The following is a 72,089-nucleotide window of genomic DNA, read 5'->3' as shown; positions in this document are numbered from 1 at the left end:
CATGTTGATGCCATTATGGCAAAAATTGCTACTGGAAAGCTTAATGTATTGTACTTTTAATGTCATTGGGAGAAACACATGTCTTGGACTGCCCGATTCTAATGTGCAAGCCAGCTGTTGGGTTAAGGTTTTCAATGAAGAGATAATTTCTCATGGAGGAATAGTTGTTGGCTATATATATATATATATATATATATATATATATATATATATATATATATATATATATATATATATATATATATACAGATCCGATCCAGAGCGGAGCTTCGCTTTGAAATTAACGTGTGAAGTTTGAGTTTTGGGTCACTTTTCGATCGCATATCCACATCTCGACCGTTCAGTTTTTAGGTACTAGTGTATAGATCATCTCTGCAAATTTTCAACCAAATTGATGATCGTTACGGTATCTAACTCGCTTAAACCAATGGACGGACTGAATCTGTCAACCTGAACCGTACTAGCTTTAAAGCAGTTATCAATGCCTTAACTATCATCATTTTGGCTGAAAATTTGCAGAGACGATCTATACACTAGTACCTAAAAACTGAACGGTCGAGATGTGGATACGCGACCGAAAAGTGACCCAAAACTCGAACTTCACACGTTAATTTTCAAAGCGGAGCTCCGCTCTGGATAAGATCTGTATATATATATATATATATATATATATATATATATATGTATATATATATATATAGGTATATATGAACTCACAGCCATAACAAGTACAGAACTTTATGACTAAAAAGAGGAAGAAAAACTCTGGGTTTTAATGGGACATAAGTTTCCTAATGTCTTTTTCCGTGCTCCACCATGTAGAACCTCCGATTATCCCGGTGATGCTTGGTGAGTCTGTGAGTTGTTTTTGTGTCAATTGAATTGAAATGTATGCTTGGAGGTGATGGTTGATTGTTAGTTAATTATTTGGACTATGAAAGGTCAGGAGAAGATTATTCTCTCTCAGGTCGTATTAGCTGAAGCTTTGATTTGTGTTCTTCTACATGAGATAACATTCTTCATTGAGCTTTTTGGGCCTGCAACGAAGTTCGAAGCCTTATTGGTTAATAGCAGGTACTCCTCTGCCCTCCTTTTGCTGTTAATTCATAGTTTTAGTCTGTGTTTTTCCCATCTCCATTGATACAAAGCTTTTAACTTGTTTGTTATGTTTCATTTTAGTTGGAAATTGGAATTGAAAGGTGCAGTTCTCCTTGTTTTTGCCAATAAGCAGGTAAATGCTATCCTAAAACCCATTTGTTTGATTACCAACACTTCTATTGTTTCATTGCAGCAACTCGCTTCTCATCCAATTTCACGACCAATAACATTCAAGATTATTGTTACACTGTAAATCAAACCGAGTTTTTCCCTTCTTCAGTCTTTTCTTTCTCCTCGTTCTCTTTATGCTTGATCTTATCGTTTTTCTGGAATTCTCACCCTTTCGATCTCCTCTAATCTGCTTGTTAAAAAGGGTATGCCTTATGAATTTCAATCTCCATTATTTGATTACTTTCTATTGATTTGCAGCTCTTCATATTCAAATACACGTCTGGATATCTTTTAACCTCTCTTTGATTAAGCTCTGTTCTTATAGAAACCAATTGGAATAAGCTTTTATTTCTGTGATGTTATTAACTCATATTCTGTTTCAATTTTATATTTCCAAATAGCTTGAGTTTTGACAAACTGAACTGACACATTATCTTTGATAGTTTGTCTTTCGGTTCTCACTTTTCTTCAAAACTATATATGAGTTTGGATGTACTTGTCAAATTGGACTATCACGTGTATAAATTATTTCAGAAACTACATACAGTTTCCAGACCCAGCGACCTATTTCTGTAAAAATGTAATTTTCTGTTAATAAATTGAAGTTATTTTCTTCTGAGAATTTGTAGTGGACTCGTTAAAGAGTATTTGAGACTTGGAATCTCCTAAAAAAGATTTTTCTATCATTAGTTATGATTTTTCAAAGTTACAGGTCTGTTGCAGGAATTTCTAAAAACAGTATCACTGTCATGTTCTTTCTATTTCTTTTAGTATCTTTTTATGTACAATCTTGATTGAAGAAACTAGTACTTTAAAATTAGGCATTCCCACCTTTCATATGAAACCAACCTGGCTCCATTTGGAGTTCGTATGAAAGATTTATACCACGACAAATTTGGCTTTGTGCATTAGCATTTCTGCTGCTCAGTTTTACTTTACAAATCAGATCTCAAATAACCATTTCTAGATCGATGTTCATTCTGTGCTATAATCCATATATGAAGTTTCTTCTTCACCTGTAGTAGCTGTACTTTTCATTCTACAAGATCACCTTATGTCCTTGATAATTCCAGTATGAAAGAATAAGTAGCACAAACACTACTAGAATTTTGCTCAACAGATCCATGGGCCATTTCTCATTGTTGTACCATTATCTACTTTGTCAAATTGGGCAAAAGAATTTAGGAAATGTCTTCCTAATCTGAATGTTAGTGTATGTTGGTACCCGTGCGAGCTGAGATGTAAACTGAGCTTTCTTGTACATGTCACAAAGTTCATATATGGTTAGCGTTTGATAATATGATTTTACTTGCATTGTTAGTTCAAAAATAGTTAAAGCTCCCAAATTGTACTCATCATATCTAGTTTCTTGTGCCTATTGAATAAATACTTCTATAGCTAGTATGCTGGTCAGCTCTCCACTTTCAATATGGAACTTTACTTACTGTACAAAGTTGAGTGATCTTAAAATGAACTCTCTGTCCTTCCGCCCTCCTTTTATTGAGTGCACTTTTTTGAGTTCCTTTTTTACCATATGGTAGGCTAAAGTGCCTCCTAAGGTACAAGTTTTTGCTTGGGGCTGTTGCTCACAGGAGAGTTATACTTGTGAGGTCAACAGCAAATCCCTTCTGTTTGACTTTGGCCACTTGAAAGAAAGAGGCAGTTGAGGGTATTGGTAACATTTTCCTTCATTTTCTAGTGGTGTTGAGATTGGATAGAAGTGTCTGCTGCTATGGTGAATGTGGTTCCCTCAGCTGGGGTATTTGGTGTGGAGTGATTGCATCTTGTGTTTTAATGTTGCCATTGTGTGAGGAGTAACTGTATTTTTATCTTCTGGTGTAGTGACCATGGTCAAATGAGTACTTGCTTTTAATTTTGTTAGGGTCAATACAGTTGCCCTGCATCTCACCATGAATATTCATCTTTGATCGCAAATTTATGTCTTTGGATTCAATGGTGCCAGTCTCTATCTGTATTATAGCAAATATATTCATGCAATCTGTCTGTGCCTAGTTTTTTTATAGTAACTTGTTCAGCATTGTTGACCTTTGACTCGATTAATCATAATTAAGGACTTAAATATCCCAGAAAGGTATAGTTAAGTTAATCAATAGATTATATTATGGATGCTAGGATAGGAATGTCTTGTAAGCTCAATGTCTTTTTGTCTTTCCCTTTTCCTTTCCTTTCTTTCCTTCGGTTTTTCTTGTTATAGCTAATTGTTCATTTCATTTTATTTGCAAGTGAAAACAGAAGAACAAATGGGATATAAGTATGACGAGGCTTGCTTTCGTTTATGTTTCTAGTATTATGTACCATTTAGACTTAAATTTTTGTTTTATTTCAACATGTTATGCATAGAAATACTGGGGATGTTGTTATGTACATTGAGCATCAATATTAATCAAAATTTATTTACTTACGATATGTATTCTCATTAGATTTCCTAGCAATAGTTACAAATCAGTTTATAACTATAAAAATGAAGTAATATAAGAACTAATACATCAGTTCTAAAAGAAAAAATTGATGTCTCATTAGCCAGTGGATAACAAAATATTAAGTAAGAAACAATGTAAAACAACGCAATTGACATCGACATTGTGTAAGAAACGATGTAAAACAAATCAATGGACATCGATTTATTAAATGAAAAACCATGTCTAGTATAAGTATGAACATCGGTGCCAACCTCAAAAATTGATGTTTAATAGAAAAATGGACATCACTTCATAAAAGGAAACGATGTTTAATAGAATAATGAACATCGGTCGTGTAATACAAAAGAATGTAGATTCAATCTTAAATAGTGTGATATATGGCAAGTACCCATAAAGCTTATAAACAGCAGGCAAACTTAAAAAACACCGATGTGTAAGAGAATATAACACATCGTTTCTAGAATGAGTAACGATGTTAAAATTAATACTAGTGTTGTTGGACCTATATTTTGTTAAGCATTAAATGCATAAATATGAAGGTTTAACAATATCTAAAAACACCAATTTGTGATCATAATAGCAGTTTAACATCGATTCTGGAACATAATCCGATGTTTATTACGATATGGGACATCGGTTTTTAACCGATGTCTATTTTTTTTCAATCTTTTACATCACCCACTAACACATGTATACAATTTTTTTTTTACATCGGTTTATGGCCGATGTATATAAGGAAAATTCTAGTAGTGTGGCGGACCATTTGAGCAGGATAGTACATGAGGAGGACGTCCAGCCCCTACAGGAAACTTTCCCAGATGAGCAGCTCATTGGGATAGAGGTTAGTGTGCCCTGGTATGCGGATATAGTTAACTATTTAGTCACTAGGATATTTCCTGACACACTTTCCAAAGCTAGTAAGGATAAATTGAAGAAAATAGCTAGGCACTTTATTTGGGATGAGCCCTATTTATGGAAACATTGTAGTGACCAAGTCATTAGGAGATGTGTCCCAGAGTCTGAGCATAGGTCAATTCTGTCATTTTGCCATGGTGAGCTTGTGGAGGCCACTTTGGGCCTCGTAGAACCGCCTTGAAGGTCTTAGATTGTGGATTTTATTGGCCCACTATCTTCAAGGATGCAAACTTGTTTTGTATTTCTTATGATAGGTGCCAACGGATTGGTAATCTTGGCCCAAAAGATCAAATGCCCATGAGCCCAATAATAAATGTAGAAATTTTTGATGTTTGGGGCATTGACTTTATGGGCCCATTTCCCTCGTCTAATGGTTGTTCATATATACTATTGGCTGTGGACTATGTATCAAAGTGGGTGGAAGCAAAAGCCACCAAGACTAACGATTCAAAAGTGGTTGCAGGTTTCTTGAATACTAACATATTTTCCAGGTTTGGAGTGCCACGTGTGCTAATCAGTGATGGAGGTTCTCACTTTTGCAACCGTACAATCGAGGCTTTGCTAAAGAAGTATGGGGTAACCCATAAGGTGTCCACGCCCTACCACCCTCAGACCAGTGGCCAAGCAAAGGTATCCAACAGGGAGATCAAGAGGATACTCGAGAAGACAGTGGGCCCGACAAGGAAGGATTGGAGCCAGAGATTGGATGATGCGTTGTGGGCCTACAGAACGGCCTACAAGATGCCTATTGGGATGTCTCCCTTTAGGTTGGCTGATACGCTAACAGCAAGCGCATAATTTAACCCTGAAAATGTCATCGTTAGTATATGGTAAATAGGGATCGTTCTAACCGGGGATTGAGGGTACACCAGTAATTGTAAAAACAAATAAAGAATTAAAAAAATACAAAGTATAATATTTACAAAAATAAAACAAAAGATATATACAAAATAATAAAATAAGGGGGGTTTTAACATTAGGATTTCGAAAATTAAAATGAAGAAAATGTAAAAACATATATACAAGGGTGGAACCCAAGGAACAAAGATCAAATCCACAATCATATGAATGACATCCAATCACAATTCCTATAGTTGATCTTCTATGTCATGAGAAAGAAGTTGACCATGTGAAACGTTAGAAAGCAAACGATTTCCCATTTTTTACTTTCCTTGAATAATTAATCTAAGTGAAAGCACCTAAATCAATCCTATTGAACATGCAATCATAGTCTAGAAAGCTAGCTAATTAAGAACACATTCAACGCATTAAGAACAAAGAAAGGATGTCAACCAAAGTACACAACCTAGTTATGAATAAGTTCACCTATTTGCAATCCTCCTTAATTGATTTCGACTTTTGTCCAAAGCCTTTACTACTTAAATCTAGCTCCAATTACATGCATATATCCTAAGTTGGCCACCAAAGAACACAAACATGCAAAAGTTTTCTGTAAAACAAAATCAATCAAGCAATCTCACATAAGCAACATATAAATCAACATAAAGAAATCACACTTTATTTCAAAACATATAAATGGGCTTTAAACTTTGCCCTTAACGTTTATGTCAACTAGAAATCAAGTTCATACGAAATCAAAACAAAGAAAACCAAAAAGGTTACAAGGAATAAGATAGAATTACACCATGAAGGATGAATGGTGGAAAGCTTGAGACGTTGGTCTTGGATCTTGAAAGCAAGGCTCCAAAGCTTCATGACACAAGGTGGATGATGGCGGCTAGGAGGCTTCATAGCTTCTTCTTCTCTTCTTCTCTTCTTCTCTTTGCTTGAAGACGCATAGACTTGAAATTAGAGGATGGAGAGAAAGCTTGACGTTATGGAGAGAATTTTCTAAATGAAGAGGTGTGTTTTGTGGTGTAGCATAGGGGTGTTTATATAGGGGAAGGCAATGCTTCATGAATTTAATTTCCAAAGAATTTTCTGGTTGCACCACACAGTTTCGACCAATCACGTAGCGCCACGCCAGCTCTGCCATGTCATCCAACCAATCAAAAAGCTCCAAAATCAATCCCTAATATTTTGTTGCTGATTTTCCCATGATTTAATCTAATTTTATTCACCATTTTCGGCCAAATATCTAGGCATGAACCTAGACAATGTATCCGGACTCATTTTGGACCTTTTCTCTCTTAAATCTCTCCATGGCTTTATCCTTAATATCCTCCCCTTGATTTTCTCTTGATTTTCACAATAAAATTGCAGATTTTATCCTCTAATTTCAGCCAACATATCTTGAGGGAATTGAGGAACGAATCTGGACTTGTTTTGAACATTTTCTTCCTTGAAATTCTCCCTTGATATTTTCAATGTAATCTCCTTAACTTCCCATGCAAAAATCAGATTTAATCTCCCAAAATATCTCCCATGTCATCATGTGGTCTCCTAATGCCTTCAGGTTTCCTAGCCTCATCAGGATTCCTGCGTTGACTGGGATTCCTAATCGGACCAGGAAAACTCCATTTCTTCATTTCAGCTTATTTCAGCTCCATTTATTCCAAGGTACCTAGAAAATAGAAACTTTTATTAAAATTACTAAAAATAGAAACTTTCTAAAGATGGAAACTTTCCTAAACAAGAATGATTTATTTAAGGAAATAACTAAGTAAATATGAGGAAATAACATTTAAAATGTCGCATTAAAATGCTCCTATCATTGGCCTACGGAAAGGCATGCCACCTTCTAGTGGAGCTAGAGCACAAGGCTTGGTGGGCTATCCAGAAGTTCAACATGGATTATGATGAAGCGGGCCTACATAGGAAGCTACAGCTAAATGAGCTTGAGGAGATAAGGAATGAGGCCTACGATGCTTCCTGGATCTACAAGGAGAAGACAAAGGCCTACCATGACAAAATGATTCGCGGAAAAAGCTTCCAAGTGGGCCAGAAAGTTCTGTTATTCCATTCCAGACTTAAGCTATTCCCGGGTAAACTTCGTTCTCGTTGGGTTGGCCCATTTATAGTTACAAATGTGTTTGCTCATGGTGATGTAGAGATCAAGAGTGAGAAGCAAACACATTTGTAACTATAAATATTAAGCCCTACTATGAGTCCTTGGTGGGGCACACATTGGAAGAGATACCCCTCCAGGAGGCACCCTATGACGTATGAACAAGGAGAAGAGTCCAGGCTGAAGAACTATAAATATTAAGCGCTGCATGGGAGGCAACCCATTTGAACCGAGGCTGTGGAGGAGCCATCAACAAGAGTTTGACATTTCAATCCCTTTACTTGCTTAGGTTGAATTGTACTTGTGTCTTTGTTTATTGTTTGTTTATTTTATCCTTCCCTTATTTTCGTAGCCCCCCTGTGAGCCCCGGAAAAATGTAAAAATATTAGTGAGATCGTTTGAGAGGTTAAATATTCGACCTCGATGGTTATTTAAATACTTGGAATATTTTTCAGAATTTTTCACAAGGAGAAATTCTTGATTTAAGGGTTTGATAATAAAAGACACGACACAACGAGTCCGTGGGAATTTTCAGAGAATTTTTCGGATACTCGAGCTAATTTTTACTGATTTTGGAAGTTTTGGGATTAAAGAAATTGTTAAAGGAAATAGGAAAACACGTGGAGCTATCTTAGCCCTCCAGTTCTCCACCGCTTCATCTAAGCCCTTGGATTCAAGTTGGGTTTGGCTATAAATAGCCTTCGATTAGATTGAACGATTCAGAAGAATCGAGAAGAGACCAGGCCTCTCGACCTGTGAAGGAGACCGGCGACCCAGAAACGACGACCCGACCGGAACTTCCTCTTCCGGTCATATCACGGCGGCGGACCACCGGCGTTTGCTTCGTCTCGACGACGCCGATGCACCTCTGGCCAAGGATCTTCCATGCACAGACCATGGAGGGAGGTTCGAAGCTTGGAAGCTTAAAGCTTTTCCGATGTTCCTCTGCTTTTCTGGCGACTCCGGCATCGTTTAGGTCGTCTGAGGTATGAAACGTACTCCTCTCGTCGAGTTATACGTCTGGGTATAATTAGTTTTTGGATTTGGTCGAGTTTAATGATTTTCGATTTTGGGTTGGTTTCGGCTCCGCCATGATTTTCGACGCCGGCGGCTATTCTAGCTCTTCTGGGTTCGTTTTCCGTCTTGCCTGCACCTGTAGACGTGTCAACCTCGACTATAGCTGGATGTTCGAAGCTACTGGGTTGGTGTACTCTGGCTCCTCCGTTTGTTCATCGTCGAAATTCTGGGAAGTACCGTGTCTTGAAATTGAGCCTAGGTGAGCTACGTTATCTATCTTTAGACTTGGAGAATTTTGGTTGCTGTTGCCGGATGGGTGTTGTTATGCATGGAGTTTTGGTTTGAAAGTAAAGAACATGGAGAAGTTATTGGAGAGGTGAAAGTGTAAAGATTAAGAAAATGGTTATTAATCGGAATTGAAGTAGTGATTTGGTTTGCAATGATTTTGGTTGATGAATGAAATTGTCGATGGTACTAGTTTTGGGTTTTGGGTTTTGGTACAAATGCAGAGTTAAGTGGGTGTCCTTAGTAGTTTTGGACACACTTCATTTGAATTGGAAAATTGTTGGGTGTCCATAGTAAATTCAATGAAATTACTATGTGACATGATTGTGAAGAAAAACAGAAATTAAATGTTAAAAGGCATATAAATTGGTCAGTATTCCAATTTTAAGTGAGTGAAATGTTCGGTAATTGGGCTAATTATTGAATTTGTCAAGCTTAGTCAATTTGATCAAACTTTGGTCAACCCTGGTCAAACCAAGAAAGTGGGTTGGACGATTAGATAATCGTCGAGATTTTAATTAAGTGTTTAACGGACCATTAACGATTATTATGTCGGAATCTAGGACTCCAGTTATCTGAGGAACGGAAGGTTCGTGAATTTCGGACGACTTCGGAATCCAGGTAGGGGATTCGGGGCCTTTCTCGGTTAGTAGTTTTCCCGTTTTATATAAAGTGAAGCATGATGCATGTTAAATTATATGGTATGGTTATGTTTAAATGCAATGCATACTAACCATTCCGTGAGAGATATCGTTGATGGCTTGAGAGCGAAGGGTGACTCTGACTTCCTTGGGTTCGATCCCCAAAACCTCCGGAGGGTTAGCTACACCAGTCGGACGGTGCGCGATCGTAATGACGACCCGATTCCGTGTGTGTAGCTAGGTAGCGGACGCTCTCGCTACGCTTACCTAGTTATGAATTGATTTGAGGTAAGGTCGTGTAGTTGGTCTATGGGACCGGCCATCAGGTATTGTTTTGGGCCCGTATTTACTTGAAGTTCATGCATCGGATTTTATATCGGAAAACCATTTAGGTTGTCATTCTTAAAGAAAATGCATTTACATATGTTTTTACACTGGCGCCACAAAAGTCTATTTAAAAACCTAGCCGGGGTGAAGTCCTTAATGAGCAGCGAGGACGAAAGCTCACCCCTACAACAGTGTGGATGCAGGTACTGTGCACTGGTGACGGGATTGAAAGACGGAGCGGGTGAGCGGAGTCAACTTCGATAAATAGTTGTAATGGGAACAGGTTCCGAAGTTTAATTCCATTTCTTGATTATTTAGTGTTATCTCAGAAGTAGTTAATTGATCATTTACCATTTATTCTAAATTCAGTACTTGGAGATGTCGATTATTTCTAGACTCCTTGTTGACTCAAGCTCTATACGAACAAATATTTGAAATAAAAGTTTTCAAGTTTTCACCTCAATATTATTTTAGACGTTTTCGCTGTGCAGTTTACGAAAAATTATTTAATAAAATGCCTTGCGGGGTTCTGGAATGTAAATCGAACCTTCGGTTTATGTTTCGGGGTCTCGCGGCGCTGTGACGTGCTCAAGCTGGTGAGGTGCAGTTTGGGGCGTTACACCCCCCCCCCCAAATTTAGGGTCTATATACCATATTTCTTGCCTACATTGAGGACAATGTAGATTCTAAGTGTGGGGGTGGGTTTACACCTTTATTTTAGTTTAGTTTATTTTAGTTTAAAAAAAAAAAATTGGTTTTAGAGTCTTTTTGTGTGTTTGAGTCTTAGGATGCCCCTAACATCTAGGATGAACATGTCTCTGAATTCATGGCTGAAGGTTTTCACAATCGAAATAGACTTAATTGAATTCTGTGGTTAATCAACGTTGTGATGCTTGTATGAAGATTTGAGATAGGATTGTAACTTGGTTCATTAAGCATGCTAGGATTAAGTCTAATTCATTTGACCCTAAGTGAGCTGTTGTGCTAAAATACTTTCTTTTCGAGTGCTTATTGATAAATTCAGAATTTCACGGCTGTATTTGCAAAACCTCATCATTCTTTGAAAATCCAATGATCATGTGCCATAGATTTTAATGGACTAGAGAGTACTAGAACTCGACTGTTGTGACTGTCAAAACTTGTATGCCATAATATGCCCTGATCCTGGATAGGATAGAAGGCATTAGGGTAACCACCATAGCCAAACAAGCATGTGTCCCCAATTGTGCCCGTCGTGGGACTCCTTAGAATGAACCCCTTTGAGCCTACATTGAAAACCTTTGTTTCATCACCCTCACTACCCTACCATGAGCTTAGTACATGATATCTCTACCCTTGTCTTAGGGACTTAGTAGAGCATGACATAGTGTGTAGGGGTGACGATGAAAGATAAGTGTGGGGTGGGGAAAAACCAAGAAAAAGAAAGAAGATTGCCTTGAAAAATGAATGAAAGAAAATGAAAAAAAAAAAAAAAGAAAGAAAAAAGGCAAAAGAGAAGAAAAATTGAAAAGAAAACTCTTGGAAAATTGTTTAAGTGTGGTTTTGGACTTTCAAATTTGTAGAAGGCTCAAAGTTGAAAATTAGGCCTTTGTCCATTTTCATGTTGGTTGGAGTGAAGGTTCGGCCCAAAACAATAATAATTGGCCCACAAAAATGGTGACATAAGGTGGTCCATATATGCTCTGCTAGGTCCTTAGGATTTTTGTATCCTTAATCATCATTTCGAAAACCCTAGCTTAGCCCCATTACAACCTGTTTTAAGTGATTACTTGATCCTTGAGATGGGCAGTTTTTGGTTAGTGGAGTCAGGTACGCAGTCAAGCTTATGGTTTAGGTCCATTTGTGCACTTAGTCATTTCATGAGGTCTTTAATAATTCTTCACAAAATGCGTTTATTGATGAAATATGCAAGCTATTTGTTGCCTTACAATTTATTCTCTTGCATATACTTGTGTAAAGCTTTTAAGCATAGCCATTTCTGAGAGAAAAATCGAGAGTATGCCCTGTGAGTTTGGATTGGACTTGTTCAAAACATGCTATCATTCACTGTATAACTTAAGTTCTCCATATCTTGCTTAGTCATATAAGTGTCACATGTTTATTAACCATGGAATTATCTAAGCGATTTTGATTAAGTGTTTAACGTGAAAGCCAAGAGTTTGGAGTCTCTGATAGAACAGTTAGGGGAAGTAGAGTCATTTACTAGTTTTTTGTCGAGTCTTTGTTTTGTTTTGTATTTTTGTTTTGCTAAGGGACTAGCAATAGCTAAGTGTGGGGTAGTTGATAGGAGCAAAAAAGTGTGACGATATTAATGAGTATATGCTCCATTTTAGCCTTGTTTCTCCCTTAAGTTTAGTGTTTTGAGTCATTAAGTCATTTTGAGAGTCTTGTCAAGTGTTTGGAGTGAAATAGGCGGAAAAAGTAAAATTCATGAAAAATCCTAGTTGGATCAGGATTCCTCACTGTCGACTGTTTTTGCCGTCTTTACATTTTGATTCTCTTTATTTTCTCTAGAAAATTTTGATATTCTCCTGCTTGTTGTAGGAAACCTTGCCTAGTGGAACTCTTGGAAACAGCAATGATGGAGTCATAAAATAAAGCATTAAGATATTTGACCAAGCAATGGAGAAGGGAAATAAAGGAGAAAAACGTTTTCAGTTGGGGAATAAAGGAGAAAGACGTTTTCAGTTGAGGAATAAAAGAGAAAGATGTTTCAACTGGAAAATAAATAAGAGAAAGACGTTTCAGCTTGGAAATTAAAGGAATTTCCCCATTATGAGAGGAGTTAAGGCCATAAATGAGATGTTTCAGTTGGGAAATTAAAGGAATTATGATGCAATCCCATCCGTCCAATGATGAAGGGTATGATCGACAAAAGCCAACCAATGCTCCCTTATAAATAGGCAACGTCCAGAACATAATTTGCATCACTTCCTGACCAAGATAATTCCTGGTATCACTTCCCAGCCAAGATCACTTCCTGGCCAAAAACCATTCCAAGACTGTCCAATTCACTCCTCAAACCTCCATCTCCTACAAGACCGTGACCACCATCCATCCATCAATCTACGAAGCTCTTAGGCGCTGAGTCAAGGACGCTCCACCACCATAGCAGAGACAAGTTCATCACCTTGTTGCTAAGCCTCTTAGGAAAGCTTCAAAGTCTAACTATGACTCTATTTACAATTTTTGTTTCGGTTTTGTGTGTTTGGATTTGTGAGTTGTGTAATTTGAGACATGAAATTTTCAGAATATTTTTATTAATATTTTTGAGATTTTCAGTTTATTATTGAGTTAATTTCGAGAATTCTTTTATATGTTACAATCTTGTGCCATTTTACGTGTTTAGGTCATTTTCAGAGTTAGGTTCATAAGTTTGCATGCTAGAATAACGGTGAGAGTTCTTGTGTGTTTGCTTAATTTGGCAAGAGTAATTGTTATTTGTTAAGACGTTGAGTTAAACAAGTAGTAATTAGTTCTAACGGGTGGTAAAAATCATGCTTTAATGATTAAATGATTCTGGAAATTACGTGTTAAATTCTATGTGTAATGGTTAATTTGCAAGTGTGAGTTGATTCGAGGGTTAGATAATACTACTAGTTAAGAGAATTACGCTGAGTGTTTTCGAAAATTAGTAGTATTAGGTTTGGTAAGGATTTTTCCGATCCAAACCTACATTAGAACGAATTAGACAAATGGATTGATCCGCTGAGGCTTTTCATTTGGGCTCTTATCTAGACATTTAAGATGGGCACATTTTTGTAGCATGTTGAGATGAATTTTCTGTTTTTACACTTAGTAATTTCCGAGTGGTAGTGGTCTAGGTTACGGAAGTCGATCATTGTAGATAATTTTATTTGTTTTGTTTTTTTATTTTAAGTAGATTAGAAACCAAATTCCAAAACCCCCATTTTATTCTTTTATTTGTTAATTGACCTTTTTGTGTAGGTGTACCCTACAATTCTCGGACTGAACGATCCCTGCTTATCCTATACTGACAACTACATTTTGCAGGATTAAATTGTGAGGCTATTTCAGCGGCATCAAAGTTTGGAAAATCAAAACAAAGTGATCAAATTGTTTCAAATGAATAGAAAGTATTTAGGGGTTTGAGTCTCACTCGAACAATGCATTTAAATATTTAGAAGCATTTCAATAAAAAATAAGCCAATTCAAAGGAATTTGAAGCAAGAAGTTTGGAAAATCAATGTTCATATACTCAAACTAAAAATACATATTCCCATCTTCTTGATAAGGTCCAAAATAAGCTCGCTGGCTGGAAATGTAAAACCTTGAGCATGGCAGGTAGGTTGACTATGACTCAAGCTGTTACATCATCCATCCCCACTTATTCGATGCAAACTGCGAAACTACCTATATCTACTTGTGAGAATCTTGACAAGATGAATAGAAATTTCCTTTGGGGTGATTGTGATGACAAAAGGAGTGTCCATCTTGTAAACTGGGATACCATTTGTAAGCCTAAAATGGCTGGTGGGTTGGGAATTAAAAAATCTGTGGAAATGAACCAGGCTATGCTTGCTAAGATTGGTTGGCGGAATATTCAAAATGATAATGGCTTATGGTGCAAAATCTTCTCCGAAAAATATTTGAAGAAGGGGAGTTTCCTTGATCATGATTATACAATGCCATCTAGGTATTCTAGCACCTGGTCTAATGTTTGCTTTGGTGCTGCCTTATTAAAAAAGGGTCTTACTTGGAGAATTGGAAATGGGATTTCTGTTTCTTTTTGGACTGATAACTGGACTGAGTTCGGTGTTCTCAAAGATCTTGCGCTGGACTCTACAATGGTTGATGATAGCATGCTTGTCCAAGATTTTTGGAGTAACAATGATTGGGATGCAACTCTTCTATATGCTTGTCTGCCAGCTGAGGTGGTGGATAAAATTTTATGTATTCCCATTGCTGTTACATGACAACAATGTGATAAGCTGATTTGGCGACACACTTCTAATGGCAAGTTCACTGTTAAAAGTGCTTACAATAGCCTTGCCTCAGTTTACACTAACTCCCAAAAGATGTGGAAGTACATATGGGCTCTTAATATCCCCCCCAAGTTAAAGACTTTTACCTGGTTATTTGTCCAAAGTCGCCTTCTTACTAATGTCAACAGAGCCAGAAGAAGACTCACCTATGATCCTCATTGCAAGCATTGCCCCAGAATACAAGAAACTATGACCCATCTCTTTAGAGATTGTCCTAAAGCTGCTACAACCTGGAATGTTATCGGTGTTCCTATATCTATGCAAAGAACCTTTACTCTGGATTGGGAAGCCTGGATTGCTGCAAATATCCTTCAGAAAGGAAGTAAGTTTATGCATACTGATTGGTCTCATGCCTTCATCTTTATTTGTTGGTTTATATGGAAGTGGCGTAATAAGAGCATTTTTGATAATAATTTCCATGGTCCTTATAATGCCAGAGAATCTATTTTGCATTATTTTCTTGAATGGCACAAGAACTCTACTGCCGTTACTAGTCCTTCTAATTCTAGGATTGAGTTGTTAAGTTGGATTAAACCTAGCTCTGGGTGTTATAAATTGAACGTGGATGGGTCAAGGTCTAGGAACGGTGTTCTTGGCTCTGGTGGAGTAATTAGAGATAGCAATGGTCAATGGCATTATGGTTTTATGCTCAATATTGGTCATGGCGAGGTTTTACAGGCAGAAGCTTGGGGTCTTATAACTGGTCTTCGTATTGCTATTGATCTTCATATAGATATTCTTGAGGTTGAATCAGATTTAGCCATCCTTATCAACCTTCTCAAGAGTTCTGACACAGGGTTACATCCTCTTGGTACTTTACTCGAAAATTGCAGGAAGCTTATGGAATCTTTCTCCATCTGTTTATTCAGTCACATCCACCGTGAGAGAAATATGGTTGCAGATGGGTTGGCAAAGAAAAGCATTGATCAGGATCGTGGGTTATGCAGGCTGCCTCTAATGCCTAACTTCATTGTCCAAGACGTCCTTGATGATGCTAATGGCCTTGTAAGGCCTAGAGCTGTTGCCACAGCTATTTCTTAGTTCTTTCTGTTTTTTTTTTTTTGCTTTCTTTTCTAGGTCTTTGACCCCCATTGTACCAAAAAAAAAAAAAACTGGAAACAAGGTGATCCAATTGTATGAAATGAATGGAAATTAAGCATTTAGGACTTTGAATCTCACTAGAACAACGCATTTAAAGATTTAGAAGTCATTTCACTAAAAGACAAACCAAATCAAAAGAATTAGAAGCTAAAAGTTTGGAAAATCAAAACAAAGTGATCAAATTGTTTGAAATGAATGGAAAGCATCTAGGGCTTTGAATCTTCTAGAATAACGCATTTAAAGATTTAGAAGCCATTTCACTAAAAGACAACCAAATCAAAGGAATTAGATGCAAGAAGTTTGGAAAATCATTGTTCATAAGCTCAATCTAGAAACAAAGTGATCAAATTGTTTGAAATGAACTAAAACAATGCATTGAATGATTTAGAAGCCATTTCACTGAAAGACAAATCAAATCAAAAGAGTTAGAAGCCAGAGGTTTGGAAAATCAAAACAAAGTGCTCAAATTGTTTGAAATGAATGGAAAGCATCTATGGCTTTAAATCTCACTAGAACAACGCATTTAATGATTTTGAAGCCATTTCACTAAAAGACAAATCAAATGAAAGGAATTAGAAGCAAGAAGTTTGGAAAATCATTGTTCATTAACTCAAACTAATAACAAAGTCATCAAATTGTTTAAAATGAAAGGAAAGCATTTAGGGCTTTGAATCCCACTAGAAAAACACATTGAAAGATTTAGAAGACATTTCACTAAAAGGCAAACAAAATCAAAGGACTTAAAAGAAAGAAGTTTGGCAAAATCATGTTTCATAAAGTCAAACTAGAAACAAAGTGATCAAATTGTTTGAAATGAATGGAAAGCGTCTAGGGCTTTGAATCTTATTAGAACAATGCATTTAAAAATTTAGAAGTCATTTCACTAAAAGACAAACTAAATCAATGGAATTTGAAGCATCAGAGGATCAAAATATTGCTCACAATCTTATAGAATTAGTGCTTGGAATTAAGCTTCCAAAGCTAGCCTCCAATGAGGCCATGAGAGCAGCAAAGCTTGCAAAGCTAGACTCCTTAAGTAAATTTTCTGGATGTATTTTTCTAGGAGAGTACTAGTAAATGTACTGATGTGTGCTTATTTATGTTTATGAAATGTAGAAATTGCATGAGGATCAAAAGGCATGTGAATCATACTATTAGGACAACAACAACAACAAAAATATGTCATCTGAGTAGATTTGTTATATGAGTTATTGTTGGATATCAACTTAGACAACATGAATGAGTGAAAACCATTGTCCAATGTGTTACACCACAACTGTTGGAGTTCGGCGTCTCGTGTGAAAGCACACATATATTTAATTTTCTGTCGTATGTACACAATATTCATAATGGCCACAAAATCAAAAGTATCGTCTGAATTCAAAACAGATAACAGATGCTTTTGAAAATAGTTGTGTGAAGAAAAGTCACACAATGTCTATAAAAAATAAAAACGACTTCTTAATCTCAATCATACAATGAATGCTCAAGTTGCCCATTAATTGAATAAAAGTCACACAACAGCTAATGATATCAACATCGATACCGATTCCTTTATACGACGGTTCTCTACAATCAACCTTTATCAGACGGCACCTCGATATACGACGGTCAGCCTCCATATCAGGTACCTCAAACTTTTGGTATTCCCAATTCTGTCCCTCCACCTCCTGTCTCTAATACTTTGAGTGCCCCTAATTATGATGAACTGTTGAAGTCCCTTGCTGTGGGGCAACAACAACTTAACACGGCTACTCAAGCTTTGATTGAAGGACAGGCGACCCATTCAAAGGATATTGCAGAGCTCAAGAATCAAATGGGCCAAGTGGTGGATTTCATGGGTCGGATTGCTGAAACAGGGAAGCTACCAAGTAACACGGTGCCTAACCCAAGGAATGAGCACGTGTGAACAAGGAGAAAAGTCCAGGCTGAAGGACTATAAATATTAAGCGCTGCATGGGAGGCAACCCATTTCAACCGAAGCTGTGAAGGAGCCATCAACGAGAGTTTGAAATTTCTATCCCTTCACTTGCTTAGGATGAATTGTACTTGTGTCTTTGTTTATTGTTTGTTTATTTTACCCTTCCCTAAAAAAAAAAAAAAAAAAAAAAAAAATTCTATGGTTTTTTTTTAGTGTCTTTTTTTTGTTTTGTTTGCTTGAGTCTTAGGATGCCCCTAACGTCTAGGATGAACATGTCTCTGAATTCATGGCTGAAGGTTTTCACAATCGAAATAAGACTTAATTGAATTCTGTGGTTAATCGACGTTGTGATACTTGTATGAAGATTTGAGATAGGATTGTAACTTGGTTCATTAAGCATGCTAGGATTAAGTCTGATTCATTTGACCCAAAGTGAGTTATTGAGCTAAAATACTTTCTTTTTGAGTGCTTAACTGATAATTCTAGAATTTCGTGGCTGTATTTGCAAAACCTCATCATTCTTTGAAAATCCAATGATCATGTGCCATAGATTTTAATGGACTACAGAGTACTAGAACTCGGCTGTTGTGACTGTCAAAACTTGTATGCCATAATATGCACTGATCCTGGATAGGATAGAAGGCATTAGGGTAACCACCATAGCCAAATAAGCATGTGTCCCCAATTGTGCCCGTCGTGGGACTCCTTAGAATGAACCCCTTTGAGCCTACGTTGAAAACCTTTGTTTCATCACCCTCACTACCCTACCATGAGCTTAGTAGAGGATATCTCTATCCTTGTCTTAGGGACTTAGTAGAGCATGACATAGTGTAGGGGTGACGATGAAAGACAAGTGTGGGGTGGGGAAAATCCAAGAAAAAAGAAGAGAAAAAAAAATTGCCGTAAAAAAAAAAAATATATATTGAAAGAAAATGAAAATGAAAAAGTAGGAAAGAAAAACGGCAAAAGAGAAGAAAAATAGACGAAAGAAAATTCTTGGGAAATTGTTGAAGTGTGGTTTTGGACTTTCAAATTTGTAGAAGGCTCAAAGTTGAAAATTATGCCTTTGTCCATTTCCATGTTCATTAGAGTGCAGGTTGGGCCCAAAACAATGATAATTGACCCACAAAAATGGTGATATAAGGTGGTCCTTATATGCTCTGCTAGGTCCTTAGGATTTTTGTATCCTTAATCTTCATTTCGAAAACCCGAGCTTAGCCCCATTACAACCTGTTTTAAGTGCTGACTTGATCCTTGAGATGGGCAGTCTTTGGTTAGTGGAGTCAGGTACGCAGTCGAGCTTATGGTTTAGGTCCATTTGTGCACTTAGTCATTTCATGAGGTCTTTAATAATTCTTCAAAAAAATGCGTTTATTGATGAAATATGCAAGCTGTTTGTTGCCTTACAATTTGTTCTCTTGCATATATTTGAGTGTGAAGCTTTTAAGCATAGCCATTTCTGAGAGAAAAATCGAGAGTATGCCCTGTGAGTTTGGATTGGACTTGTTCGAAACATGCTTTCATTCACTGTATAACTTAAGTTCTCCATATCTTGCTTAGTCATATGAATGTCACATGTTTATTAACCATCGAATTATCTATGCGATTTTGATTAAGTGTTTAACGTGAAAGCCATGAGTTTGGAATCTCTGAGACAACAGTTAGGGGCAATAGAGTCATTTACTTGCTTTTCGTTGAGTCTCTGTTTTGTTTTGTATTTTTGTTTTGCTAAGGGACTAGCAAAAGCTAAGTGTGGGGTAGTTGATAGGAGCACAATGTGCGACGATATTAATGAGTATGTGCTCCATTTTAGCCTTGTTTCTCTCTTAAGTTTCGTGTTTTGAGTCATCGAGTCATTTTAAGAGTCTTGTGGAGTGTTTGGCGTGAAATAGGCAGAAAACTCAAAATTCATGAAGAATCCTAGCGGGATCAGGATTCCTCACCGTCATGCTAATCTGTGGGCCTTAAGAGAGAATTTATGGGTGTATTTTTTTGAAATTAAATTGTTTTAGTTTCTTTTATTTTCTCTAAAAGAATTTAATTTTGTGCCCTTTATTAAATCAGGTTGACCAAGCATTGAAGAAGGGAAATAAAGGAGAAAGACGTTTTTAGTTGGGGAATAAAGGAGAAAAACGTTTTCAGTTGAGGAATAAAAGAAAATGATGTTTCAACTGAAAAATAAATAAAGGAGAAAAGACGTTTCAGCTGGAAGATAAATAAGAGAAAGACGTTTTCAGTTGAGGAATAAAAGAGAAAGATGTTTCAGCTGGAAAATAAAAGAGAAAGACGTTTCAGCTTGGAAATTAAAAGAATTGCCCCATTATGAGAGGAGTTAAGGCCATAAAGGAGACGTTTCAGTTGGGAAAGCCAACCAATGCTCCCCTATAAATAGACAACGTCCAGAACATAATTGGCATCACTTCCCAGCCAAGATAATTCCTTGCCTATCACTTCCCAGCCAAGATCATTCCAAGACTACCCAATTCACTCCTCAAACCTCCATATCTAACAAAACCGTGACACCATCCATCCATCAATCTACAAAGCTCTAAGGCGCTGAGTCAAGGACGCTCCACCACCATAGCAGAGACGAGTTCATCACCGTGTTGCTAAGCCGCTGAGGAAAGCTTCAAAGTGTAACTATGACTCTACTTATAATTTTTGTTTCGGTTTTGTGTGTTTCAATTTGTGAGTTGTGTAATTGGAGACATGAAATTTTCAGAATATTTTTATTAATATTTTTGAGATTTTCAGTTTATTATTGAGTTAATTTTGAGAATTCTTTTATGATGCATGTTACAATCTTGTGCCCTTTTATGTGTTTTGGTAATTTTCAGAGTTAGGTTCATAAGTTTGTATGCTAGAATAACGGTGAGAGTTTTTGTGTGTTTGCTTAATTTGCCAAGAATAATTGTTATTTGTTAAGACGCTGAGTTAAACAAGTAGCAATTAGTTCTAAAAAGTGGTAAAAATCATGCTTTAATGATTAAATGATTCTGGAAATTACATGTTAAATTCTATGTGTAATGGTTAATTTGCACGTGTGAGTTGATTCGAGGGTTAGATAATACTACTAGTTAAGAGAATTACGCTGAGTGTTTTCAAAAATTAGTAGTATTTGGCTTGGTAAGGACTTTTCCGATCCAAGCCTACATTAGAATGAATCAGATAAATGGATTGATCCGCTGAGGCTTTTCATTTGAGCTCTTATCTAGGCATTTAAGATGGGCACATTTTTGTAGCATGTTGAAATTGATTTTCTGTTTTTACACTTAGTAATTTCCGAGTGGTATTGGTCTAGGTTAGGGAAGTCGATCATTGTATATAGTTTTATTTGTTTTGTTTTTATTTTAAGTAGATTAGGAACCAAATTTCAAAACCCCCCATTTTATTCTTTTATTTGTTAATTGACCTTTTTGTGTAGGTGTACCCTACAATCCCCGGACTGAACGATCCCTGCTTATCCTATACTAACAACTACATTTTGCAGGGTTAAATTGTGAGGATATTTAAGCAGCATCAGTTGGTCATGCTGGTGTCGCCGGAGGAGTGACATGGATTACTCTGGTTGCTGCGTTTTTTTTTTTTTTTTTTAAGTATTGTTGTTCAGTTCTTTTTTTTTTTGGCAAGGAATAGCATCTTTTTTTTTTTTTTTGAATGTCTATTGGATTGGAGGCCAATGATCTACTATCTATTCAACAATGTGAGTAATCTGACATTGCAATGTAACTGTGGGGTTTGTTTGATGGTCTATTGGGGGGCAGTAGACACATTATTGGCCCCTAGTAGACTTTGATATGAAGGACAGGGATCACTATAGTGTGGTGTTTTGATAAGTTACATATTGTTTTCTGTTTATTAAAGTCAAATTATCTGTGAATCCTACAAAATGGTGCATTTTTGGTGGTCTATTGGGAGGCAGTAGAGACATTGGACTTTGTATTGGGGGGGCAATAATATGATTATTGGGAGGCAATAATATGATTATAAATTGATCAATTGTGCTTGTAGTGTATTCATTTTAGTTTTGGGAGTTCATACAATTCACTGGACGGGAATAATATGATTTTTGGGAGGCAATAATATAATTATTGGGGGGCAATAATATGATTACTGGGGGGCAATAATATGGTTACTAGATATTATTAGGGACCGGTCGCCGGATTCCGGTCACCGGTCACCGGAGTCTGAGGCCGGCCACTAGTCACCGGAGTCCGGCAAGGTATCCAACATCTTCTCTCTCTAAGTGAGAAAGAAGGAGAGGGCAAAAAAGTCTCAAAAATAAATAAAAAGAATAAAAAAGAATTAATTGGGTATTAGAGAAATAATCTCTTAGAGTGTTTTGGATAAATGGGGTTAAAAAATAGTTGGTGGAGCAAGTGGACAATTTTTAGCCTAAAAACGGGTAAATGATCATTTTCTCTATTTTCTTTGGCTCGGACTCCCTAAATCCACAAAAAAATAGATAAAAAAAGAAGAAAAGAGAAGTAAATCCAGCCATTTTCTTCGCGCCGCACGGGGGCCGGGGGAACACCAGCAATATTAAACCCTCTGCTGTCACAAGTCTTAACCTCTAAAAAGTCACACTCAAGAGTCCCCCACTCTTCATCCTTCTTAATCTTCCCGCCATTTTCTCCGCCACCAAACCACGGCGAAGCAAAACCCTAGCGAGAGCGTTGGGGGGGGGGATTCCGGTCGCCGGCGATGGTAAAGTCTCGAGACGTCCAAGAGATTGTGGCGAAGCTCTCGTCCGATAAAGCCAAGACTCGAGAAGTATCTTCTTCCCTCTCACCGATTTTCTTTCCTCTCTTGCGTTTGGATGACCTAGCCGCTTCTCTGCTTCGATTGTAGCAAATACTTCCAGTTTAACAGAGAAGCGGATAATGATTCTAAAATATACATATGTACATAGTATTATCTCTTTCTTGCTTTAAAAGAGTTTGTTGTATGATCAAGCTGTTTATGTATTTATAGGAAGGGATAAAGTTGCTAAATACATGGTTAGAAGGAGAAAGATCAAACGATTTCTGTAAATATCTTGCACAGAAAACTGCCAAGCTTAAACCAGCTGAAATTCCTCACTGTAAGATGAATCTTTATTTTATATTTCAATACAATTTTATAGTAATTTGGAAGCGAGCTCAACTGTTTCTACTCTTATTGCAGCTGAAACATGGCCTTTCTTTATTACTATGTTGATTCAATGTGCTTCATTGGAGATATCCCCAAGCAAGCGCCGATCACCGAAATTGGTATTTGCAAAGACCTTGAGGATAGTTGTGCAGCGAGCGGAGGATGATAAGTTTTCAGGTAGTAAATAGAGTCAAAAAATTTAGCACTCAGACCAAGTAAATACAGAGAGTCAAGTGATTCAACATTTTAAATATCAGTATTTTTTTGTTTTTCTATGGAATGAATTGTTAGCTAAATTTTGTTGGAAGTGTTCATCATACTAGTGGATATATTTGAATGCTACTAAAAAAAGACCCTACATTTCGGTGAAGAAGGTTCTACATAGAGCGAGAGAGACAGAGGGATAGACCTAGATTTTCTTGAGAGGAATTTTTTTTCTTTTTTTTGGGGGGGGGGGGGGGAAGGAGTTTCTCTCATGTGCAAATACAAAACTTTAAAACACAATTTTCTGACATTTCAGCTATTTATTTTGACTTTTTGTGAGTTTTGGTACCAAAAATTACCTCGGAATATGAGTTAGCATCTCAATACATGCCCATATGCTCTAACACAACTAATTAATTGATTTAAGGGATACTTTTTGATCATGGCTGTTTTATCATCATATCAGGCAATTTATTGCCATTGCTACCTGTGGTTAAAAGTCTTTTCAACCATATTTGGGAGGTCTTAAACAATGATCCAAGCTACCAGTTGCAGTCGGAATATGGGCTTATTCTGCAGGATCTTTTGGTTGTCAGAGATTATCGATTTCACATGAGAAAGCGAATTTATTGCAGTGAGTCATTGTTTCTAACAAAAGTCTCAACCACAGATCTTTTCTATTATGCTAGATGATCACACTGTCTTTGCTCCATGATATTAATTATTTAATCCTCTATTGGTAGGCCTAGTGCTTCTGTATATGGAAAATATGGAAAAAATCTTGAGTGGTAGAAATGATAATCAACATATTATCAAGGACGTAAATACTCTCCGTTCACTTTTGGAGAACCCCCCTGGAGATTTCCCAGAAAATCTAAGGGACGGCGTTGTTAGAGGTTTTGTTAGGATTTTCTCTTGTATCAGGTAACAAATGATTGGGGCTCTATCCTGTTGATCTTTAACATCCCTTTTCTATGTTGTTGGTAATGATAAGAGTACATGCTGTTTTTCTTGTCCAGGGATGAGGGAAAGGTTTCTCGCAAACTTATTGAGTGTATTAATACATTCTTGTTAAAAGATGGTCCAAATTTAGGGCGTCAGTCCCTGGAGATCCACAACGCTGTGCATCAATTTGTCTTTCGGTGTTTGCTGACAACCCATGATCAAACTTTTAAGGTTTTAATAATACTATTGAAAAAAATCTCATCACTTGATATGTATTCTGAATCACTAATTGTGTTTGCATGTGTCTTTTTTGCTTCTTTGCAGGATTGCCTTATTTTTTATGCAATGTTACAACTGAATATGACAAGAGGTGCTACTGATGGGAGCTTTTTGGTACAACATCTTTTAGACATAGTGTACAAGGAATTAGATCAAAGCTCTGTATCCAATACAATTGTGCCCAGGTGCGCTTTTTCTACTTCAGCTCCCATTTTTATCCTATGTTTTTCATTCTTTTTGTTTAATGAATTCTGATATCATCTCTGGAGTTTATATTTGTGGCTGTTTTAAGTGATCATACAAATCTGTTGGTATATGCAGGACTGATGCAGCTAAATATGAGAAGTTTGGAACTTTGAGCAGCTCTCATTGTGCCTTGGTTGAGCTTGCAGCTGCTGTACTTTATAGGGTAACTACTACTATTCTGTAGCAACCTGTTTAAATCTCACTACCATTTCTAGGATTTTGCACGTTTTATTTTCTGCGATTTGGAAAAGTACTCTGTCTGTTTTTCCATTGCGGCATTGTTTCAAAAGTTTTGTTGGCATTGCAGAAATTCTGGTAGATTTTATTGTTTTGCTTTGAGATTTCTTAATATACTGATTTCTGTCATATATATTAATTGCAAACTCCTTTATATGTAACTTTCGCGCAAGTAGGTAGACGGGGTTTGAAGTAGGTCTTTAGTTCAAGGTTATTTTTATTTCATAAAACTTATTTAAATACTCTGGAGAGGTTTGCTATTGCTTCATTCCTTTACTTTCTTGTGGCTGGAGATGGTTGCTGGCTGATCTCAATTTGTATTTATTGTTCAGGCTTGTATTAACTTGACAAAAGCACCATCAACTGAAAAGAGGGTCAAGAGAGAGCATGTTGCTGCCCATTTACGAGAGGCTCTCATGAAGGGGAAATGGTTATGGTAAGTTCTATGCATACTGATTGTGTTTAGAATCTAATTCCTTGTGTGATATCTTGTGCATAGGTTCTAACTTTTTGATGACACTGCACTTTCTGTGTAAATATTTTGTCATTTGATATGGCACTTTTAACTTGTTTGTTTGATGATGAATTCAGGTATGCTTCATTTTGTTGTCTTACTCGTAAGTACTCTACACGCATTGGTAAAGATCTTTTTATGTACTGGTTCGAGGGGATATGTACAAGCTTTCAAAGGTACTTCATGTCGTATTATGTTGAAGTGTTTTAGGTTGAGTGTGTATGCATGTTTGAGCAGGCAAGTGCTTCTTGAGCCCATACATGTTTTTCTTCTAAAAAACTAGAATAGTATGAGTTAAGCATCTCTGCATACTTGTCTGGAAATTGCTTCAGGATGTTTTAGAATATTTCACGTCTGGCCCTTCTAAGCACATAAACTAAAGTTCTGAGAATCTTTTTGTATTGATGGAATGGAATATATTGCAGAATTTTGAACGAGGCAAATGTGGGGCATGCTTATGATGGTTTGCTATGGACACTGAGGTATGCTGCTCTGCTTTACATTAGGCACATTGACTATAGATGATAATTTGCTAATATGTAGACAGCTTGTGTCTAATAATCTGAGCTCGTCTAATTCAGTATTGTACTGCCATATATGGTGATCTTCTAAGTTTGATATACTTGTATCTGCTTCATTATAATATTTACATGGAAAATCGAGATTCTTCCTTTGCCTTTCTGATCCCTGCTTCATATGATCTTATATTTGTATATCCACTTGCATCTACAGGAGCCTGCAGGAACTCTCTTCTGTGTTGTTGCTTCCGGATCCAAAGCGGAAAAAGCCATTAAGCTCCTCTCCCTTGAATGAGGTCTCTCTCTCTAATTTAAGACTGGATATAGGCATATGATAACAATATTATGCTACAGTTTCAACAATGGGCAAAAGTTCTGTAAACTGAGATGCGGTGAATTTGGTGTTGTATAGAGTTTATCCAACTGAATGAACCCTTGATTCGTGCTTTCCAAACTGTGGGTGCATACTGTAGTAACTGATAGGAAGAAACAGTTGGACTTTGTTTGATCAATTTGTTTTTAATTTTAATTTTAATTTTTTAATTGTTATATGGTCAGAAAAGTACTTGGTAAATGACTAAGTTTAGGCGATGTCTCCAGTTACATTTGTTATGCAGGATCAATAGCTTCAACTGTAGTTGGTAGTGTATTGCTATCATTAATATTGTCACCTTATGTTGATATTTGTATTAACTTGTTTTTTTTTTGACAAACTTTTGCAGTTTGACTGTGGTTGGCAATTAGTATGGAGCTGCCTTATGCAGGGCTTCCCGTTGTTCAGTAATGTAACTGCAGTTGTAAGTTTTTGTTTCTTTTATAGGAACACAAATGAGTGCTTTAATATTAATATGAAAAACGAAGCATGACTCACCTGAATTGAATCAATTGTACGATCTACAAACAGAAATTTGGAAGAAAATGCAGTCTGCTCCCAACTCCACCTAATCAAGCTGAACTAAACTAGTTGGAAGTTCTGTTGTGTTTAAATGTACATATTTTCCGACTGTTGGGAGAGAGTTATGCCATTATATGTGTGTGTGTGTGTGTATTTTTCCAAGTGTTTGGAAGAGCTTTGACTCTTTGGGCCTCTATATTGCTTTTTTTTTTTGCCTTCATCATAAGAGTTGACTTTTCCGGGAAGTTTAAAGATTATACTCTTTCATCTATTATTCTAGATTGGCAAGAAAAACAAACCTAGAAAGCAGTTTTTCTGCAGGTCATCTCTAGGCTTTCAAATGCATCCAAGCAATTGGTATGGTATCCAATTGATAGAAACCATAGATTCGCGTCGCCTACCTGCTGAAAGCACAAATGGTATTGCCAATCATTCATTGTATGAAGTTTTTAAGACCTCACTAATCAGCTTTAGTTCACCCTGGATGAAGAAAAAATCTCCCCTCCCCTTTACTAAACCATGGGAATCCCCGGAGTAGTTTACTGGGCAAATTTAGTTGTCCTGTTTTAGTTACAGTTGAGCATCTTATCCCATTGCTCAAACTGTCTCTCTTCTTTTGCAGACTTCTTTTCCGCTTCTTTGTGTTGTGCTTTTTGTTTAGTCAATAAAAAGCTGTTTGTTTTCACAAAAAATATATTACAATCGATTTCTATACAATTGTGGATGTTTCAACCATTTGTTACGGTAAGATTATTCTCAAATGTTTTATATACTATGTGATGAAGAATACGAGCAGAATATTTTAAGTCAGAATTTGGAAAGTAGTTCAAATATTATTTCTTTAGGATTCTTTTAAGAATAGGGATATTCCTAGTTATTTTAGAATTATCTTAGCCTCCCTATATATAGAGGCCTTTGTAGTCTTTTATTTTCAGATTTGAATTTATAAAAATTGAAAGCTTTTTCTTTCTCTCAAGGTTTGTGTGATGCAACCTAACCTTCGATGTGATGCCTAAAACCTCTAAGTGTGATGCCTAGAAACCCTACTGGTGTGATGGTAGTAATTCTATCTCTTTTTTCTTAATTTTCTTATTTTAAATCTCTTTTCTTCCATACAATTGATGCAATCAAATCCTAGAGTATTCAACAAACCCTAGTTCTACAGTTCTTTTGTCTATTGGTCCTGCATCACCATGGCTTACTGTTATGAATTTGAGCCTTTATTGAGCTACTTGAAGACAATCACAACATTAGTATGACTATATAAGTAATTTTAATAAGGGGTTTATAGTTTCTTGAAGAATTTGGAAGTTTTTGTTTATTTCAGAGTTCTCAACAGCCAACGTAGTTGTTGAAGATTCAGAGTTCTCGTCAAGAATTCTGTTTTTGATTCATTTTTATGCCTTATGCAGGTAGATGCAGCTCTGGTGCTCCTGGGAAACATAATTTCAAGTGTGAGTATGACTGTAGTATCTTACAAGACTATTTCGTAATATTTTCATGCAATCGTGCGGTGACATTTTCAATATTTTATTTTACAAATATTCTTATATCACAATTTATTTTCTCAGGATCTTGTACATACATGTGTCGTACCTCAGGATGTATGGGACCTTAGGATATTCAAACAAATGCCGTCAGTGTAAGTGCATATTTGAATATTTGCCTGGCAATAAATTACTACATATAATTCTACAATTATCTTGTTATTATATACCAAGCTTTACATGTACCCTGTAATCTTTTCTTTATGCTCCACTATATGGAAATCTTTTTAACTAAGCAAACTTCACTGCAGTATTAAGAATAGTCCTCATAGAATTTGCCAGTCATTTCTTGCTCTTCTTATGAAGGAATGTGCTGTAAACATTTATAGAATTTGTTAAATGAAGTAATGGCCCTTTATAATGGCTTATTTCTTTTGCAATACTAAACTATTAACATTAAATGCAAACTGTTAACATTAAATGCAAACGCTAGCTCTTCATAATCGCTTGGGCTATTTGAGTGACATATGATACTGTTCCTGTGATTTGAAGTTCTCTAATTTCGTGATTATGATTTCATTTCAGGTCTTTGTTGTACTTTATATCCTGTTACTTTTCAAGGAAAGGTTCGCAAGTAAGTGTGAGTTGTAGCATTTGATGTTATTTTCTGACTTCCTGTTTAGTTGCATTCATCTCCTAAATATTCTTTTGTTTCACTGCCTCCTTGTTTGTCAACTCTTATAGCATTTGTTTGATAATTTATTCTAGTTCTACCTTTTAAAAATGCAACATTTTTTGTTTTTTATTTTTAATTTTTTAATTTTTAATTTCATTTAGTTCAAAAGCCTTATGATTTGTCTTTATCAGATAAGTGAATGTCTGAACAAGGTAGATCGTAAGATTTAATATTATTCCAATTACTTGATGAATGGTAGAAGCCCAAAAACAAGCTGCTTTGTGACACACTTATTTAATTATGGGTATCTGCATGTGCTTAGACATTTATAGGTGGTTGAAAAGTTGATTCTAGGTTGATGTTTCTTGTGATTGGACATTGAGTTGATTACTCGATGCTTGTATTGCTCATAACGGTCCATAATTTACAAAGCTTGAGTTCAGAGACTGAGGCAACTTGTGGAATGTGTTATATTTTCTTTCATGGGTGTGCAGGGTGATGTTCGAGACATTTTACACCTGAGAAAAAACCTCCTGAGAGCAGTTTTGGGTCAACTCAAGGAGATGGTATGTTGGCTTCAATAACTTGAAATGGAATACTACATATTCTTTGTTTGTTCTTACTTTTCACAACAAATTTTTCACCCATTGCAGACCACATCTAACATATGACCAGATTTAAGTAACTCCTACATTTTCCAGTAATGGGGATATTATTGTTTCAAAGTACATGACAACTAAACCCTAATTGAAAGACAAAGCTTAATAGATGAAGCTCTCGTTCCTCCCCAACTGAAGTTTCATTTTCTGTCAATAGTAGACGTGATATAGTGATACTAGTGTCATTAGATCCTTCATGACCGACTGTATTCTGTATGTCTTTTTTTTTCCCCCCGATATTTGTTTTTTTTTGAAATGATATTGTTAAATATGATTTTCATTGATTTGTATGTTTACAATTGTACCATTATATAGATAAGATCTGCTCTACTGTTTCCAACATAATTCAATGCTATAAATGCAAATATTCAAAACTAATCTACAGTTACACAATCAGTTTTGATTGTGGAGAGGTTACACAATCAGTTTTGATTGTGGAGAGGAAATCAATGTAGGAGAGTGATTTTCTCTAACACCCCCCTTCAAACTGGGCGGCTCAGGACGCACAAGTTTGGTACACAGGAGATTATGGCGCTGCTTGTGAAGTGGTTTAGTAAGAAGATCAGCTGGTTGATCGACGGAATGGACAAAATGAACTTGATGACTCCCAAGAGCCACCTTTTCACGAACGAAGTGATAATCTAACTCAATGTGCTTGGTGCGAGCGTGGAAGACCAGATTAGAAGCCATGTATGTGGCACCTAGGTTATCACAGTGAAGCAGAATGGGGTACTGAATATGGACACCAAATTCATATAGTAAGAAGCCTAACCAAGTTGTCTTGGCACTGGAATGAGCAAGGGATCGATATTCAGATTCTGAACTGGAGCGAGCAATGGTAGGTTGCTTTTTGGAACACCAAGAGACAAGGGTATTGCCAAGGTAAATGAGATAGCCAGAAGTGGAACGGCGAGATTCAGGGCAACCGGCCCAATTGGCATCAGAGTAAGCAGAAAGGTGGGCAGGTTGGCGTTGAGGACCAAAATGGAGACCATGGCCTAGTGTGCCTTTGATATAGCAGAGAATACGTTTGGCTGCAATGAGATGCGGAGCACGAGGTTGACTCATGAATTGTGACACAGAATTGACCGCAAAGGCGATGTCAGGGCGTGTAATGGTTAGGTACTGCAAGGAGCCAACCATCTCACGAAAGGCAGTTGGATTTTCAAGAAGATCACCATCATGTGTGGTGAGAATAGCCTTTGCCGACATTGGGGTGATCACTGGTTGACTGAGTAATAGATCATGTTTCTCTAAAATATCATGAGCATACTTGAGTTGATTGATGTGAAGGCCATTGGAATGAGGCTTGACCTGTAAACCAAGGAAATAGTGAAGGGGACCAAGATCTTTAATGTCAAATCCACGGCCCAAGGCATCAATAAAACTTTGAAGAAGCTGATCGCTGCTGCCCGCAATGACAATGTCATCAACATAGAGTAAAAAGAAAATTGTATGCTGTCCATGTTGATAGATGAATAAAGATGAGTCAGCTTTACTATGCCGAAAACCAACAGAAAGCAGAAAAGAGCTCATGCGTTGAAACCAAGCACGGGGTGCTTGTTTGAGGCCATAAAGTGCCTTGTGAAGCTTACAGACATAGGAGGGCCGAGAGGAATTGACGAAGCCAGGAGGCTGAGTCATGTAAACGTCTTCCTGAAGATAGCCATGGATGAATGCATTTTTGACATCCATTTGACGGAGAGGCCAACCCCGAGACACAGCAACACAGAGAATGGTTCGAATGGTAGTAGGCTTGATAACAGGACTATAGGTTTCACCATAGTCGATCCCGTGTTGTTGATGGAATCCTTTGGCAACAAGGCTGGCCTTGTAACGCTCGACTGATTTTCATTGATTTGTATGCTTACAATTGTACCATTATATAGCTAAGATCTGCTCTACTGTGACCAACATAATTCAATGCTATAAATACAAATATTCAAAACTAATCTACAGTTACACAATCAGTTTTGATTATGGAGGTTACACAATCAGATTTGATTGTGGAGAGGAAATCAATGTAGGAGAGTGATTTTCTCTAACAGATATAAACTGCTGTCTTAAATTAATCAAAATGAAAAATGTCCTTTTTGGGGTACACATCTAGGGCTAAGTCCTCCTGGACTTATTTTTTAAACAAATCAAAACTAACTTGCGGCTTTTCAACGCATATGATGCACTGAACCCTGAGTTTAATGTAATTTACATTTGCTTCCATGGATCCATCTTATGGGTATCAAAACTTCCACTCTCCTACATGATAAACCTCTTAGCTATTAGTCTTATATATGGCTTGGTTGATGGCTTGTAGGTGGGTCAATACTTGTGACTCGATCCAAAAGAGAAGGTGGGTCATGTATTTTTGTGTTGTCCTTAGTTCTTACAATCAAGGTGGAAGTTTGATTAAAGGAAGGTACTGTGTGCTGGGTTATTCATTAGGGGTACTTGAGCATTCAGTTGAAGGCTTAGAGGAAAGAGCGGAAAGGCCAAACTTTAAGGTGTTGTTATCTGTTAGCAAACTTTTGGATCAGAGTTTGTGTAAATAATCAAGGGGTTCGGATGGAAGAATTTTTGGATCGATTTTGATTTTGGTTGTGTTATTTTGGGGGAATTTTCCTCAAAAGTTTTGCTGACTTCCTAGCTGTGGTGGTGTGGTTGTTTTGTTGTTGCTTGTTGTTTCACCCTGGATTTCTCATACACTATTTTTTTATTGTTTAATTAAACTTTACAAAGGTTCTTTTTTCGTGAAATAAACTAGTAGTCATATGTTTACAAAATGTTCTTTCTTATGTAGGAGAGTTCCATACATAACAAGCAGTTGGTGTTATTATTGCCTGCAGCTGTTAATGCTCTTTGTGCTGGTTGTGTTCCTTTTACACAATGCCACACTGGACTAATCCAATCTTACACTTCTCTAGATGCTACTGATGCTGTAAATAAGGTATGCGTAAATTCATTATCTTTGTACCCTTCATTTTTCTCTGGATAAAAATTCATGTTTCTTATAAAAGTTCCATTATTGTAGACAGAAAAACCTGAGCACAATTGTCTGCATGGACTATTCGACTGCACTGTGGAGGTTCTCGCTGATATTGGTCCAGGTCCGAGCGTTGAGGTACTAGTGTGTTAGCTTTTTAGGCATCTAATATACTGGGGTTAGATTAGTTATCTGAGTCTTACACATTAAGTTTGTCTTCAGGTTTTCCCATCCCAACACTATCCAAATCTACGGCTTCCCAGGCAATTAAGAGAACCACTACTTTCTGAGATGGAGACTCTAATTCTTGGAGCTCTAGTGGAGAAGGAGATGAGAAGGAGATCTTTGTCAGATATATTCTTTAAATGTGCTATATTGTCAAACATCATCTATGGTTCAGTCTTGACAAGGTTTGTCTCATCTTTTTAGTTATTTCTTTGTTTTGTTTAAGAGGGAGGAGTGAGATGAATATTATCAAATTTAAACAAAAATAGTACTGGGTGGAAGCGCTACAGCATACATTATATGTATATTATGTATAACCTCCATTTATTTTTGAAATACCATTTAGTGGTCTCTATTTTCAGTTATTAGTATTAAATATATTCTTACTTCTGGAGATATCTAATTTGGTCTTGGTTTTGGAGTACTTCCTTTGCTTGATTTGACATGCATATTATTTCTTATATTATCATCTTACCTTTTCAGCTGGCATTCATTCTGGCAGTTTGATGCCTGTTTTTAATTTGTACAAGTTTCATGTATCCTTGATACTTTTATCTTTGGAGTCAATGTTCCACTTGTGGGTCACATTGGCACCGTATACTTCTCTGCTGTAGAGTTCTTATGTTCAAAAGTTTGTAGCATACTCTGTTTGTTGACATATTAATTCTGATATTTTTCTTGTTTCTTATGACATGCTGTAGAAATTTGCAGTTGAAAGTTGAAACAATTTCGCATTGTGGTTCTGAACTTCAACATTTATGGATATTTAACATCTGACCTTAAATTCATTTTGTGAGCCACTTTTGATGCTTTACCTCTGCTGATTTGTTTGTAATTTACATTATCTGATCTATATCAGGCAAAGAGAGGAAGTTTCATCATTTGTCTCAAAATTGGGTCGATACCTGTTAGAATTGCTGGATTTTGCTGTTACTGTCACCCAGGGAAATGATTGTCTAGCTCTCAGTTCTGATCTCCTATCTAATGGAGCAAGCTCTATTGTTGCTTCCTTTAGAAGTTTTGCTCATTCCCCTATCTTTAGTCGACAGCACGATCAAAATCATGTCGATGCTGAACTATATGGTGCCATAATGCAAGTGATGGAGAGGCTCTTAAAAGCGATGTCTAATGTGTATGAAGAGTTTTCCAGTGGTGCAGGAGAACGTTTAACTGCATGTGATACGCTAAAACAATATTCTTTCCCTGCTGATAGCAATAAAAGTAGGATTGTGGACATGGAGTTGGATGTTAATGAGGATACCGGAGATATGGATACATTATCTGATGGTGGCAAAACTGCCAGTGGTGTATTCTCTTCTGTAAAGAAATGGAAGCTGGGCATGATATCGCTTATTTCTAATTTTTTCTCAGTTTTACACACAACTTGGGATGTCCTGTTTAAGCTCCTGTCAAAAGAAAGGGATCAAATGGTAAAGCGCACATTGTTCACATATGCTTGATTTTCTTGGTTGGTTTTCTGCAATTTATGCTTCCAATAACTGTGTCGTTTGTTTTTTGTTCTTATTTATTTCAATTCAGGTCAGGGAAAAAATTATGTTTAGTCTTTGTCAACATCCCTTCTGGTCCTCTGCTGAAAATTTCAAGGAAATGGTATGGGAATAAATGGATGATTTATCAATAACTCATTTAATTCATGGTCACACACACACACACACACACACACAAAAGATGCAAGCTACTTAAAGTTTTGGTGTCAAATAGTGTTGGATCATACATAGGCCCTTGCCATTTTTGCAGGTTGGTTTAATGACTAAAATGATTAAGATACAAGTGAGTCTTAAGCTCGATTGTGGTAAGGTATTATCTGCTATCCATGGTTTGCTGGGGACACTATCATCCTTGGACACTAACTGGAAAGATAAAGGTTTCACTGACTCTTTAGGTGAAAGAGGACCTGAGCAGGTACTTTCCATACTTGTTCAATTCGATAATAAAATTGATGGTTTGTGATATCCTTCTAGTTCATGGCCGTTGCAAGAGTAAATTTTACTCTTTAACTGAAGATTCTATCTTTTATTTCAGAACTTGATGCATCTTCGAGATGCGGTTGCTGAATGTGATCTTCTTGACTGGTTTGGACGTGTTAAGCTCATCGATTGCATATGCAATTTTGTTTTACTCAGTCCTCAAATTGGTCAGGTGATTACTTTGGAATCAGAAATGATACTGCTTTTAATGATTAAATTCTAGGGCATGAGAAGGAGAAACATTGACATGAGAAAGAAAATAGAGAAAACTCTGAAGGTTGCAAGCCTAGAACTCTTGTGAATGAGAATGCAATTGTGGACACCAATATTAGTAATCAAATAATAGGGTAAACTTATAACTATCCTTCCAATTTTGACAGTTCAATACCCTATAATTTTCAATTTTTCGCAATACGAGCTGTAAAGTTTTCCCTCAAATCATCTGTCAAGAGCTGATGTGGTTAATGTGGGGCCATGCTGGACAAAACATTATATAAAATAAGTAAACGAAATAAAACTATTTATTAATATACAAGAATAAAAAATGGAGTGCAACTTTTGGTTTCCAAGGTCAAGTCTGAAGGCTTGAAAGTTTATTCTTAGATCTAAAGCTTTTGTTTTGTTTTCCCCGATACTAAAATGTCCAGTAGTTTGTTTTTGTTGTTTGAGGAACAAATGGCTAATTATCTTCCCTTCTGTTTGCCTGTTGATTGGTTGCTGTGGTCAAACTATTTATCAGACACTGATTGAAAGGTTGTTGACGATGCTTCAAGATCCTGATTATCGAGTTCGTTTCTCCCTGGCTAGAAGGATTGGTGTTCTTTTCCAAATGTGGGATGGACATGAGGAATTATTCAACGATATATGGTGGGTTTCAACAGAAAATAGTTTTATATTGTTGACAATACTTATTTGTAGAGCTTATTTTAATTCTTCGCAGTAAATCTTGCCTGTCCCAATTCCTTATTTGTGTCATGTGTGGTTTATTTATGTATTTGTTTCTTATTTTTTCTCCCAAGTTGTAAGTTTGGATGGCCAAAATAAACTAAGCCTGGTTTAGTGCTGACATTTCTTTCACGGCTTATAACTCAAATATTATTTGTAAGCTTATTACAACAGTTACTTTTAGTTTATTATTGTGCTGGTTCTTGTTCTTTTATTTTTTTTGTGTCGATATATTTGGTCCTAGACTCCCAACACGATGATCTACATATGCTTCCCCTTAAATGCTTTATTTTTGGCTTGTCAATTAGCTACTATTTCTTCTTTAGTGTGTAAAAGTGTTAATAAAATACCATACTCTGGTCTGTTTTGCTCATATCTATCTATGCTTTTGGTTGTTTTCTAGTTCCAACTTTGGAGTGAAGTTGGTGGTATCCTCAAAAGAAAAACTTGTTACTGCAAGTGAGGTCTTAGCTAGTGGTCCACAGCCTCAGCCCACGATGGAAACTGTCATTATTACTCTCATGCATCTTGCTTTGCAAAGTGAGAAAATAGAGTTGGAGGTATATATGTTGCTTTTCTTATTCAGGCGGCGGTTTTCAATACATAGTGTTTTTATTTTCTATTTTTTTTTTTCAGAAGAATGAATACTTATTTTTTCTGTTGGTTAAATTTAATTGAATGGTGTGAAAGAAGTTAATATGAAAAATAAGAATATTTAGAACTAGTTTCAATCAATATTCAGCTGGAAGCAGAGCATAGTAGTCAGAATTGTTCTACTCATGTTAATGCTGTTTTACAATTTATGTACAAGTGGATTAAATTTGTTACATATGTTGCATTGAGAGAAGCTGTCTGGGTGTGGATTTGTATTGAATTTGAGATCTATGTGATACATGCAGGCTGTATTCATGATATGCGTGGTTGCTGCTATTGATCCTTGTCAGAGGTACAATATTCTGCATTGTCTTGCAGAATTCGAGGAGTCATAGTAAGCTAGTGTGATACAATAACATTATCAAATTTTTTCCCCTTGTTTTCAGGGAATTGATCTTTGTAATACTTGACAATCTCTCAAGGCAGTTGCGCTATGCAAGCAGGTTTAAGGTAGTGCATTTAGTTCTCCTTAATTTTATTAGCCTATGGTACTTAGTTTTATTGTACTTGACTAAATAATAATAATACATAAAATTTGAGGTCCCCAAATTTCTTTTGCAGTACTTGGAGGAGCTTTTAGGATCAATTCTCTTTAGTTGGGTTGCTTGTGGTGTAAGCCTTGCTGCACTTGTAGAGGTAATCTGCTCATTTGTCCAGTTATAATTTTCTATATGGTTGAAATCTATCAACGACCTTAAGGCGTTGTAGCTTCCTTTATCCTTCAGAAAAAAAAAATATAGGGTGTTTCTAAAAACCATGCAATTGATACATGGAATCTTGTAGAGGACACATATTACTATAAAATTTTTGCTGAGTTTAATTTTTTATTTCTTTGCAGATACGGCAATTATTTGTGTCTGATTCCGAACCTAGTTACTTCATGCAGTATTGCTGCCATTGGCTTCTCCCAGCTCTAGTTTTGCATGGGGATAGCTCTAGTCTCAGCTGGGTTGCTAGAGTAAAGTATCTTGAACTCTTTCTTTGTTACTCTAATTTGTTGGGCAGCCAGTTAATTTCAATCCTTAAATAATAGTTTCTAGAATTTATCTGTTGTTGGGGAATCAATTATGATAGGTGATTATTTTCCTGTTCAACATCGGATTTATTGTATATTTTATCGTTGTTGTCAACTCTTGGTTTTGTATATTGGATAAACAAGTTTGTTGTTTATCTCACGTTGTCTTTTTATTCCAGATTGCTTGTCAACCTCCAGCAGTTCTGGTGAAAAATCACTTCGTGCAGATCTTCTCTGTTTGTATGGGATTGCATTGTAGTAAGAGATCTGGGTGGGAAAAGGGAGCAGATGTGCTTCAGAATTCTATTTTGCATCTTGCTCAGATATCTGAGAATGAACGGGACAAACTCATCAAGAAGCATATGGTTTGCTACTTATTCTTTAGATTCATTTATCTAGGTCTGAAGTTTGATTGCAGTTCATGACAAATATTTTACTTTTCTACTTGTTTTTAAGAACTCAGTACCTCTGTACCTACAATATATTTTGGCAATTGAGGGCATGGTAGCTGTCTCTAGCATGTTTCCATGATGACAATGATGATCATCCTCTTGCACCCTGTGTTGATTAGCATTGATGTGCAGTCTTGCTTGTTCCGATTTAATTTATGATTCATGGGCGGTTAGATCTTACTGAGAATGTAAAGTCCAATTTCGTGTTTTCTAAATTTTGCATTTCAGCATATAAAAATAAGTATTTTTCTATTGATTCCCAAATGGTTTCTCATTAAATGCATCAAAGCTTGGAAATCATCCACGTGTCATTCCCATGTTGACATCATATGACCCAAGCACATTATAATTCATCTGTATGTTTAGTTCTGTTTGGTCATATCTGAGTGAGCATGCTTAGATACAAAATCCTGCATTGGTTTCTGAGCACGTACTTTGATATACATAAATCCCATGGTTCTATACACAATGCCCAATAAGGGTTTGAGTTGCATGCTCTAGTTTTCAGACACGCACCACATATATGTCTTAGTTTATGTTCATCAGAATTAAGTGGATTGCTTTAAGATTTTTATTGACATTTTGCCGTACCTGTAAACTTATAGGTATCTATTGTCAGCCACATTCTGTCTCTTGCATCATCCGCACCAAACCCCACGGTTCCATTCTTTTCTCGGGATACGATTGTACGTGGAATTCAGACAATTGTTGATGGATTTTTGGAGATGTGGGTTATTTTCTTATCTTTCTTTTAAATGTCACTTCTCACTGTATTCTAACATTTTATGTTTTCTTGTTGATGTCTATAGGGAGGATTATGCTACAAGTGTGTGTGTTGTTGACAAGATCAACATTTTTCGCCCAGATAGGGTTTTCATGGTAACCATGCTAATTTTAAATATAACAATTTACTGAAAACAGTAGTCTATCATATCCCTTTATCTTTACTGTTGTTCAGTTGGCATGTTTAATGCAATCTATTAAAGAACTGATATTTTGGTTATGCAGTTCATAGTGGAGCTGCATTATAGAATTGCAGCAGCAACCCATCATAGGCATACATGTCACAGACTAGCTGGAATCGAGGTGCTGATAGATGTTCTTGGGCATAGAGCTGCTATGGCAAGCACTTCCAAGTAAGTATCTCATTAAATAATTAGAACAATGTGTGCTCATGCAATTGTTATGAGCCTCTATTAATTTGGCAGTGATGTGAGTACGTGCCTAAATTAGCATAATATTAATGAGTGCAAAGCCTATAGCTAATTGTTATTTCTGTTGTGAAAAAACCTGTGGAACAATAAATTTCAGTTCCTGCAATAATAGTGCCCTTAGTGTATCCACTGGACTATTTTTTATTTATTTTTAGAATAGATTAATTTCCTCATTATATTCATATTCTAACTGTGTTCATGTCTATTAGTAAACAATGAAAAGGGATAGTCAGTATTGCAATCCCATTTTTCAGTTTGAAATGGGTAAAATCCTCATATGGTACCCAAATTATCACGAAATGCACTTTTGATACCTACAAATTTTTAGGGAGTATCGTGGTACTTCCATCAATTATTCCATGAAAATAGGGTTAAAATTGTAAAACACCTTTTTCGTTTTTTTTTTTTACAATTTTTTTTTCCAAATAAATTAAACTAGGTTGTAAATAGAAAGAGCTAGGATACCATTTTGGCAACTGGATTAGTGGATTTCAAGTGAATTTAGGTGTTGGGGACATCTTTGATGCTGAGGCTTGGGGTCTGTACTTTGGGCTTAAAATGGCTGCTGCACACATCTCTCAACTTGAGGTTGAGTCTGATTCTGCAGTGTTGGTGTAGCTGGTTCAGAGTGCTGATCTTGACAACCATCCTCTTGGTTCTCTTCTGACTGGTTGCCTAAATCTCGTGAACATCATGGGGATGGTCATATTAGGCATATTTTCAGAGAGTGCAACATGACTGCAGACGCCTTGGCCAAAGATAGTATTAACCATGAGCTTGGTTTCATTACTCTTGATGACACTCCCATTCATGCTGCTCCTCCTGGATGACATAGCCTCTGTGTCTAGAGCAAGAAGAAGTGCTTACTCTAGTTAGTCTTTTTGTGTTTTGTGTTTGGGGCGGGCCTGCTAGGCCCGTTTGTAACCAAAAAAAGAAAAAAAAAAGGAAAGAGCTAGGATTAAAGTTCGGTGAATATCTAGATTTAGCTACAGCCTTCATTGATTAATCCTATTAATTGTTAAAAAAAAAAAAAAAAATCCCATCTGTTGACCCAAATTGGTATATATTAACATTTCCATGAAAAAGAACCAAACACAAAAAAAATTACTGAAATTATTGCCCCGAGAATCCCGAGAACAGTGAAGAAAAGAATTATAAATGGACAATACATTAAATATTATAATTCCAAATATGAACGAAAACAGTATTTTATTCTTCATTTTTCTCACACAAGTGCCACATGGCCGTCATGTAGGCATATTTAACAGAATAATAGGCGGAACTACTAAAAGATTTAACGGACGGATAGTATAGGTATCACTAGACTCCCTAAAAAAATTTGTAGGTACAGAAAGTGCATTTGGTGATTATTCAGGTACCATATGTGAATTTTACCCTTTTGAAATCATAAATTATATATAAAATTTTTTTTTTAAAAAAAACAAAGGAAAGCAACAGTTGTAGATATGGTTGTGGAATGAAAGAGGAAGAAAATGATGATCGTTGTTCTCTTTCTCCTTTGTAACTAAAAAGTAAAATACTTGTTAACTAACAGAAAAAGATTTAGTGAAATGTTGAGAAGTGGAATATTTTTTTGACGTGCCCTTAAAATATAAATCTTCTATTATTTGATGTCTCAAGGGATCATTACTCTTAAAAATTTTCTATTATTTGATGTTTCATGCAGCTATCTTTTCAATCTGATCGGGCAGTTTATTGGTTACCATGATTTACAAGATCAATGCTGCCGTGTCATATCTGTGCTTCTGAAAACTTTTAAAAGTAATCCATCCCGAGAAATTATCAGTGTTCTGGGTGAGCAACTTCAGGTGGGTTGGGTTTGTTTGTTAACTTTTTATCACTATTTCTTATTCTGCGTCATCACCTCCCATTCCTCGAATAAAAGAAAAGAAGGCCTCTAAACTCAGGTGTCTTGATGCAGTTTTTAGTGTCGAAGTTGGTTGCATGTTGCATTCCATCTGAAACTAAGGGAGAACAATTTGGCTGCGGATCATCTCAAGTTTTATCATTGCTCTTTCAGCTAACTGTGCATTCTGATCCATCCCTTTATGATTACATCAGAGTAGCCTTTCTGACTTCCCTGCAATGGACTTTTAGCTCTTGTAAAATAGTCCTGGATTTGATGGAATACCCTCTGATTTTTGTATTTTCTTTGCCGTAGGAATTGGAACCATTCCCTGAAATAGATATCTTTGATGAGATTAGAAAGTTCCATCAGGATTTATGCCGAGCTTACTCTCCAAGAGATCATCTGCTGAAGGTACATTTGTTTGAATTTGTTATTAAAATATGTAAACAAAGATTGCTCAACACCCTAACATGTCAATTATACCTTCTAATCGCATTCAAATGACATCTATAATTTTCTGACTGATCTGATCATATACGGTGCTCCTTTTTCAGTTTGTTCGGAGATCTGGTCACCTTCCACCAAGATTACTTCTCTGGAGGTGGTTTCCCTTCTTTTTATTTTTCTTTTTTTTTATCAGTCTGGTGTTGTCTAGTTCATCAAATTTTAAACTAAGACATTGGTATTGTCAGTTTTTTAATTAAATTGCAACTTTTCATAAAAAATACAAGTTTTTGTATGATTTTTTTTTTTGGGGGGGGGGATGTTGTCACTAAGAACATTTACAGCTTTGAACTGGTCTAATTTTTCTTTTTTGTTAGGATTATAATTTAAACTTTCCTTCAGTTTCTCTAAGTTGATGATGAGATTCTCTCTACTAATATGCTCTTGCAGTCTCCAAGCATTGCACAAGAAGCTACTTTTGGGTGAAACATTTCAAATTGAAAAGAATGCAGCAGATCGGGTGGAAGATAGATATTGGCATTGTGACGATGAAATTATGACTGCTGTCTGGACTATGGTTCGCATGTGTGGCTCAGAAGATGCAAATAGCATTAGAGTTTTGGTCTCTGATTTCATATCTAGGGTACTTCTGCTAGACATTTGCATTGCAATTATTCTATTCTTATTTTGCTCACTGAGGTCAGCAATGTTTTTGTTTTATTATTTTATTTTTTATTTGAAAAATGCAGGTTGGTATTGGGGATCCACATTGTGTTGTTTTCCATCTGCCTGGAAACTCGAGTAACATCCATGTGTGCCAACCAGTCAATCAAGGCTTTTCTACAGAGGGCACATTTCCAATTGATACTGGATTGTCTGAAGAACTTCTGGTCGCACTTCTGAAACTTCTGAAGAAGTACTTGATGGATGATTCTGTTAAAATTGTAGATATGACATCTCAAGCTCTTCGGGTGAGTGAGGAGTCTTTGGAGGCCCTATTTTCTTTTCCCTTTCTCCAAATCTATCGGACTTTGCTACATAGTTTACTGCCCTGGTTACACTGTTTTGATTAATTTGATATGTCGTTGCCTAAATTGGTTGTACGATTTCTTACACAAGGTTCTTTTCATTCACAGGATAATAGGTAAAAAGTAACTGTGGTTGATTCCTTGTTGACACGTATAGTTCTTTTGATTTATTAGGGATTGTTAACAAGAGTAATAAGTTTAGCTTAATGTATGTAATTTTGAAGACTGGGGAAGGTATTGACTAGTATTAGAGTGAAGGACAGAGCCCATATGGTAACCCATATGGTAATGTTTGTGGTTTAATGTCAGGAAGAGGCATCACTTTTCAGAAGATATAGAAATAAGAAATCCTAGTTGACTTCAGGACAGAATAACTGATTTGAATGCGTGAAATATTACCGTCCATAAGTTAACTAGCATATGTTGGTACTGTTGTGTACATCACCAGTTGAGCCTAAACTAAGTAATTTATTGCTTATTATTTGAAAACTGTATTTTTACTTAACTTATGGTTATATTTATGGGCGGTATCTGGGGAGTTTATATGTTAGATTGGCAAGGAGTTTAGTGGGAGTTGAGCTATTTGGTTGCTGTAGCTGTCTTCTTTGGCTGTTTTCTTTGGAATCTCTTCTGGTTCTTTGTATATTTATTGTTTACTTTTTTTCTCTTTTCTTTTTTCCAGTGAAAAGCTGTTTCTTTTTAAAAAAGAGAAAAAGAAAAACGAGTAAAGCATGCAGTAGTCATTGATATCGAAGTTCATATCGTAATGATGAAGATTTAAATCTATTGTTTGCTCTTTCGCATTTTCGGGCTTTTCTTAGTATAATCTGATAGATTATGTCTGATAATAATATTTCCACTGGACAGGGAATTCTTTCAACTCAAAGGGGTCAAAATACGCTGTTGTCATTTGATTCTTATGAGAGGTCTCTTATAGAGGTAACTACGCTTCTCAAAAGGGTCAAAGCCTTTAATAATATTTCGTTGGTTCTGCCATTTATTTGTTTCCACAGTGGAATCATGTAATTTTTCTGCCTATCTTGTAGGTTCACTCCAAGGGAGTCAATATTGAGCTGGTTGAAAAGCTCCTTTTGGATTTGGAAATTAAGTTTAAAGGTATGTAGGAGCTTCTTTCGGTTTAAAGTGACGTTTCAAATTGTCTAGATGTAAAGAGTGGCTTATGTTATTTGTGTAGTGGTACTTCCTTTTTTAATTTAATTTAATTTTTTTTTTTTTAAAATTCTTGTTGGCTGCTTTCTGTTTCATGTGTCTTTGTAGATCCCAGCATGCACTTCTGGTTTCTCTCTTTTCATTTTTTATTTTTTTTCTCGATACAGAAAGATAGAAAACAAACAATCTACAATCAAAAACCCCTTCAACAACCACTTCCTAACTAATCAAACCAAAGAGCATTTGCAGCTGACAAAAGAAGAGTCCTCCCGCAACGCCAGTTTGAGATTATGATCTGCTTTTGCCACAGCTTCCGCCAAGAAATTAGCCTCCCTTAAGACATGTTGAAAGTTGACCTGAACAAAATGTTGAGCTAGCCATTTGATATCTTGCACTAGCAATTTGATTCTCCAAGGCACCTGAACTACTCCCTTGGGACTGTCTATTGATATCTTTGAGTCACTTTCCACCTGGATGCTTGAATAGCCACAAACCATAGCTTGTCGAATACCTTCCCGAAGGGCCAGGCCCTCAGCCACTAAAACAGAAGCTTTATCAACATTCTTTGCAGATGCCACCAAGGGGTTACCATTTGTAATCACAAAGCCAACTGCTGCAGAAAGATTTTTGCGAACAGGACCATCATAATTTATCTTCATTACACTAGGATCAGCAGGAATCCATTTAATGACTTCATTGAAATTATGTTTCTTTTTAACATGGAAAGGATTTACTTTCCAACAAGAAGCACTCTGCAGATTGTGATGGTTACATCCAAAGTTTTATCGTTCAGTTTTACACCTTTAATCGGTCTTTTTTATATAATATGTCAAAACCTTTATTTTGGATTATATGTGATGTGATTTGATTTTGTTTTTTGTTTGTTTATATTTTTTCATATTTTTTTAACATAGGTTTATTTGTGATTGTGTTAGGTTTTCACTAATGATGTTTGCAACTTGTAATAGTTATTTTCAATTCCTTTTCAGCTGAAGCAATTCCAATCGAGAACTCTACTGTATGGGTAACACATGGTAAAACTTTTGATGAATGGATTTGTCCACTTGTCTGCTCACTGATCGGCTTATGTAGTGATGTTATTCTGAGGTACAATCATTGATTTTCTAGATTATTTAGGAATTCTTTGATTCGCAATTACATATGTTGTCTTTGGAGCTAAAATGATTACCTTTTGGTTAATCAAGTTTGTTGGAACGACTCTTTTCCCCCTTATCTTATCTGGGTCCTTTCAGATTATGTCAGGATATTGTGTTGATGAAAGCTGAAGTTGCTGAGCTTTTATTGGCAAGTATTATTGTCAATCTTGCTGGAAAGAAGGATATGGATGTTAATCTCTACAAATTGATCTCTTTGCAGGTTGTATCTTTAACCCATTTTTGTCAATTTACAGTTGCATTTATAGTCGTCCTTCATTTTGAGATTCGCATTCCCTTTCCCCTGCCATCTACACAATAAAGCCAATAGGGTCATTTAGTTGACTTCTTGGTGCTTCAGTTTTGGAAGGTTGTCATTGTAGGGTGATTGGTAACTGAAAGACACTATCTTCATAGAAAATGTTTTCAACCAAGCATTGTGATGTGTCATACTTTCAATTTCCTGTATATAAGGTGAATTTTAGATTGCAAGAAACTAGATGTTACTTCGGACGTGTTCACGGTGCGCGACGATTCTCAGATATTGAATAGGCAGTGCATTCGCTACTATTTTTTTATACTATTATTCTTCTTTCTATTTTTGGATAAGAAAACATATTTTACTAAGAATGAACTTAGAAAGTACAACTACAATGGACGAGCAGTAGATCCAACGCAATGATGTGCTGGCTCTAAGTACAGAATGCTTACCGCTGTTTACCCCTCCCTATTATGTTTCATTTGTTGTATAATTCAGAGAACAACACGTTAAAATAACATGAGTTGGTTCGTATATAATAGTTTAATCATATTCGGTTAGTATTAGGCTCTCAGCACTACTAGCTATTTAAAGCTTTGCATGTCCCTTTCCAGTCTATTAGGCCTCCTTGCTTTGCATATAGTTTGACTATTGTCTATATTATATATGCAGGTGCAGGAACATGTATTTACAGACTCTAATAAGTTAATCAAATCAATTCAAGTATGGTTGAATGCCCTCAATGAACTTCGATTGTGTCATGTGATGGAAAGATCTTCTTTGTTGCCATTAAAGCAAGAAAGCTCCAAGGTGACTATATAGATTACGTTATAGTCGCTTGCTACTGATGATTCTATTTAAGTTTTCATATATCTGTTTCAGTTATCTACCTCTTTACTAAAATCTTGTAAATAACAGAAGAAATGAAAAAAAAACAGAAAAAGTGAAACTATGGTCTTAATTTTCTTTTGGGTGGGAAGATGTATGGAGAGAATACAATGGAGATAATTTTCAAGGAAAACCTTAAAATAGAATCACAACTAAGATTTGAGTTTAAGTTCACTTAAAATGTATATTTGGTAATGTCTTTGGCATTGCTGCTTTCTCTTTCTGTGAATTCTGTATCTGTGGTCAGACATGTCTCAATTTAGTGTACATCTCATTTATTTTTTGATGCAAATTGGCTGCCCAAGTCTACTGGTTCTTTTGATTTTGTTCCATCCCAATTTATGTTCACAAAAAAAGCTCATATAGTTTCTACTAGTCTTATTAGTTCTTTTTGGTTTTCCAGAGTGCTAAGCCTTCTAGTTACAGCTCTAAATCTCGTTCCACCTCTGTAAAGGCTAGAGAATCTGCTTCTATGTATGGTGCAATGGCAATGTCAACGCCATTATGGGACAAGGTATCATATTTTTCCTGCATGATGTTCACAAACTTACTGCTATATACTGAAGATTTGCTTTACTCTTAATAAGAGTTTTTCTATTGGAACCTCCAAATTTACTCACTTGACCTCTATGCTTTTTACACCTCTTATCAAATTTTCAAATACTAAATTTACTCACTAAACCTCACTAAAGTTCCTCAAATAACCTCACTCATGTAATTTACAAACAAATTATTATCTTTAAAATAAAAAATTTAGTCATTTCAATGATTTAATCACTTTATAAATCTTAACTAAATATACATTTCTTAATCAAACTTGAGTTTCAAAAATTAATGTCTAATCAATAAGAAAATGCCATGAACTATTATGTTTTTTTTAATAATTTTTCACTATTTTAGCTGTGCAGAAAAACAAATGATTTCTTCATTTGTTTTTATTGTCAAAAAAATAAAAATCATTAGTTTTTAATGTTTTTTTTTTCTGTATTTTTTGTACCACATGATTAATAATTTAAATATTTTTATTTTTATTTTTTATTTTTTATTTTTTATTTTTTATTTTTGCAAATATAATGGATTGACTTAGATTCAGGTCATAAATCATAAGAGGGTTTATTTTGTTTTCCCTCGTCAATATGCGTTCAACATATATATCATACATTTTTATGTCACATGATCTTAATCATATTTTTAATTCTTATTAAATATATATGAATGCTTTAATGAGTATATAGTGAAATTGGAAAATGAAAATAGATAAGGAAAATAATAAAGAATACAATCTAATATTATTGAATTGGAAAGTCTACATAAAATAAATATAATATTTTTTTTGTATAATTATTGTCCTTAATAGTCATTTTATAGTAGGTTATATATGTCATTTAATAATTCATAATAGAGTAAGGTCAAGTGAGCAAATTTGGAGGTCCCAATAGAAACTCTCTTCAAATTAGTTTACAGAATTTCGTAACTTGGTTTCAATATGCATCATTTTTTTTTTCCGCTTCATTGTTATTTTCCTGATAATTAGTATTTGTTCGCAGGTTTATTGGCTTTCTATTGATTATCTTGTTGTTGCTAAGTCAGCAGTTGTGAGTTCCATACATTTCATACTTCAGTTCTTTTGTCTGATAAGTTCTCATGACCTTGTTTTGTTTGACAAGAATGTTTATTCTTCGTAGGTTTGTGGCTCATACTTTACTGCGATGATGTATGTGGAACATTGGTGTGAAGAACATTTCAATATCCTGACACTGGGTAGCCCTGATTTCTCCCACTTCGAAATGGTTAGTTTTGTTCTATTGCTAGGAAATCAAATTGGTTGCAATGATGTGGTGTGCCTTTATGGTACTTTCTTTTTAGCAAGATGATATGGTATAGTTTAGTATGGTCAGGCTGTATGGTCCATCTCCATCCATATGTGAAAAATTATTTTTTCGTGTTGTGATTTTATATCAGCTCTGTTTAATATAGTGGTTCTTTTAACTGCCGGTTTTTTATCTTTCCTTTTTCTTTTACATCTGCTTTTCAGTTGCCACGCCACATTGAAATACTTGTTGCAGCAGCTACCCAGATCAATGAACCTGACAGCTTATATGGGATTATCCAGTCACACAAGGTTAGTCTATATATTTGGTTTCGTTATAGTTAGTTGATTCATTATTCCCTCCATAGATGCTTACACTATGACTGGTCATTTAAATTAATATGATTCAGAGATAGATGCTTTAAATGTGGTAGTTGAAGTTATCCAATCTAACTTCTTGCAATATAATCTACCATAATGCTTGTTTAAATAGAACCCAAGAAATGCAGTCCACCATAATGTTCAACCTACCATAATTATCCTCAAATCTGTGTTGGTTTGCTCTTGCTGCACTTAGTGAAGCAAAAACAATTTCTAGTGACCAAAGCAATCCCGAGATCTATAAAAGTAATTATAACTGCAGACAGATTAGAATCACAGTGCAGGTATTTATTTTAGCGTGGAGGATAACTCTATGGCCACTAGAATGGCAAATTATTCTCAGTCAGGAAACAGCAAGATCAGACAAATTTGTAAATAAATACCTTACATGAGTAAGCATTGGTAGTGTGCTAATGCATATCACCCATTTCTTTATTTTTTATTATTTATTTATTCTTTTTGTTTCCAGCTCACATTTAGGACATAACTATATTCTGACACTAGTGTACTTTGTTTCCGGTTTTGTTGTGATTCTGAAAGTTAACCTCTCAAATCATTACCTTCGAACATGAGGGAGACTGGAGCAAGGCCCTTGAATATTATGATTTGCAAGTGCGTTCAGCTGCTTTGGTACCAATGGATTTTGGTTCCAGGAGTTTGTCACTGGAACAGACTCAACCTGATAATTTTTCCAATTCCACACCGGATGATCCGATGAGGCAGAGGAAACCATATAAAGGTCTGATCAGATCTTTGCAGCAAACTGGTTGTATGCATGTCCTGGACTTTTATTGTCAAGGATTGACATCTAGAAAGGGACAGTTTCATCATGATCTGGAGTTTACCGAATTGCAGGTTTCTGATCTGATCCTTTTCTTTCGTGTGTTTGTGCATGTGTGTGTGTGGAAGCAGTCTTAATGCTTAAAATGCGTGATGAACAATGTATTTCACTTCCTGAATCCTGATTAGGAAATTTTCTTGCTATTTGCAGTATGAGGCTGCTTGGCGTGCAGCAAACTGGGATTTCTCGTTACTCTATGCTGGAGATAATTCTATTTCATCAACTCTGCACATCAAAGCCAATCATTTTAATGAAAATTTGCATAGGTGATATTCATGACATGTAAGAAAAATTGGGAAAAAAAAACATTTATTTATTGTTCAAGTTCTAAACCAAATTTTGGTTCTGCTTGTTGAATAATCAGTTGTTTGAGGGCACTAAAAAAGGGGAATTTCAATGAATTTCATGAAAAGCTGAAAGATTCAAAGCAGGTAATGTGAGGCTCCCTTTAGTCTTTGCTACGAGCTTGACTTGTGATAACTTATGTCGTTTCTTGTGTATTAGGAGCTTGTTTGGTCTGTTTCTCGTGCAAGTGAAGAAAGTACTGAACATATATATTCAGCAATAATTAAACTACAGGTATGCTTCATCTTTCTAAGCATACATCGGGTTCTCTGTTTGGATAGTTAGCCTTCTTTTTGGCAAGTCCCCATAGTTGCAAAAACATGTAGAGAATAGAAGCTATGGGAAGAGTTTTCTTTCGTGTCACCTATTATAGCTTCCTTCGGATGTCTATTTTTAATGAGTTAAGTTTTTGATCTATTATATATGCCTTGGGTACACATTGAAATGCTACGAAAACCAAAACAGAGAACCTCACTTCCAAAAATATAAAAATAAAAAGTACTTTGTATCCTTTGGCAGATCCTCTATCATCTTGGCAAGGCATGGGATTTACGTTGGAGATCATTTCCATCTGAGTGTATGAACTTCCATCCACAGATGGAAGAAGTGAATTCAGAACCTCTAATCCCTACTGTGGATCAGGTATTATGATGAGGGAAGGAAGATACTGAGTAGCTCCTTTGATTTGATGGGGGATGATGAGTACAAGTAGCTATGATATGTTATCAAATTATCTGTTGAAAAAGAAAATGAAATAAATGTCTCAAGGGATGCACAACCAGCTATTGGTCACTTTTGTTGGTTCAAACCTATCCAATCATAAAAAGAACACTAATTTCTGGTTGCCTGACATAACCTTTATACTTCAATCAGTTATCCTGGCTGAGCGTGGATTGGAGCTCCATTTTGGAGCGAACACAGTTACACATGAGTTTATTAGAGCCTTTTATAGCGTTCAGGCGAGTTCTACTTCAAGTCTTAAATTGTAAGGACTCTATGGTGCAACATCTCCTGCAATCCACGTGTACTCTCCGTAAGGTATTATTAGCATTTTTTTTTTTCATCAATTACAATGGGTCCAATGGGAAATCTTAAAAACAGCAACCCAAGAGAATCACACAGAGATATAGAACAAAAGAACACCAAAAGTAAAAATAATGTTGTGAGGCAAATTGCCAACGTCCACAGGGAAGCTACAGTCTGCTTTCCACTATATGTATAATGGGTACACAATCTTACCAAAGCCTATAGCACTGGACTTGATGAAAAAACTAGAATAAGAAAACAAGGACTCTGTCTCTGCAATTGAATACAATCTTTGCTCTCTCTCCACATTTAAATAATAGCAGTATTTCCTTGTTTCCTCCTTCAAATTACTTTCGGTCAAACCTTGAGTGGTATTCCCTCACTCTCCCTTGGGAGTGGTAACCTTGCCAGTGCCACTGTATTCTTCTCCTTAGAGTGGAATTCCTCTTGCTTCACACTTATGCTGTTTGCCAATGCAAAGAGCCCTGTGTCCCTTTATATAGGGAAAACAATATTCTTACAGTAATTAGGATTAGGAATAATTATTCCTTATTGGAATCAAGGTTGCTTAGTTTAGCGGTAGGAGTAGAAAATTTTGCTTTCCAAGTCTTGTACGAATCCTATGGAATCAGGAAACCCTCATGAATGTGAGCCCTAATAATTAAATGAATTAGGTCCCAAATCCATAATGATCTAGGAGTCCGTCATGGGTTGCACTATTCTTCCACACACATACTGTTATGAGAAACAAACATTAATATCTGATTTTGATATATTCATTGTAAAAGCTCAGAGGACAAGAAGTCTACCTTCATCCTCATATATATATATATATATCACCAAAACAAAAACAAAACTACAACTCTTACATGTTACTTTACCAAATCAGCAACTTCCATCCTGTATTATTATCTACTCCACAGTTACTCCCTAATGTCATAACAAATAACAGAAAATTGTATCCTAAATGATGGAGACATTGAAGCCCTTCTTACTTTCTTTGGGATTCAAACCCATTAATTAAACCATTTCCTTGTTCTTTATTTTATAGGGATCTAGATTTTCTCAAGCAGCTGCAGCCTTGCATGAGTTTAAGTTCCTTTGTGTTGAATCAGGGGAACAACAGTCATCCCTTTATTGGCTTGGAAGGGTACGGAGTATATTATATTTTACCCCCTGTTTTAATTACTTTTAAAATCCTATGCTAGAGAATCCAAATATTCAGTACTTCTTTTTCAAAAGTTGGAAATAGCAATATAGTAAATTTTTAATTTTTTTAATGTTCTATGTTGTCAGCTTGAAGAAGCAAAGCTTTTGCGTAGCCAAGGTCAGCATGAGATGGCTATCAGCCTTGCAAAGTATGTGGCAGAATATTCCCTGTCGAATGAAGAGTCTTCAGATGTACATCGCTTGGTTGGGAAGTGGCTGGCAGAGACTAGATCTAGCAGGTTATTGACAAAACCCATGTCTTGATGTGATTTGTATTTTTAAAGATTATGTACTAATATGTATTTTTTATACCGTCTGATAATGGAAATTCAGCTCAAGAACTATATTGGAGAAGTATTTGAAACCTGCTGTTTCACTTGTTGAGGATCAGAAGGCTACAGACAAGAGGTCGAGAGATAGACAAAGCCAAACTCATTTTCATCTTGCACACTATGCAGATGCTCTGTTTAGGAGTTATGAGGAAAGACTTTCCTCCAGTGAGTGGCAAGCAGCCATGCGTCTGAGGAAACACAAGGTACTGGAGAATAATCTCGAACAAGAACTGAAATCATATTTAGTGTTTATTAAGGAATATTTTTGTTCATGTTGACTTCACAGACAACAGAGTTGGAAGCACTTATTAGACGGCTAAAATGTTCCACAAAGGTAAATTCCAACCACTTATAGTTTCCTTGGCTTTTGGGCTGTAACCTGCCAAGATGATTTTCCATGGATTTTTTTATAATTTTTTCCCCATCTACACTTTCAGGGGGAGAAGACCGATTACTCTATCAAAATTCAAGAGTTGCAAAAGCAGCTAGCAATGGACAAGGAGGAGGCCGAAAAGCTTCAGGTAGTTTTTATACATTGGTTGTGCTTGTGTTGGGTATTTGGTAATTGTGCCCTCACCACTTTGTGGTGGGGGCACAATGTTGAACACAGTCAAATATAGGTGGTAGTTTGGATCTAACTTATTAGTTTCATTTGTGAAGCCTTCAAATGAGTTAGTAAGTAACAAACTTTTTCTATTGGACCCAAGAGTTCAAAATTTCATTTTATCTTCTGGAATAGAATCAAACCTTTGTTTTGATCTAATTCTAACCACTACATTCATCTTCTTTAACTTTGCAGGATGACAGGGACAATTTTCTTAGCCTAGCATTGGATGGATATAAACATTGTTTGGTTGTTGGTGACAAGTATGATGTAAGAGTGGTATGCTACTCAATGTCAACATCCATGTTCAATAAAGCAGGACATACATAATCTGTAATCATGAAGGGTGAAGTTTTTTAATGCCTCTGATTATGTTGCATGATGTTTGAAAACCTTTGTTTTCTTAATACACATTTTAAGAATGAGCTGACTTTTTTCTTTGATATTTTTACCTGATAGGTCAAGTTTATTGGTGGAACTAACCTATGCGCTTTCAGGTTTTTCGACTAGTTTCTCTGTGGTTCTCTCTCTCCTCTAGAAAAAGTGTCGTAGATAGCATGCTTACCACAATCACCGAGGTACACAGAAATCGAGTATAATATTGTTAATCAATATTCGCATTTTTTGGAGTTGAATTTCATCCTCTTAAATGCCAAATATGTATATTAGAGTCCCCAGATAAAATTTTTTTTGGTAAGTCTCATATATCCGGCATCAATTTAACGATCACAACCGTTTGTTCTCTAGTTTCCTCCGCAAGCACTAAGTCCAGTGAAAAAAGGGGCTAAATGGGAAACTGTTTAGCCATGTGATTACCATCACTCCAGTTCCAGTCTTATCTGATAGAATGTATTTGGTTGCATATTTTAGATGGCCAAATAGTTGTCGATTTTGCTTGCATAGGAACCTAAAGAATGAATGACTCGAATTTCTGATCATTGAATTAAATGCGTTGGTGGCCAAAATTTGCTAATGTTATATGTGTACATGTGTGCACGAGCGCGCTGGTGGCCGAAATTTGCGCATGTTGTGTGTGTGTGTGTTGCTCGTGTCACCAATAAGAATTGGTCCTTTCAGTTTTAACATTTAATCTAATGTTTACAGGTTCAGTCTTACAAATTCATCCCTTTGGTGTATCAAATTGCTTCGAGAATGGGTAGCTTAAAGGATAGCCAGGGTTCTCATAATTTCCAGGTTCAAATTGAGGTCATACTTTAGCTTCTAAATAAATTGGAGTTTATGTTGATCATCATTTTTGGATGTGCAGTTTGCTTTGGTTTCTCTTGTGAAGAAAATGGCTATCGACCACCCATACCATACTATATTTCAGGTATTCAAGTTGTATTCTATTGGCTTTTAAAAAATTTGAAATCACATGCATGTTTTGTTAATTACTGAACTGCGAACTAGGGTTCCATAAGACTGCTACTGGCCATTACCATGTTTCTATTAAAATGAAACACAAATACCTTACTTCTCCTTGCCATCACCATGTTTCGTTTAAATTTTACTCTTTGCCAATGTGGTTTTCTGCAATTGTTTTATGTTATAATATTTTAGGATAAACAATCAATTGGCAAAAAGGCCAAAACATGAACCCAATACTATAATGGGCCTTGTATATTTTTATTTTTATTTCTTTTTAAAACTATTTTTTTGCAAAGAGCTATTGAGTAATGACATTGTTGTGGTGTCTTTGCCTGACCAATTTTTGTAAATTACTACCTCAAAGCCAAATCTCTTTTTTCAACTTCTTTCAAGCCAGGGACAGGGACATTAATTTTCCATGAAGTTCACACCCTCACAAACACAAAGACAAACACGAGCCCAAACAAACCCAAATCATTGTTTTGCCGAAAATGGTCTTTTGATTGACATAGTAAAAAAAGTGAATGGTCATTTGGGTAAACAGACCACCAGAAATTACCTTTTTGATAATTTGTTAGAATCTTTTTAATATATTACCATCCCATCTGTTCTTGCATGCACCAGCTTCTAGCACTTGCAAATGGTGACCGTATCAAGGACAAGCAGCGAAGTAAGAATTCATTTGTGGTAGACATGGATAAAAAGCTTGCAGCAGAGAATCTTTTACGAGAGTTGACCTCGTATCATGGATCTATAATAAATCAAGTATTTTCCATCTTTTTCCAGATTAAGCTGTTTTTGTTTATTTTTTCATTTTGTTTTATCTATATGCACAAAATGGATAAATATAATGTGTATATGGCATATTGTACTAGATGAAACAAATGGTGGAGATCTATATCAAACTTGCAGAACTAGAAACAAAAAGAGAGGTTAGTCAATGGCATCAAGTTAAAGTTCTTTTATTATATTTCATTATTGTTCTTAATCATGATGATCTTAGTCCCAATAACTTTGTTTTATTCTGTGATGAACATCTTTAGCACAATTTTGTCACCATCTAACTAGATTGTGTCAACAGGATACCAATAGAAAGCTGTTGCTACCAAGAGAGTTGCGTAATCTTAAACAGCTGGAACTTGTAAGTAAAGCACTAGCAAACTTGATTTAATATTATTCTGACTATGCTTACTCAATTTAGTAACTGATACTTTAACTTGCATAGGCTGATTAGGTGATTTAACATTTTACTTGGTTTTTGGACCAAGTTGGCTCATCAAGCTTGTAAAATTTCTTTCTTATTATAATTTACTAAATGATTTTTCACTTATGATGAACTTCAGGTGCCAGTTGTGACAGCTACCTTTCCCATTGACCAAAGTTGTCAATATGATGAAGGCTCTTTCCCATACTTCAAGGGATTAGCAGAATCAGTTACGTATGTCTTTGCAATTTTAGACAATTCCATGACAATTTATGTTTTTGTGTTATTTATTTGTGTTTTTTTACTCCTGATATATATCGGTGTATATGCAGGGTAATGAATGGTATAAATGCTCCCAAGGTGGTCGAATGCTTAGGTTCGGATGGTTGCAGATACAGACAGCTGGCAAAATCTGGAAACGATGATCTAAGACAAGATGCTGTAAGAATTTCAACTCCGTTTTTAACCTCAGGGTGGGTGTGTGTGTGTGTGCATTAGGTGCGTATGCCTGCCTGCATTGATTTCCTGTGTTGTATAGAAGCCTTGGCTTCTAAGAGATTAATATGTAAAGTTTTCTCAAGAGGACATGGTGATTTTGGTATAGATTCCTGACATTCCCAAATGTCAATTCCTACTTTGAAACTGCGAATTAAAATATGTATTTTGGACATTTGCAACGAAAACAGATACAGAGAAATATAGGGTCAACTCTACTTTTATGCAATCTATTATAATTCTTAGTTTTATTCTTTGACAAATTTGACAATACGTTAATGTCTGACATCCATACAATTACCACTTTTAAGACTCAATTACTAAGACGAAATCTACTTTACTCTAATGAGGAACTTTACTTACCTTAGCGAGCACTTTCCTTTAGTTATCTCATGAGTTGTCCAATTGGTAACATGAGTCCTCAAAATGTTAGATATTACATAAAATAGGACGTGTATTAGAAATGTTGACATACTATAGCCTTACTCTTATTCTTTACAAGTTATACATGGACCTTTATTAATACTCTACAATTTTATTACTTTAACTTGGCTCACTTTGGGCATATCTTTTCTTCCTTGGAGTTTCATAAACACATGCTTGTATATTTTCCTCACATATGTAAAATTCTTTTTATCCTACAGGTAATGGAACAATTTTTTGCCTTGGTCAACACCTTTTTGCGAAACCACCGGGATACATGGAAAAGAAGATTAGGAGTACGCACGTACAAGGTATATCTTCAGGATCACATCATTGTTGGCAGAATTTGGATTTTAGTCTGTGAAAAGAGGAGTTGGACATAATTATCTCTTGGGTTATGATTCTAGTGCCATGTGGAATTCTTTTTCTTGATTATTTCCTTATAACATTTTGTAACCTTCTACGACTTCAAATTACCATTGAGAGTTATTCCATGCATTTTATCTGGTCTGTATCAGTTCTGCTTAAGTTTTCATGCTATTAAGACTATTAGGGCACCTTCGACTCTGCTGCAAACAGGATATTGTAATAAATGATATCTTCTTGGTTTAAAATTGAATAATTGATTTGAACTGGATGTACCATTGGAAGATTATTTTCCTGACACTTAGTGTTTTGTTCTTTTACGATGATTGTAATTCCACAATGCTGTTCATGAGATAGGTAGTTCCATTTACTCCAAGTGCCGGGGTCCTTGAATGGGTTAATGGCACTCTTCCTCTTGGTGAATACCTTATAGGAAGGTAAATTCACCAACTTTGAATCACCTGTGATTTCTAATGACTGAAAAATATGATTGTTGTCAGATCGGGAAAAAAAAAAGAATAATATCATTGTCTCATTTTTTTTTTTTCCCTTTCTTTTGAAATTTTCAGCATGAGAAATGGAGGTGCACATGGTCGCTATGGAATAGGGGACTGGTCATTTCTCAAATGTCGAGAGCACATGGCAAATGTAAGTTCCGTTGCTTAAGTTAACAATTTGAACTCCTTATTGTAAGATACTAGGATGGGGTGCCCTAAGATAGTTTATTATTATTATTATTTTTTCTTTTTCTTTTTTTGGTGGCAAAGTTACTATGATTCTGTTACTGGGCTTTATTCTTTGTATTTTGGACATGCACTGGCCTGTTCTCATGATTTACTGGACTAGCTACTTCAAACCATTAGATTTCACTCGCGGTAAAAATTGGAACACCTTATTGTAAGAAACTAGGATGGGTGCCCTTAGATAGTGTTTCTATTGTATATAGTTTTTTGAATTGCCCTGATAGTATAATTTTTCCTTACTATGTTTCTGTTAATTGGCTTTATATTCTCTGTATTTGGACATGCCAGTAACTGACTAGTCTCATGTGGCTGCTGTTCTCATAATTTAGTACTCTAAGTCATTAGATTTTACTTACGGTCACTAATGTTTAATTATAGCTCCAACATTATATACCTAATAGCTGTCTTGGAGATGGAATTTATAGCAAAGATAATGGATGGTCCTCCCATATGCTTTTGGAATCGTCCAAAAGCATGTGTTTTCTCTTACACAAACTCATATAAAGTTCCCTGATCTTTGATAGGGAAAGGACAAGCGCAAGGCATTCCAGGAAGTTTGTGGCAAGTTCAGGTATTTCTTTGGGTGGAAAACACCTACAATAACTTGATTTGTCTCCTAATTTGACCTACACACCTTATGCAGGCCTGTAATGCATCACTTTTTCTTGGAGAGATTCTTACAACCAGCTGACTGGTTTGAAAAGAGGCTTGCATACACCCGAAGTGTTGCTGCAAGTTCAATGGTGTGTTGTATATACTCAAAACTGTCACATTAGACATGGTCTGTTAACTATATATAAAAACCCAATAGTTACAACTTCAAAACTTACATTTTCTTGTTGCAATAATCTATTGGATTGAATATTGAGTTCGGTACTTGACACTGTCCAACATACTACATAAAGCTCCTCTAGTAATTAATGTAATTGTAGTTGTAGAACTTAAACATTCATATAAAATGTACAAGTCCCCTCCTCTGTCAGAGGTGTTAAATAATTTTCCAATCCTTTCACTAAGAAATGAACTCTCAGAATGAGCTCTTATTTTCAAATTATCAAATTATAATAGTGGCAAATTTCCTCTATATGCAGGTTGGTTATATCGTCGGCCTTGGGGATCGACATGCTATGAATATCTTAATTGATCAAACTACTGCAGAAGTTGTTCATATAGATCTTGGAGTTGCCTTCGAACAAGGGTTGATGCTTAAGACACCAGAGCGGGTTTGTATTTTTCAGTTTGTGACTTTGCTTAGGTTAGTGACTTTTGGTAACTTTGTGTTCTGATGTTAGCAACATTTTATAGGTTCCATTCCGACTGACAAGGGACATCATTGATGGTATGGGTGTCACTGGAATAGAAGGGGTTTTTAGGCGATGCTGTGAGGAAACTCTTTCTGTTATGAGGACAAATAAAGAAGCACTACTGACCATCGTTGAAGTATGTTACTTGACTCCGTTTCTTAAATTTAAATATAAATCTTGCAGCTTCTCTCTCCTCTTGATATTGGATGGGACTTCTATGCAGGTTTTTATTCATGATCCCCTTTATAAATGGGCTCTGTCACCTCTGAAAGCTTTGCAGCGTCAAAAGGTATTCGAAACTTAATTGTGTCGTTTTTTTTTTTGGTCGGTTGTTATGCATATGCAATCTGATGGGATCAAGTGGAGAATGTAATTAATTGACAGCTCAATTCAACTGTGTGAACAAAACGGTATTGTCATGTTGGAACATTATTAGCAACTTAAACTTCAAACGACACATAACAAAAGGAAGGTTTTTGTAATTATCTGTTTTTGGTCGTGATGTATTTTCTGATTGGTGTACCTTTCACCTATAGTCCTATACGATCATTACACATAAGCATAGGTGAACAATGTCCAGCTCAGAATTCTAAATGTTTTATCAATATGCGATGGTGTTCTGGAAAGCTGTCAGGATCATGTTGGCCATTTTGAAAAAAGAAATCACATAGATTATGCCACCATCGAAATTTTTTTATCCAGGCATCAGTGTCCGTTGATATTTCACATGTAGCAGTTGTTAAATCTCCTGCAGCATGCACTATTTTCCTTACATTGCATTATTTTCTTTTCCATGATAAGGAAATGGATTACGAATCAGATACAAGCTTAGGTGACTCAGAAGATGAATATGAAGGTAACAAGGATGCTGCACGTGCATTGATGCGTGTCAAACAAAAATTAGATGGGTATGAAGAAGGAGAAATGCGAAGCATCCATGGGCAGGTAATTCTTAAGTGCCACAGCTACATCTATCCTATAGATCTAGAATTTATTGTATTTCTTATAACTATATTATGAATAAGCTTGAAGGTATTTTTTGAGTCAATAAGTATCACCAGCGTGTAACATGTTGATAATGCCAGTGTTGACCATTACCATATATCTTTACCATTACCAAATATGTTTATACCTAAATATTACTTGGAAATTGATTCCATCACACTCAAAACACTCTGGGGGTGAGGACTAGGTTTTGACATCATTTCCTGAAGCATCCTTGGCAAGCTGTTTTCATAATCCTAAAATATCTCAGTCAGTGCCTGACATGTATGCCAGGTGTGCCCAATAAGTTACGACATACAATGAATTAATCACCTAGGTTAGAAAACGATGTGCTGGTTCAAGCAACCAGGTTCAACAACTCTGATATCTGATGTAAGATAAATCTGACTTTTGTAGGTGCAACAACTTATACAAGATGCTATTGACCCTGAGCGCCTTTGTCAACTATTTCCAGGATGGGGAGCTTGGTTGTGATGAACCCTTCATCTTATTCCCCCCAAGAGCATCTAATCACGTACAGGTGGCTTCTAAATTTGTCAAGTTTTGTGAGTTTATGCATTCCTCGAATGTTGCCCCAACCAGTGAGTGTATAATGTGTTGGTTCTTGCAGTGTATGATTAAGCTGTACATAAAAAGGGTAGTCCATGTATAGATGATGAAAAATATGGGAAATCTGCTATTTAATTGTAATACTCTGTTGAGAAAGCGAGTGAAAAGTAGCAAATTCATGTAGCGCGGGTTTTTAATACAAAAGGGGGAAATTACCTAAAAAAGAAGAGCATTTTCTCCCCAAAGCACTTCTATACAAAATGCAATGTGGTGGCAGATTGCCTTGCGAAAAATAGCTTTGATCATGCTTTTTACTCTTTAGTCATTGAATTTGATATTCCTCCTGTTCATGCTGCTCGTGCTTTTTTTTTGAAGTTTTTGATGAGCTATTAGAGTAAGAAGACCTTTTAATGGTCCTGCTAGCTAATTTAGTTTTGTTCTTCTTTCTGGGCCTCTTTAGCCCCCTCTATAACCAAAAAAAGAAGAAAGATGTTTGCAGCAGAAAGAGGCCATAGAATATCTTCGACCAGAAATTTAATCTTACGAGGAGTTTGAACAGCTCGAGAAATACTATCCGAAAGAATTTTTGTATTCCTTTCCAACCTGGATACGAGAATAGGCTTAGAATAGCTTTGACGAATTCCGTCCCGGCCACAGAAAATTGTCTATCCACTTGACAAAGCCACTCCGAAAATCGTCAATCATGAACACTTCTTACATAAATGCTACAACTTCTCTATCTTAGCGACACAGAGATCGATTTTAGTAGTGGAAAGTGGGGTAGGGTGATAAAGATAAACACAAGGCTGATTCAATGCATGTAGGATTCTCCTCAAATAGGATATAGTTGTTTCTTTTTTTTTTTTTGAGGAAAATGGAATATATTCCAATGATCGAAAAGATCATAAAGACCGTACATGATCAATCTAGGGGATCTGGAGATCACCCATTACTTTCATTGCTCAATTGATTGTACAAGCAGTCAGACGAAAACCCGAAAGGGAATGCAAGGATTAAAAACCAAGAAGGAAAATGCAAAACTAAAAACCAAAAGGAAAATGCCAAAACTAACTAAATTTATTCTAACGTAACCCTAGTTTCTCCGCATCTGCCTTGATTAGCTTGGGGCCCAAGACCATCTTGGTGTACCCTTCCACCTAGGCCTGGCAATAGTGCGGTCACAGGCGGGTTACGGGCGGACTTAACGGGTTGGCGGTCTTAACGGACTTAACCCGTTATAACCCGTTATCTTAACGGGTTATAACGGGTTGAGCCCAATGGGTTCGCGGGTTACCCGTTGGAACCCGTTAAGACGGCTAAGGTTTTTTTTTTTTTTAATTTTAAAATTCTTTTCTAATCAATTACCCACTAAAACCCGTTAATACCTGTTAACAATAAATTGGCCATTGAAACACGTTAAGACCCATTAACATAAAAATGAATTTTTTTTTTTTTTTGCATTTTTTTAAACTCTTTTTCACTCCCATTATCTATTAAAACCCTTCTCAAAAAAAAAAATTTATTTTTTATTTTTTTTAAACCCTCTTCCAACCCATTTCCCATTATAACTCTTTTTCATTGTTGATTTTCATTAAATCAAAACTTAGTACATATTGGGCTCACAATTCTGAAAAAAAAATAAAATAAAATAAAAAATCTTCTTTTTTTTTTTTCTCTTCTAATCGGGTTCGATGGGTTCCGTCGGGCAACCCGTTTCCGCCTGTTAACTAACGGGTTGTTAACGGGTTGGCAGCCCATTAACACGTTAAGTTATCGGGCGGAAATAAATGGGTTTTTAGCGGGCGGTTAATGGGCGGTTAACGGGTCATGGGCTGAATTGCCAGGCCTACTTCCACCCATCAATGCAGTGAACAGCCTTGATATAGGGTCATGTTAAGCCCAGCCCATAGCAAGCCTATCAAAAGACCCAACCCAACTGCTGCCCAAATCAGAAAGAGGAGGGAAAGTGGGCTTAAGTCCAAAAGCCCAGCCCAACTCCCACTGCCCTCACTCTGAAGTTTGGACCGAAGAGTATCGGATCCCTGCTCGGCGGAGCTACTACTATCCCGACACAACCGACCTCTGCCATTCCAGCACTTCCGGCGGTCGGCCTCTCCCTTCAACCATTGGAAAAACGCGACGGAGCCTGGTGTGGGTGGTCACCAAATCTCACTAGAAATCAAGTCCGCCTCCAAGCCTCGACCCGACTTAGCTCCCAAATCCGTTGCACTGATTCGATCACCATTGCCGACCCACGTTTGCGACCACTGCATGCACACCAATCCATAACCCGACGTCGACACCGTGCGTCAAAGCTCTGCCTCGGATCCGCGACCTTGGCCTCTCCACTACAATTCGATGGGAAAAGTCTTCCCCGCTTGCTCTATTGAATCGAAATAGCGATGCCGGAGCGTCAAAGACAAACGGAGAAGGCAGCCGCCCTGCTTCACGAAACTAGGGTTTCGGAATCCAGCTGCGCGACAAGTGGAGTTCTTGTGCCAGTTGTTTCTTAGTTGTGTTGTGCCTTTCCCGTGGGTTTCCACCCTTTTTTTTTTTTTTGTTTTTTTTTTGTTTTGGATAGATGGGGGCCAAAAGGCCCGAAAAACAAACAACTAAGGATCACAAATTACAGTCCTGGATCTAGGACTTGCACACAAATCATCAAGCAATGCATTGATAACTTGCGGAGGAGGTTGCTCCATGAAATGCACTCCAATATCAGCACCAACACCATCTTTAGACAGCAAATCAGCAACCAAGTTTATTTCCCGATAAACATGTCGAATGTCACAACTCAAGAACTGCCCCTGCAAAAATTGACAGCTGCATAAAACTGACCGAAGAGGATGTAGGTCATTAACCCCATTGTTGATTAAGTTCACTAAAACCTCAGAGTCACATTCAACAATAAGATGTTGGCAGCGATTTTTGTTAGCCAATTGTAGACCAAGTACGAGCCCCCAAGCCTCAGCTTGTAAAACAGATCCATTACCAAGACTAGCAGAAAAGCCATAAATCCAATTACCACTGTGATCCCTCAAAACCCCTCCTGCACCAATAAGTCCATCAACATTAAGTTTAAAGTAGTGGTCAGGAGGTTTAGACCAAGATAAAAATATAGTAGAAGTTCTACGACTGGCAACAGAACCAATATTAGCATTCTTCCAGTCATTAGCAGCATCTAAAATGATTTTGCTAGAAATTAAAAGAGGGTAGTAGTTACCATAAAAAACTGCCATGTTGCGCCATTTCCATATGTACCAGCATGTATATACAAAAACACCACACCATTTTAGACCATCAAAGCAAGGTCTATTGCAGTGAGTGTTAGCAGCCAACCAATCATACCAATCTAATTGCATAGACCTTGCTATAGTATCTAGGCACATAACACCATTCCACACATTCTTAGCAGAGGGACAATCTCTAAGCATGTGAATAAGAGTTTCCGGATGTTCATGACAAATAGGGCAAGAAGGAACAGAAGCTAACCTTCTTTTAACTCTTTCAACATTAGTGAGAATTCTGCCTTGACATAACAGCCACATAAATGTCTTTAGTTTAGGAGGAATAGGGAGTTTCCAAATAAAGTACCAGGGAAACGCATCATAATTTTCTTCCTTAATCAAGGCCAAGTAAGCTGATTTCACAGAAAAACACCCATTAGAAGTCTCACCCCATATAATTCTGTCAGGGCCACTTCCTTCAAAACCAACAGGAACATGCATAATCATTTTGATAATGTCTTCATCAAAGTAAGATCGTAGCAAACTTAAATTCCATCCATTATCATCCCAAAAGTCACAAACTTTCCAATTAAGCTCAACACTGGGAGGAACAGAAACAACATTGATTAAAGGTCCAATAGGCAACCAAGCATCAGTCCAGAAATTAATAGTAGTACCAGTTCCAATCCTCCACAGCAAACCTTTTTTCAGAAGCTGAACACCCGCCACAACACTTCTCCAAGTACTAGAGCATCCCGAGGGACTAGAGTATTGAGGGTGCAGAAGAGGAACATCACTAATGTACTTCTTATGTAGCACCTTGCTCCACAGGCCCTCATCACCCTGAGATAGTCTCCAACCTAATTTAGCGAGCATAGCCTGATTCATATGTTTTGTAGCTTTAATACCCAAACCACCAAATTGCTTCGGCCTGCACACAAGATCCCAATTAACTAAATGGATTTTCTTTTCCCCATTGCAATCACCCCAAAGAAAGTTTCTGTTTATTCGATCAAGCTTATCACAAATAGACATAGGGAGCTTCACAGTTTGCATCGCATAAACTGGCATGGAAGAAGTGACCGAATGGATAAGTGTAAGCCTTCCAGCCAAGCTAAGCAGTTTACTTTTCCATCCTGAAAGTCTACTTTGGACTTTGTCAACAATAGAAGCATAAGTCTGATTGGTAACTTTAGAATGAATAAGAGGCATCCCCAAGTATTTACCAAGATTAGTAGTGAGATTAGAACCACAAATTTTGCTAATATTTCTGGCTAGAGACTTAGAAACATTGGGAGAGCAAAACAGCACAGATTTAGAATAACTAACCTCTTGCCCAGACAGAGCACAAAATAGATCCAAGCATCTCTTAAGAATTTTAGCTTGAGCACAGCTAGCCTCGGCAAAGAGAATAAGGTCATCTGCAAAGAACAAATGGGAAATGAAAGGACCAGAACCAGAGGCCCTTTTACTCTTCCATAAACTTTTATTTATGGATAATATTTTTTGAAAGGAAGCCGAATTGAAACCAATAGAAGTTGGCTTCTTACTGTGTCTTTTTTGTTTTTTTTTTAAAGGAAACTGGATTGAAACCAATAAAAGTTGGCTTCTCTCTAGACTCAACTTGTTATTAACTTCGGAATCAAATCCCGGGGGGGGGGGATGGGGATGCTGTGATAATGTAGAATTGTTATTAATTTCTGATGATTTTCTAGAAATGATTAAGTTGAATTTTCTCGAGAAGTGTTATATAGTCGTCGAATGGTACATCCTGAATCAAATTTGGAGGTCACACAACTGTACATACTCCTTAGTACTACCCCAGGGGAGGGGACATATTGCCAAAACGCTGGCGAGAATCGTTATTGACAAGACCTGCCCCAGATTTCACCTTGAAATTCAAGGTGGCCCTGCGGGAAGTTTTCTAAAAAAATGTATGAAACAAAAAGTCAAACTTTTGACCCATTAAAAGTTCAAAATGAAGGTAAAAAAGTAAACATAATTATCGTGTACTATCCAAATGACTGGTAAACGGATAAATTTGGATACGGGGCATAATACTTATAGTCTTCGACTAGAAACCGAAGGGCCCAAGGGAAAGTAACTAAAAACGTTAGCGTGAGGGGACAAAAATAAATAATCAAATTAAAACGAAAACGAGAAGTTAATACTTATTTCCCATTTGTATGTTTATAAAAAAATTAATGATGCATGCAAGCGTTGAGGAAAATATTTGAAATAATAAAAATTGACTAGCCCTGCTAGTCAAAAATAGCAAAGCATAAATAGGGGAAGATAATTGCCATACAAATGAGCTTCCTAGGCCAAAAATACTCCCATACTCCTGTACTGTTATGCCACTGAGGGAGATAGGGTACTGGCCTTCCGTAATACTACCACAAAGGCAACACCACATCACCACAAAAGGGCTTTCGTGACTCCACCCTGAAAGTAGTAGTCACATAGCCTAAAAGGCGGATTAAATATGACATGCTAGCATGGTAATATGTTCACAACCTATATGGCAAGAAAATATGTGAAAACAGAAATCAGTCAATCTTCCTCAAAATCTCATAATAAAGAATAATCGTAAAGAAAAACACAAGTACTATTCCCAACCATACTCAGAAAATCTCATAAAAATTTCATGCTCGAGAAACATATAGTAAACCAATTCGATTGTTAAACTCAATAAGATACCTCAATAAACAAATATGCGAGATTAATGAAAATTTATAATTCAATTAATAGCCACATTTCGGAAAATTCATCAGAAAGCTCAATATTAAATCAAGGAAAAATTTTAAGAACAGTAACCGATAAATGGCCCACCCCGAAATTTTGTACATTAAGTTTCAAAGAATTCAAATTGGTACATGACTTTCAAAACACGACCCAAATTTGGTACATGACGTTACATGATCCATTAATTTTTGTATTTTCCGTCAAATTTGTAAGAGTAAATCTGTCTCTTTAATGATTGGAGGATTGATGAAAAAAAAAAAAAAATCTTTAAACCCATGATTCTCAGTGCAAATCCCTAAAGCGTGTGCTCGAATGGCCTTCGTGATTCGCTTCAGGCGCACCTCGATCGCCAGCATGAACGTTGGCACCTCTGAAGGTGATGGCAGCGAGAGTGAGGCCAACGACAATTGACGGCGGAATTTGGATGTGAAGGACAATGAAGTGGTTGGCAGAGTTGGAGTCAAGGATTCGAGCAAGGATCAGCCTTTCTGGGCCAGTCTTTGCTTCTGATTTTGGGGGATTTCTGGAATCTGAATTCATGTTCTAAGCATATATGCCATGCTCAAATTTCCATGGATTGAAATCGAATTGGGTTTTCTCTGTGAATGTGGTAATGGCAACTGGATGAAGATTTGAATAGGGCCACATGTATTTTGACGGACGGCGACATCGGTTCATTTCTTCCTCTTAAAGCTCACAGTACCCTTTTCCTAAAGTTTGAGACTTTGGTGTTAATTAAATCTTGTGTTCATTAATTGGATTCAGTTTCAATTGATGTATGGTAAAGGGGAAAGATTTATGTGGATAGGGATGGCAAAATTCCCCAGCGAGGTAGAGCTCTATTGGATACCCGCCCCTAATTGGAGGAGGATTTGGGGACAAATGGGAATATGGGTGGGGATCTCTAGTCCCTGCTATCTATGATTGGGGATGGGGCGGGGCGGGGCGGGGCGGGGCGGGGATGGGGCGGGGCGGGGATGGTATTGTGATCTCCATCCACAAACCCGCCCCAATAATATATACATATATTTAATTTTTATATATATATATATATATATTAATTTATATCAATTTATTTTTTATAATATGAATCACAAATATATACATTTACTATTTTACTTTAATGGCTACACTTTTACAATATAAAAGGCACCATATAAACCCTAACTTCATAAACAACGACCTAACTGTTCTTATCGTTCTCTCTAACCCTAACTGAATTATGATTTATTGTCACGCCCAAATTTCAAACACAAATAATAATACAATTACATCAAATACAAAGCACCGGGCGTGATGGTTCGGACACCAATACTAAATAGTTGTGAAAATTTTCCTTTAAACAAGGCAACCAAATGATGTCCCGAACTCATAATGTAAATAAGGACTCGTTCTTTAGAGTCACATATTACATTAAGCAGAGTTTACAAATTAAATCAATTCAATAAGTAATGCACACTACTCTCATTACACAGTGGAAGACTAACAAGTGTGTACTATAATTAGGTAGTAAACCTACCACTACAACAACAAGGAAAATCTACGGCTCCAACCACACTCACCTTAACTTGCAGGATAAACCCTTACACCATGGAATAGTGCACCGGGTTGCAACCGCAAACCCGGTAAGCTTTCACAAGCTTGTATGAGTAAACTCAAAAACCAACAATAGAAACGCATGCTTAAGTCCTTTCAACCTAATAGTCAATAAGCATATATCACTGCATCAACTATAAATTGCATGCTTCGGCAAAACCCACTATTGACAATATATGCTTAAACATTAAATCAGCATTCAATTTCACGATCTTAGTTCAAAGCAAAATGACTTCAAGTAATGCTTGAAATCATTTTCACGCTCAAAAGTGAATTACAAAATCACACAATCTATGATAAATCCACTCAAATCAATCGCGATAAATCTACTCAAATCAACTTGAGGAAACAACTCACACAAATCGCAATAAATCTACTCAAATCACATTGAGGAAACAACTTACGCATTGTTTTATTTTCCAAAACTCAACATCCTTTTATCAAAAGAAAACACGTGTCACTCCGTGACAAATCATATCATTTGATCACACAAAAAAATGAATATGAAACCCAAAGTCCCCTATAGATAATAAAAGAAAGAATACTCTCTAGACTCTGTTTCAAACCCAGTGTTATGAGTCCCAAGTAATCTCAACTCTTATCCCCATAAGATACAATTAAAATCCCAGCAGACAAACTAGAGCTCTAACTTATCATAACCACTAACCCGGCCAAGGCGTGGTTCCCGATAACATGCCATGGTCACATTCGTGACTCCCGATCTTCAACCCTTAGGTATTTGGATCCCCGGTATAAATATCAAAACATTAAGCGAGTCGCACTACCCAAAATGTTACCGTAATCTACAACAAAAGATTCCCCGGATTTGATCCCTATCAGTTGCTCTCGGTACAAAGACCAAAACATTAATCAAGTCGCAATGGACCCAAAATGTTACCTGAATTTGAAGTGAAAAATTTCCCGTAATTGATCCTTATCAATTACTCCTGGTACAAAGACCTAACATTCAAACAAGTAACCCATGACCTAAAAATGTTCCACAATACACAACACTTTTCAAAACAATAGAAACCAACCCTTTTCACAATATATTGTTTTCCGAAAAGTCAATCCAAAACAATAATATGAACTATATCACAAATATTGCTTTCACCATAACAAATCCAACAATACATATATATTTCACGTAAATATATATATACATGGTCATTCACTCAGGAATGCCACTAATACCAACTATAGTTTGCAATTAAATAAATAACTCTCCAGACAAATAAGGTAACTCTGTTCGTGAATGAACAATTGTGAGATTGCTCACCTCTGAATCCCGCTGCGTCTTCACACACAAACTGAGATAAGCACTAATCGCCACAATCCACTCAACACACTTTCCACATATCTAATCACATCAAGGTCATATCTTAATACCACATGTGGTACGAAAGCATCTAAATTCAAAGCAAGTGATTAAAGTTTGAATCCCCAAATCGAACTACAACCCGAAAATAAAACCAATCGAGGCGAAACCTCATCCGAGACCATCCAAAGTCTTCGGAACCACCTTAATCCAACCGTCCAAAATGTTAAGAATACCAAGTAGAGCAACTTTAATAGCTGGGGTTCAAGCCAAATCGGTTTAGATCAGCCAGGATCAAGCTCACAAGCCGGAATCTAGTGTTCACCTTGAGTTGACTCTTCTCCGATGAAAATTTTCCTTCAAGGATGGTGTGGATGTGAGCTAGAGGAGGAGAGGATTCCAAAAACGTAAGGCTCGGACTGAGATAATGCCGAAATTGTAAAATTCTGGTTGGGTCCGAACAGCTTGGCTTTGGGAGCTCTGATCTCCAATTTTTGGTGAACCATCGAGCAAACCACCACCACAGGAAGGTCGGCGAGGCAAGTCTAAGTGGAGTACAGTCGGTCCAGTCGCCGGAGGTGGCCGGAGTCGAAAGATGTAGCCGGGTAGGAACGTTGGGTTCGGGTCGCGTCGGATGGAGTTGTGGAGAGAGAAGAGAGCTTTCTGACTTTCTATTTCCGAAAGTTTTCCAAAAATATAAATAATGAATTTCCCAAAACAGAAATTCCTATTTATAGCAATTTCCAAAATTAGTAGAAACTTCCGCTGACCAGAATTTAGTCATGTTTTAATTTTACTTGTTGTAGATTTTAAATTTTAGAAAGGCAATATGAGAGAAAATTATTTTATTTATTAAATTATTATTGAGGATTTGGGGTGGGTTTGGAGGCCTTACTCCCCTATTGGGGATGGGGACAGGGAATTCCCAATATATTTTATTGGGGATGGGGCGGGGATTGGGGTGGAGAATGACCCTGGGGGATGGGGATGGTATTGTTGTGATGACCTGGATTTATGTTATTTAATTTTGGTAATTAATAATGGATCAGTTGTACGAATAATTGTTATTGTGCTTTATTCGTAGGTTGTATGTGAAGTGTAATGGTTTTCGTACGTATAATTATTCAAATTTCACATTTTAGGGGGTCGTGTGATATTTGACTTTTTATACGTTCGGATTCTCGGAAAACTTTCTTCACGAAAGTTGTAGAGCGCGTCGATACGAGTTCGTGGACATGTGGTCGCTTCAATCGGAGTTCGTATTAGAAAGTTATGGCCATGGGAAGAAGTATCCATTTTGGTATAAATAGAGAAAGTCAGAAAAATTCATTCATAATTTCATATTTCCATTTTCGGAAATATCTTTTCTCTTTCTTTTCTCTCTCGGTCGACACCTTCAGTGTCTGAGTTTTACGTCTGACCCGACCCGAACTCGGCGATCCGATGATGTGGCTGAAATAGCCTCACAATTTAACCCTGCAAAATGTAGTTGTCAGTATAGGATAAGCAGGGATCGTTCAGTCCGGGGATTGTAGGGTACACCTACACAAAAAGGTCAATTAACAAATAAAAGAATAAAATGGGGGGTTTTGAAATTTGGTTCCTAATCTACTTAAAATAAAAACAAAACAAATAAAACTATATACAATGATCGACTTCCCTAACCTAGACCAATACCACTCCGAAATTACTAAGTGTAAAAACAGAAAATTCATTTCAACATGCTACAAAAATGTGCCCATCTTAAATGCCTAGATAAGAGCCCAAATGAAAAGCCTCAGCGGATCAATCCATTTATCTGATTCGTTCTAATGTAGGCATGGATCGGAAAAGTCCCAAGCCTAATACTAGCTGTCACGCCCCTGATTTTACACACATGAAAATCGATATATATAATCCCATAATTATACATGCGTGAATGTTCAGTCATCAATACAAATACCTGGAACATATTTCCTTAATAACGAGTACATACTGATGCCCTGACACCATCCGAGTTAATATACACTCGCTCCATAGAGTTATATATTACACAAATTTACGAATTAAATTGCCGTCACAAAATAAAGTGTAAATGCTCCTCAGAGCTTACTACATAGTGGAAGTCATAACAATGGCAAAGCCAACAAAATTTGCTTCCTACCCATTCAGCTGCCAACAAACTACCTCAGCTTCAGCCACGATTTTCCTGACCTGCAGGATTAACCCTTACACCAAAAGAATGGTGCACCGGGTTTCCACACAACAAAACCCGGTAAGCTTATGAAAGCTCGTATGAGTAACTCATGAACATCAATCAACAACTCACACACATCAGCTAAAGGAAACCATGCAACCATGATTCCTTCTAACACTCCAAAACCTTTCCATCTAAAGGGAAACATAAATCACCGCTGTGACAATGTTCTATTTGCTAACTTAACCATCAAGAAGCAATTCAAGTCTCATCTAGACAATAAAAGAAGAATACTCAAGGAATTCTCCTTTAACTACATACTTATGAGTCTCCAGCAACCTCGACCGTTACTCCCATAATCTATAATGGCAGACAGACTGTCGCCCTATTGAAATCGTAACCACTCGTCCGACTACGGACGTGATTACCTATTTCCTGCCTTGGTCACCATCTGTGACATGTGGTTTCAGACCCCGTCTGGTCTCAAATCAACATTTGGGTCACCATCTGTGCTCTATCACCATCTGTGACACATGATCTTCAGACCCCGTCTGGTCATGAAATCAAACATCAAGGTCACCGTCTGCAACCTATCACCATCTGTGATATGAAATCTTCTTAGACCCTATCTGGTCTTAAAGCTAAACGTTAAATAAGTCGCAACCGACCTAAAAACGTTACAACATCTAGCTTCGGCTTTCCTAACCCCTGCTCACCGTATGTGACTCTTGGTACAAGGACCGATACATTTAAAATGAGTCACGCTTGACTCACAAATGTAACATCAAGCTCAATACTTTTCAAACAATAGAAAACATCTTTTTCCACAATATTGTTTCCTGAAAAGCCACATTCAACAATAATATGAACATCATCATGCATATTATTATTCATCACAATCATCCACAATGATATATATATTTCACGTAAATATATATATACGTAGACATTCGCTCAGGAATGCCTACTAATACCAACTATAGTTTGCAGTTAAATAATTAACGCCAAAACGATAATGGTAATTCTGTTCATAAAGAACCTTGTGAGATTAC

The 72,089-nt window shown here is 36.5% G+C and overlaps 1 protein-coding gene across 7 annotated transcripts; it reads left to right on the top strand.

The window, feature by feature from the left end:
• The first annotated feature begins 22,394 nt into the window (after positions 1-22,394).
• Positions 22,395-60,329, top strand: LOC112169915 (serine/threonine-protein kinase ATM). Of its 7 annotated transcripts, none has more exons than XM_024307021.2 (79): positions 22,397-22,664; positions 22,866-22,974; positions 23,058-23,201; positions 23,695-23,862; positions 23,972-24,152; positions 24,248-24,404; positions 24,498-24,637; positions 24,774-24,861; positions 25,268-25,371; positions 25,527-25,625; positions 25,875-25,931; positions 26,182-26,263; positions 26,690-26,764; positions 28,275-28,316; positions 28,434-28,504; positions 28,935-28,983; positions 29,520-29,591; positions 32,482-32,628; positions 32,713-32,802; positions 32,887-33,074; positions 33,749-34,319; positions 34,429-34,500; positions 34,648-34,812; positions 34,933-35,049; positions 35,617-35,744; positions 36,226-36,382; positions 36,722-36,768; positions 36,863-36,926; positions 37,038-37,112; positions 37,315-37,434; positions 37,671-37,856; positions 38,549-38,670; positions 38,753-38,822; positions 38,952-39,079; positions 40,845-40,986; positions 41,100-41,240; positions 41,340-41,438; positions 41,582-41,628; positions 41,922-42,114; positions 42,221-42,442; positions 43,367-43,438; positions 43,546-43,615; positions 44,659-44,776; positions 44,923-45,046; positions 45,755-45,892; positions 46,374-46,484; positions 47,518-47,565; positions 47,656-47,760; positions 48,006-48,092; positions 48,702-49,016; positions 49,153-49,268; positions 49,367-49,433; positions 49,507-49,581; positions 49,867-49,989; positions 50,221-50,385; positions 51,425-51,523; positions 51,670-51,821; positions 51,916-52,117; positions 52,201-52,248; positions 52,352-52,435; positions 52,714-52,797; positions 53,016-53,096; positions 53,623-53,712; positions 53,786-53,848; positions 54,511-54,651; positions 54,762-54,818; positions 54,968-55,027; positions 55,230-55,324; positions 55,423-55,531; positions 56,230-56,319; positions 56,732-56,811; positions 56,944-57,022; positions 57,642-57,688; positions 57,761-57,860; positions 58,209-58,340; positions 58,423-58,557; positions 58,645-58,710; positions 59,223-59,366; positions 59,823-60,329. In XM_024307021.2, the coding sequence occupies exons 1-79, from the start codon at positions 22,596-22,598 to the stop codon at positions 59,898-59,900; spliced, it is 9,048 nt and encodes a 3,015-aa protein (XP_024162789.1). In that variant the 5' UTR covers positions 22,397-22,595; the 3' UTR covers positions 59,901-60,329. The 7 variants fall into 7 exon arrangements, 5 of the variants coding, with proteins under 5 accessions (XP_040363889.1, XP_024162789.1, XP_040363887.1 ...); XM_040507953.1 differs by having other exon boundaries at positions 28,935-28,989; positions 52,714-52,788; XM_024307018.2 differs by having other exon boundaries at positions 28,935-28,989.
• The last annotated feature ends 11,760 nt before the right edge of the window (positions 60,330-72,089 follow it).

This window comes from Rosa chinensis, chromosome 6, assembly GCF_002994745.2.
Source record: "Rosa chinensis cultivar Old Blush chromosome 6, RchiOBHm-V2, whole genome shotgun sequence".
Taxonomy (NCBI): domain Eukaryota; kingdom Viridiplantae; phylum Streptophyta; class Magnoliopsida; order Rosales; family Rosaceae; genus Rosa; species Rosa chinensis.
The sequence above is the reverse complement of the archived record's forward strand: the minus strand, read 5'-3'. Positions and strand labels throughout refer to the sequence as shown.

Excerpts from the sequence above, each read along its gene's own strand:
- LOC112169915 (XM_024307018.2), top strand. The coding sequence starts at position 22,596 with ATGGTAAAGTCTCGAGACGTCCAAGAGATTGTGGCGAAGCTCTCGTCC. Across the intron at positions 38,671-38,752 it reads GTTGATGGATTTTTGGAGAT|GGAGGATTATGCTACAAGTG; the intron begins GTGGGTTATTTT and ends TGATGTCTATAG. Across the intron at positions 41,439-41,581 it reads CAAGAGATCATCTGCTGAAG|TTTGTTCGGAGATCTGGTCA; the intron begins GTACATTTGTTT and ends CTCCTTTTTCAG.